The sequence below is a fragment of the Canis lupus genome, chromosome 1 (assembly GCF_011100685.1).
Source record: "Canis lupus familiaris isolate Mischka breed German Shepherd chromosome 1, alternate assembly UU_Cfam_GSD_1.0, whole genome shotgun sequence".
NCBI classification, from domain to species: domain Eukaryota; kingdom Metazoa; phylum Chordata; class Mammalia; order Carnivora; family Canidae; genus Canis; species Canis lupus.
Window position 1 is genome coordinate 4909832 of NC_049222.1, and position 71005 is coordinate 4980836.

Below are 71005 nucleotides of genomic sequence, written 5' to 3' on the forward strand. Positions count from 1 at the left end.
GTCGTGGCATGCCAACAGGAAGCTGTAACTAAACACATTGCACTTCAGTCTCAAGTACTGACAAGTCCAGTACCTGGCACACAGTAGGTGCTTATTAGGGACTTGAAGAGTGATTGGACAAATGGAGGGATAAAACTATTCTTTCCTCACGCCTGCCTTGGATTGCTCTCCAACAGTTGTACTTTATAGCTGCACTGATTTGGAAGAAAAGTTAGAACGCTCTCCCTTGCCCCCTCGCTGTCCTGCATTGTCAAGCAAAATTATATGTTTACTGGAAAGGCTTGAGACGCAAGCTCACAGTTGCTTACTCATCATCGGAGGCCAGACCTAGGAATAAATGCATAAAATCCTACGTTTGCAAGTTTTAAATATCTGTAGGCAATCTAACGCTATGGCAATTCCAGACAAGGCAAAAAGGAAGTCCAAGGTCCTCCCAACTGCCCCCCCCGCCAAGATTTCAATGCAAACCAAAATTTTGGCATATACATGGTCCTTGGACAGAAGGAGGAAAAGGCCCCTGTCTCAATTCCTTAACCGGGTTGAGTTGAGGTTTTGTTTTTTTAGTTTTTTTTTTTTTTTAGGATTTCATTTATTTATTCATGAGAGAGAGAGGCAGAGACACAGGCAGAGGGAGAAGCAGGCTCCATGCAGGGAGCCCGATGTGGGACTCAATCCCAGGACCCCAGGATCACGCCCTGAGCCAAAGGCAGATGCTCAACCACCGAGCCACCCAGGAGTCCTCTCCTTAACAGGTTTTGAGATGCAGTTATCAGCTGGGTGTGTGACAGTATTTACATAGCTTCCAAATGGTTTTCTGTTTCCAGGTATCACTGAATTAGATCTTTAGACTTAAGTCTGAAACTAAATTGTCGTAACTTCCCTTTGGGTTTCTTGCATTAATTGAATATAGGGAAAATGCAGAAACCCTACTAGAAAGCACTGTTTCCAAACTTGCCATATTTAATAGTTCACAGAGCACATTTCCATTCCTTAGGTCATCTGATCCTCAGAGCACACTGTGAGACAGTATTTTCTCCCTCTGTGTCCCGCCACCCTTCTATTCCTTTTTCTCAATGTGATGTATCATGTGCGATGCAGGTGGAGTGGGGGTGGCAAAGAAGGCCAATGCCTTCGTCTGCAGTTGTGATGGCATCACCCTGTTTCTTAGCAAAAAACTCTAAAAGACCATGGAATCCATGAATTTTTGCCTTTAGAAAACAGCTACGTCTTATACAAAAAAGTTCACTTTGACAGAATTCCCAGTTTCTTTTTTGTTGTGGTAAGAACACTTAAGAGAAGATCTACTCTCTGAACCAATTCTTAAGTGTGCTCTACAGCTTTGCTAACTATGGGCCACGGAGCTCTAAGGCTTATTCACCTGGCATCACTGGCACTTTTAACTGCTGGGCAGTGATTTCCAGTCCCTTCCTGCAGGCCCTGGTATCTACCAACCTACCTTCCTATTTCGGTGAGTCTGACTACTTTCAGTCCCTCACGTAAGAGGGACTGGGCTGTACTTGTGCTTCTGTGTCTGGCTTATTTCCCTCAGTACAATGTCCTCCTGGTTCATCCATGTTGCCACAAACAGCAGGATTTCTTTTTTTTAAAGATTAATTAATTAATTAATTAATTAGAGAGAGAGAGGGAGAGCTAGTGAGCGCATGAGCAGGAGGAGCAAAGGAGGAGGGAGAGAATCCCCAGCAGACTCCATGCTGAGCCTGGAGCCTGATGTGGGACTCGATCTCACAACCCCAAGATCATGACCTGAGCCAAAATCAAGTCGGAGGCTTAACCCACTGAGCCACCCAGGTGCCCCCAGATTCCCCCTTTTTTAATGCTGATTAATATCTCACTGCACGTATGTATCATATTCCTTTATTTATTCATCCATCAGTGGATATTTAGGTTGTTTCAAAAAACTGAAACTAGAGCTACCATAGGATCCAGTCATCCCAGTTCTGGGTATTTACCCAAAAGAATTGAAATCAGGATCTTGAAAAGATATCTGTGCTCCCCTGTTCAATGGAGCATTCTTTACAACAGCAGAGATGTGGAAACAGTCCAAAATGTATTTTAGTTACCTCAGGCATTTTTTAACTGCAGACTTCACAAAGTCCTTCTCTCTCTGTACTTGGGAGAAAAGCGTTACCTTGTCCGAGAAACATAAACTGTGGCATTGCATTTGTGAGTGTGCCTGAAAAAGTAGAGAGAGAGTCGAAGTTACACGATGACCCATCAAATGAAGGGAAAACTGAAGAGTGTTTGGAGACCTGCAAGACTCACCCCCCATGCAGGCACAGGGGTGAGGTCGGAGAACATGTGGCTCTGTCACATTCTGCCACAGTAGAAAGGTCTGGAATAAGGGACGAGGAAGACAGGTGATCAAGCTCACTTGCTGGGATTCTGCTTACACGACGTATACCTTTATTATGACACTGATGTGGATAAAAACTATTTTTCATTTTAGTCTTTTGCATTGATTCCACTCTACTCACCTGTATGAATCTCTAAATGCTGTAAGAATTTCAAACTGATTTTGGAGCTTTGCAACTAATAATGCTAATTGGGATTTCTCATCCTTTGTAAGGTGGCCCATTTTCAGGACTCACCTCTGAGCTGGTGATGAGCCTCCTGGGTTTATAATCCTCTCTCAGCTGCAAGAATACCACTATCTACTTCTCATTGATACTTAAGAATACCCAAATATATAAGGATTATATTTACTGATTAATCAAGAAAGAACTTTTCAATGTTTCAGCCTGTCCCCTGACTCCTCATCTTGCACTGATTATTTAAAAAGGATCCAAATGCTGAATTTAATTAAAAGCATGCAACACTTACTGCAGCTGACTTTAGATTTAAAATAAAGGGTATAAAACATAACAGAAACATGTGTGCTCAACAAAAATTATACCCACTTACTGATAACTCACAGTACGTTTCTGCCAAAACAGCTCTCACGAGTTGTATTTAGTGGTCTGTGATCTTTACATTTCTGCCTGTTTTTAAGCCAGTACAGTTTATTCTTATGATGTAAGGACGGTGAGGAGATAAAGAGTTCAGTTTTCCATTTTGTGATCAATTGACTCGTCTGTTACCTTTCCTTATCTTATTTGAGAAGGAACCCATGTATTGGGGAGACTTTAAAAATTCATCATTTGTTGACATTTCACTGGCAGTTTGAAGCTATTTTCCCGGCCTGTTTTTTATGTAAGAGGGAGGGGGAGAGAAAAAAAAACAAAACAAAACCAGATCCTGTTTCGGAATATAAACAGCATTAAAACCCCTTGGCGAAGCAAAAGAAAGTTGAAACTGCTGAACATTCCAGCACATATCAAGAGTTCTGTGTGTTTTAGGTGATAGCAATCTGTCCACGGGCTGGAGGCAAAGAGCTGGGAGGGAGGCAAATGCACAATCCTGTGCGTTGTGTATTTACCGCACAAAAGTTACAAAGGCTCTGGCGACCCTGTCTTTTCTTTGGACGTAGGAAAATATCCAAACCCCAGAGAATGGCATTTGCTGTTTGCCGTCAGGTATCTGTCACCTCTGGGGCCAGGTGAGGTTTCCACGCGGGGCTCGGAGCATCCTTTTGAGCCAGTCTAGGGTAAAGCAGTGTGTTACCGCGTTACTGCTCCCTTGCCCTTTGCCTTTGGGTCTTATCTTGGGACTGTTATTTTCAAATCATTTAATAACCTGCTCGTGAGTTTCCTGGGGCCGCTAAATACCGCGTAGCAGGAGTGAACCGCCTCCTGATGGGTCTGGAGCCCAAACGTCTGAGGTGCAGGCCTTGGCAGGGATGTGAGCCCTCTGAAGGCTCCAGGGCAGGAGGCTCCCTGCCTCCTGCAGCATCTGCTGGCTCTGCGCGGTCCTGGCCTTTCCCTGGCTGTAGCCACACCACTGCGACAGGTGCCTCTGTCTCCATGTCCACCTGTGTGTCCTCTCCTCTCTCGTAAGGACGCCCCCACCCCTTCAGTCAGAACTCCTCCCAGTCTGCAAAGATCCCGTTTCCAATGAAGTCCACACCCTGCGATTCCAAGTGGACATGAATTTGGGGGACACTACGCAACCTGGTGAATGTGTGTTTTGCGGTCATTTTCTTCTTCTTCTCCTTCTTCTTCTTCTTCTTCTTCTTCTTCTTCTTCTTCTTCTTCTTCTTCTTCTTCTTCTTCTTCTTCTTCTTCGTTTTTATTTTTTTCTTATTCTTTTTTTTTCTTTGTTTTTAAAAAAGATTTCATTTATTCATGAGAGACAGAGAGAGAGGCAGAGACATAGGCAGACGGAAACACAGGCTCCCCGTGGGATCCCAGGACCCCGGGATCACGCCAAGCTGAAGGCAGAGGCTCAACCGCTGAGCCACCCGGGTGCCCCTCGCAGTCACCTTCGTGTGCACAGTACAGACCATTCCCCAGGTCTCCCCCTCTGCCCAATGGCTCCCATCCCTCTGGCAGGTCAATTCACAGAGTCAGCCAAACAGACTCCCCGATGATCAGCGTCCAGAGCAGTTCCTGACATCTACTAGTGCTTCCAGAAGGAAGAAGAGAAAGAGAAAGAGGAAATAGGAGGACAGATAGAAGGAAAAAGTGGTGGGAGGGGAATACTAACGGAGACAAGACACTGAGGAGGGAGAGGACAAAGCAAACCCCTGGCTGTCAGGCTGCCTCATGGCGCCAAATCAGCTGCTGGCCCGAGAGTGAGAAATGGCACAACTTGTCAGCCCACAGGCTGTCTCTGGGGTCATCTCTGAGGCACAAAAGTATAGGTGGAATAGTGCCAGATGGGGCTTTCCAGGGGCCTCACTCGGGTGGAATCATGTGGGGCTTGTGCAGTGGGGCACATAGCCCACGGTTCCCATCCCCTACTGTGCGGGCAGCAGGCCAGGCACTCCTGGGAAGAGCTGTGAGTGCAGGGGAAGCTTCCTAGAACCCAGGGAGTTTTTATTCGTGATTTTGTATCTGTCTTCTTACAGGGAACTTGTAAATTCCAAATCCTTCAGGCCCCCTAAACTGGGGTCCAGCCTGGGCTCATGAAGGATGGTAGAGCTGCCCAGAACCACCAGGCAAAATGTCCAAGGCCCACCCAGCTCTGGGTCCCAGCTGCTGCCTCAGGTCATTCCAGAAGACATGTGGGCTTCATTTCAGGGGCGTCTGCTGTCTCCTTGTGATGTGTAGTGTGCTGCCTCATTTTGAAAGCCCACTTAGCTTTTCACTGTACTTCATTTTACAGAAAATAAAATTGGAGAAACCATCGGTATCCGCTATCGCAGGATTACTTGTAGCTCGGGCTCTTGGTTATCTTTGAGAACTACCTCCCCTCTTGGAAGAATCCCCTGGGCCCTGGGCAGCTTTAAAAACCAGATCATGTCCCTGAGGGTTTCTAGTGGTTCTGGTGTGACAGGTCTGGGATGCAGCCTGAGCGTCAAGATTCCTGAGGCTCCCAAGGCTCCTGGGTCGAGGGCCACTGATGTGATCCAAGTTTGCCTACCCAGTGTGCTTGTGTGCTTGGGAGGGGCTGTCCAGGGAAGATGTGAGGGGACTTCTGTGCACTTTCCAGAGGGTAATGGGCTATGAAGGAGCCAGGGGCACCTCAGGGAAGATGGGCAGCAGGAGGATCTCATCCCTGCTGCACTTCCTTCAGACCCTGAGCATGAGATGTCTGTAGAGGGATGTGGTGAGATGGGGTGTGAGCGCCTGTGTGGAGTGGAACAAGGGCTAGACTGGGGGTACTGCTTTTCTGTAGATGCTGCTGCAGATCAGGGTGGAAGCCACTCTCCTGCCTGCTCCCCAAGGCCAGTGGCACCCTGGCACCTGAGCCCCCAACATCAGCTCCTGGAGGAGACCTCGGTGTCTTCGTGATGGGCAGGGGTTTGCTGAGGGATTCTATGGGCAGCAGGTGCTGGAGCTGAGGGGTCTGGGGTGCTGCCTGCAGCCAGTGGACAGTGGGGGCCCTAGGTCACTCCATCAGAGATGTTGAAAAGCAACTGGGGGCACCATGGGGTAGGCAGATTTATAGTACTGAGCAGAGTGGGGGATTGTGCCACAATACTAAATACAAAGGGGAGCTGTGTCCGTGTTTTGTAATCCTAGTGTGCTAAGACCCAAGGCATAGGGCGACATTTCCATCTGGTGGATTTGAGAACTCCCTCAATACAAGTAAAGACAATGAGTTTCCAATTAAAGCTTTTATTGAACAGATGGGGTTCAGTTGTTACATGCTACCAGGAACACTGAACAAAGTTTTATTCCCCTTTAAAACATTTGTTTCCCGTTGGGTGAATGCAGGCAAGATAAATGAAGCATTGAGTTCAGAGACGCAATCTGTTCGTGGGTTATTTTGCAGGTTTTCAAACTGTAAACAGTTGTTGTCGCTCACAATTCAAGTGTCATTATTCATTGTGTTCTAAAAAGAAACAAAAGAAATTGGAGCCTGGTTTTATGAACGTGAGGAACTCATCCTTAAGTGAGCCTGCTGTGCTCAGGGCTCAATGCTCAGGTTTCTGAGTATGCTGGAAATCTGTAGGACACAGCTGAACACCCACTTGCATTCAGCACCCACATGCAAGGGGTGTCCTATCGGTACGGCCCATTCTCTAACTGCCTGAGATGTCTTGAGAATATTCCTACCTTCAGGTCAGTAAAAATCGTGTGTATTAGCTTCCTGTGGCTACTGTAACTAGTTAACAAAAACTTAGTGACTTAAAACAGGAGCAATTCATTCTCCTACAGGTTTCAGGTCAGAAGTCTACAATGAAGGTGTCAGCAGGATGGTTTCTTCTGAGAGCTTCTGGGGAAAATCCACATCTTTGCCTTTTCCAGCTTTTGGAGGCACCTTGTGCTCCCTTGGCTCATAGTCCCTTCTCCCTTCTCCAAGTTTCTTCCCTTAATCATACCTGCAAAGTCCCCTTTACTATATAAGGTGACATATCATAGGTTTCAGAGATTAGGATGTGGATGCCTTTTTTGTTGGGGGCTGTCATTATTCAGCTTCCCCCATGTGTCAGGTACTACTAGTGGAGGAGTCTCTTGGGAAATGAACAAACCCCAATCAAACACCCGTCTGGAAAGTCTAACTCTGCAGTGCCCCAGATGAACACTTTGGGGTCTGTGTTTCTGCATGGTGAGTTTTGACTTAGTCACAGGCTTCCTTTTCAGGTTGCTCACATCAGTAGAAATGCTCAGCCTTTCTTTCCCACCTTCCTTTTGTTGATAACTGTCTTATTTTATGTGTGTAATCAGATGTCAAATGTGACTCTTCTATAGTCTTTGCAGTTGTGACATAAACCTATAAGATGAGAACAATGCAATAGGTCCAGATATTCTAACACCCTGGTGTGGGGGCCACTGCAGCCAAGGACTTGCACAGGAGGTGTCCAAAGTAGTCCCTACCGAGATTAACCTCCTCCTTTCTCACCTCCACAGGCAAAGCCAAAGATGTTCAGAGAGATTGAAGAGGGAGTTGATGAGAAGTTCTTTAGAGTAAGTTGTTTGAGTGCTGCATATTTGTTCTCCCTTCCCCACTGAGGAGAAGAGGTGGTGCCTGACAGACCTGGAGCCACTTGGAAAGCTTGTCATGAGTCTACTGATGTAAGTGTCTGATTCATGCTGGAAAAGCTTATGGCTCAATCCCTACAGCACTGGCTGCCCTAAGCAGACTAGAGGAAGTGGCTGGAATGGAAATGATCTGCTTCCAGAGTTTCCTGTGGGCCAGATGTGGATCCTGCAGGAGGGAACCAGACTGGATCATCTTGAATGAGAATCTACCCAAAAGTAGGGTAATCCCAGAGCAAGGGCAGAGCACAAAGTGCAGACAGTCAGAGGAAGCATCAGATAATCAAGTAAGTTGTAGGTAAGAGCCCTGGGAATGTTATCTCTGAAGAGCTCATAAACGCTTCTCTTAATAAACGAAATCAGCATTTGAAATATGCCATACATAGAGAACTTCAGTGTCAAATCATAAGCATCCTCAAGAGGCTGCCATATGCATGTGAAAGTCACCCTACGGAGTTTTGCAATGCACAGTCTGTAGCACTGTTTCTCACTTCTTTTCCATCTCCTGTTCCACAACTGTAAGTTCCTGAAACACCAGCTAACAAGTGGAAGAGGAGTTTCCAGTTTCTGCTAATGTGGAGGCTGAGCATGGACTTTGGGTACTCTTTCCTTTAATGAACCTTGGATTATAGAGAGAAACATGGAATCAAAACAACAACAAATAAGCAAATGCAAATTCCCTGGGAGACCCGTGGCTGGTGTGGGAGTGGAATAGGTTGAGTGTGGTTATAGCCACAGAGGGTGGCTGGTGTTGGCCAGGGGAGAATAGGTGAAGGGAAAACCCATGTAAGCTCACTGCTCTTGCCCCAGTCATTGCCTTTGGATCATCATTGCCCAAGACTGATGATCTAGATGTCCATAGGAGTAAAATCAGGGCAAGACCAAATCCAGGCTGAGTGAGGAGTCCATGCATCTACTCATTTACTCCACAATATTTATCAGGTGTCTTCCATGTTCTAAGCACTAATCTAGACACTGGATATGGCAATGACAAAATGGAAAAAAACCCCATGTACTCATGAGTGGGAGCAGCAAGTGCAAAGATCCTTAGATGGAGATGTGTCTGGTATATCCAAAGAACAGAAAGAGGCCAGAGGAGCCACCATAAAGAGAATAAGGGAAGGAGAATTAAGAAATGGGATCAGAGAAGTGATTAAGAGCACATCATGTAGAATAAGGTAAGGCTTTAGTTTTTAATGTAAGCAAGATGGAAATCCATTGAGGGTCTTGAGCAGAGAAATATTTATCTGTTCTTGAGAATGAACTGGCAAGATGGGGGCGGGGTGAAGAGTTAGGTTGCTACAGGTAGAGGTATGGATGGAGCTTGGGGTGACAGTAGGGCAATGGTAAGTGACTGAATCTTGGATATATGTGGAGGTACAGCCAACAGGATTTGATGATGGATTAAATTTGGGGGTAAGAGACATAATTCAAAGATGACACCAAGAAATTTAGCCTAAGCAATGCAAAGAATGAAGTTGCTATTAACTGAGCTTGAGAAGTGTGCAGAAGGAATAGTTAGGGAATATTAGGAGCTCAGTTTTTGACACGTTAGGTTTGCGATGCCTATTAGTTATCTTTCTGGACACAGATAAATAGGTCAGGAGTTCATGTCACAGGCCAGGGCTGTGATAAGAAGGTAAATGATCATGAAGATGTTACCACTGTAAATGCATGTGTACCTAACAACTGAGCCCTAAAATACATGAAGTAAAAACTGACAAAATTGAAGGGAGAAACAGACAATTCAATAGTAATAGCTGAAGACTTATATCCTCCACTTTCAATAATGGATGAACAACTACATGATCAATAAAGAAATATAAGACTTGAACATCACCAAAAACCAACTACACTGAGCAGACATGTAGAAGAACACTGTCTCTAACAACAAAGAAAACATATTCTTCTCAATTACATGTGGAACCCTCTCCAAGATATAACATCTTAGACACAAAACAAGCCACAGTACATTTAAAAGGACTGAAAGCATATGAAGTATGTTATCTGATCATAGTGGAATGAAGTAAAAAAATCAATAAGTAAAAATAGTTTGGGAAACTCACAAATATTTGGAAATTAAACAACAAACTCCTTAGGGGCACTTGGTGGTTCACTCAGTTAAGGGTCTGGCTTGGGCTCAGGTCATGATCCTGGGGTCCTGTGATGGAGCCCTGCATCAGGCTCCCTGCCTAGCAGGGACTCTGCTTCTCCTTCTCCTTCTTCCACTCCCCCTGCTTGTGCTCTTTTGCTCTCTCTCTGTCTGTCAAATAAATAAATAAAATCTTTTAAAAAATTAATAAAATCAACAAACTCCTTAGTAATCAATTGGCCAAAGAAGAAATACATTGGCCAATTGGCTAAAGTTAGAATATACATTGAGATGAATTAAAACAAAACACAATATGCCAAAATTTATGAGATGCAATTAAAGTAGTGACTGGAGAGAAATTAATAGTGATAAATGCCCATATTAAAAAGGAAGAAGGATCTCAATCCATAACCTGAGATTCCACCTTCAGAGATAAGAAAAAGAAAAATCTGAAGCAAGCAGGAGAATGGAAATAATTGAGAGTAAAACATTAAAAAGAATAATTAAATAACCATAGAGAAAAATAACAAAGCCAGAAGTTGCTTCTGTGGGAAGATCAGTAAAATAAATCTTTGGCTGTACTGACCAAGATATAAAGAGCGATGATAAAAATTATTCAAATCAAGAATAAAAGAGGAGACACCACTCTTTTATGATGATGATAAGGAAATCCTATAAATAATTGTATGCCAACAAATTAGATAAACTGGATTGAATGGATAAATTCTTAGGTAGACAGAAACCAGTGAGAATGATCTGAATCTACCAATAACAAGTAAAGAGAGATTGAATTAGTAATTTATATTTTTAAAAGATTTTATTTATTTAGTCATGATAGACAGAAAGGCAGAGAGAGGCAGAGACACAGGCAGAGGGAGAAGCAGGCTCCATGCCGGGAGCCCGATGCGGAACTCGATCCCGGGACTCCAGGATCGTGCCCTGGGCCAAAGGCAGGTGCTAAACTGCTGAGCCACCCAGGAATCCCCCCTGAATTAGTAATTTAAAAACTTTCCACAAAGAAAAGCCTAGGCTCAGTTACCTTGACTGGTGAACTCAACCATACATTAAAAGAAGAGTTAATACCAATCCTTCATGGCTCTTCCAAAAAATAGAAGAGCAGGAGATACTTCCAATATCATTCTATGAAAGCAGTATTATTCTGATACCAAAACTAGACAGAGAGCACAAGAAAACTATTGACCAATATGCCTGATAGTATATTAACACAAAAATCCTCAAAAGAACAGCCAGTGGAAACTAGCAATATATAAAAACAATTATATAGCATAACTGAGTGGGATTTATCCCGGTAAGGTTGCAGGTAGTGTGAACAAGATCCTTTCAGAGACTTTATATTTATATCATATATTTGTATAAATATTTATATATTTATAGCTTTAAATAGTCTTGCATCCTTTATTTTTTTTAAAGATTTTATTTATTTATTCATAAGAGACACAGAGAGAAAGAGAGGCAGAGACACAGGCAGAGGGAGAAGCAGGCTCCATGCAGGAAGCCTGATGTGGGACTTGATCCCAGCTCTCCAGGATCACACCCTGGGCTGAAGGCAGGCACTAAACCGCTGAGCCACCCGGGCTGCCCAGTCTTGTATCTTTTAAAAAGAAGACATATCAATATCACATTAGTGAACTAAGTTTCCAATTTAAGAAGTTAGAAAAAGAACAAAGAGCTTCATAAAGTCTAAAAAAGGAGATAATGAAAAAGAGACTATATATTACCAAATTGAAAACAAAGCAATAAGAAGACTGATCAAGCTAAATGTTGGTCTTTTAAACTTCTGGGAGATTACTTAAAGAAAAGAGGAAGCAGTTAAAAATAGATAATATTACAAATGAAAAAGAGGACATGAAGTAGATAGAGGAGCTATTAGAAACTTTTACTACATGTGACTCAAGAAGAAATAGAAGTCTATAAGAAATAGAAAACCCAAACAGTCCTGTAACTACTACAGAAAGTTAGGTATAATTAAAAATCTTCACACAAGAGAACATCAGGTCCAGAAGATTTTACACAAGTCTTCTAAATTTTCAAGAAACAGATCATTCCAATCCTATACAAACTCCTCCATAGGAAGTGCTCTTCAAATCATTCTATGCGGCCACTATAATTTTGATGCCCACACCAGAAAAAAGCAGTTTATTAAAGGAAAATGAGAGACTTATTTTACCCATGATTACAGATGAAAAGTTCTAATAAAATATTAACAAACTAAATTTGACTGTGCATAAAAAAGATAATAAGCTATGATCAAATTGGATTCAGAGGAATTCAAAGATTTTTTGATATTTGCATATCTATACTTCTGATTTACTGCATTAAGAGATCAAATGAGATAAACCATATGACCATATCAATACATGTAAGAGAAAAGCCTTTGATAAAATCAGAATCCATTGATGATTTTAAAAATGCATCTTAACTTGATAAATGATATCTGTGAAAAACAACATTTGAAGATTCAAAATAGCAAATATGTTAATTCTTCCCAAAATGATTTCCAGATTTAATACAATTCCAAATAAGATCCAAGCAGGATTACTTTGCAGATCTAATTTTAAAATTTATATGGAAAGACAAAAGAATTAAAATAGTGAAGACAAATTTAAAATTTCATGACTTATTGTAGAACAATAGTAATCATAACAATATATATTGGCAAAGGAATAAACGCACAGATCAATGGAAGGGAATAGAGTTTAGAAATGGATCCACATAAATATGACCAAGCAAATTTTTGACAATGGTAGAAAAGCAGTTCAATGGAAATTTCAAATCAAGAAGCCTTTTTCAACAAATGGAATTAGAACAATTGGATGTCCATATGCAGCAAAGGGATCTTCCTCCTCAGGCTTTATTCAAAAATTAACTTAAAAAGTGAGACCAGCTGTCTGGTAAAAACAAGCTCTTTATTGAGAGATAATATTTACATGCCACATTTCCAGTAAAGAACTTTCATCCAGAATCTGTAAAGAATTCTCCACTTCAACAGTAAGGAAGTCAAATAAAACACAGGCAAAGACTTGAACATTTTACAAAAGAGAATATGTGATGACAAATAATCACATAAAAAGATGTTCAACATCATTAGATATTAGGGAAATGCAAATTAAAACCACAGTTGCTGTCTATAAGTCTCATGTGCCCCTTCATACCAATGTTGTCTTAGATAGCAAATTCCAAGAGGGCAGGGAATTTAACCTGCCAGGAAGGCTAGAATTAAAGAATACTTACAACATCAATGCCTCATGAGGATACAGAGCAACTAGAACTCTAAGCATTGCTTGTGGGATTGTAAAATGGTACAGCCACTTTGGATGACATTTTGGCAGCTTCTAAGAAAGTTAAGTGATCCCATTGCTGGGTATGAAATTCCTAAAGAAATAAAAATGTGTGTTTACACAGAAACCTGGACACGAATATTCACAGCAGCTCAGTTCGTAATCACCCCAAACTGGAAACAACACAAACATTCTTCAACAAACGGTGGTACATTTATACAGTGGAATACAACTCCATAATAATAAAAAGGAATACATTGTTAATACATGCAAAGACTTACATGAATCTCAAAACATTATGTTGGAGTGAAGGAGACCAGTTTTAAAAATGTATGGTTCCATTTCTACAACCTTCTCAAAAAGTCCGATCTCTCACAATGAATCTATATTGTGAGATTCAGTGATTCTCAAAAGGACAAAACTTTGTGATTACCAGGGGGTGGGGTGGAGGTAGAGACGAATGTAGAAGGGCAGTTGGTGGGGCATGGATGATGGGATTATTCTGTGCATAAGGCTGCGTGAATCTATACATGTACTTAAATTCATAGCATGGAACACACTCACACGAGGCGATTCCACTGTCTTGTCTTCTCCTTTAAAAATAACACAATAGAAGCTAATTATCAGTTAGGATGTGTATGGATGATTCTTATCATGCACTTTCTTAATTTATTTTTTTAATTGAAGAATAATTGACATAAATATTGTATTAGCTTCAGGTGTGTCACCTAGTGACTTGGTATTTATATACATTGCAAAATGGTCACTGCAATAAGTCTGGTTACCATCTGTCACCATCCGAAGTTGTTGCAATATTATTGACTGCATTCCCTGTGCTGTTTAAACCCTAAGTCCCTGCAAGTCCCTCATGTGAGCAGAATTTCTTACAGCTCCCAGTAACATTTGTACGATTTCTTCAGTTACACAAAGAAAACGTTTGACGAAGTCACAGGAAATAAAATAATGTGGGAACAAGACATGGATGCCTACTACTACCACTTCTGGAAAAGCCTGAAAGGAGTTTTGGGGGGTGGCGCATAAGGATTGCAAGGAAACCAAAGCACCCTGATTTGCAAGTTGGGGAGGAGGGGGACTAAGAAATAGGAAGAGGAGAGATCACAGGCCCCTCCTCCGTGCAGATGTTCTGGCCTGAGGCCGCCCTGAGCCAGGAAAGGAGAGACTTAGTGAATGAACTCTGGAGCTCTAATGTTAAACAGGACTCTTGACCACCTAGAAAGGAGGCTATTGTTTGGCACTGAAAGTGATGAAGCTGTGAGAATAGCCAAGAATGTCTGGAGCCAGGGGTATTGCTGTGAAAAAAGCAAAAAGACAACACCTGGAAATCTGTGATGTGACCCCCTGGTGAGAGGACCTTTGGGGCTCTTTATGCTGATGAGGTGCTGACCTCTGATGGGACAGGTGCAGCAAAGGGTGGGGGGCCGGGACCTGCTCTGGGATGTCCCTGTCCATTCCCTGCTTGTAGAGGAGCAGGACCCACGGGCAACTCCCCAGCTCAGAGCAGATCAAACCAGCGCCCTCCCTGCCCCCTTGGAATTTACGATCCACAACCACAGCATTTGTGAAAGGGCACGGAAGGCGCATAGACAACTCCACAACCCTTTCCCGTTACAACTGCAGTCTGCGAAGGAAGAAGGATTAAGTGCGTTTGGCAGGAGGAGTGAGTGAATAAGGGAAAAACTTAGATGATGGAATGAGGAGAGCCTGGCAGGGAGCTTGGAAAGGGAGCCTGGGGAGTGTGGGAGGAAGGCTGGCCGCCAGGGAGTTGGGTGAAGACCCTGTTGAGCTAATTGGCCTGCAGGGATGAAAGGCAACTTTTATTCCGGCTGGAATTACTTGATTACTTGCATTGACTGGCATTTGTCATACGCGATTTTCATCCTGAGTAATCCTGTGCATTGGCAGGCGTGTAAAATACAGTTTTTATAGCTTTTTAAGAAAGCACCACTGGTCTACGTTAGTAGCAATCAGAACAGCCATACCCTATGCTTTAGAGAGTCCATTTTCTGACTTCACAGAGGCAACCAGGCATTACCAGAAGGCTCTCTTTCATTATTGCTTATATTTTTCTTTACTAAACAATCCTGTGTTCTAGCAGAGACCCAAGCAGATCTCTGTACACCCATGTTCACAGCGGCATCATTCATAAGAACCGAAAGATGAAATCCCACCTGAGTGTCGATAGATGAATGGATAAGCAAAGTGTGGTCTATCCATACAACAGAATGTTCTTCAGCCTTAACAAGGAAGGGAATTCTGACATTTGCTACAAGATGGATGAATCTTAAGGACATAAGTGAAATAAGACAGACACGAAAGGGCAAAAATTGTATGATTCTATTTATGGGGTACCTCAATTAGTCAAGCTTCTAGAGACAGAATGTCAGATAGAGATTGCCAGGGGCTGGGGGAGGGGAAAGTTAGTGTTTAGCAGGGACACAGTTTCAGTTTGGGAAGACAGAAAGTTCTGGAGATGGATGGTGGGGATGGCCACACAGCAGTGTGGATGCACTTAATGCCGCTGAACTGCATGCTTAAAAATGGTTAAAATGACAAATTTTATGTTATATATTTACCATAATTTTTTTAAAAATCATGTTTTCTAATGGGAAAACACATATCTTTCAGGCACTGGTTTTATTGTTAAAAATTAGTATCACCAAAGAAAAATACATAATACCATCAATCTATTTATGAACCATTTTCATAGTTTATCCTTAACTATTTCTCTCTGTTGCTTATTTATTCAGTGCCAGAATTAGCTTAAAAACTTATTAAGGTGCCTGCTGATTTAGCGAATCATCTCGTGGCTCCCTTTTCTGCCTTTTTTAAGGTTCTGTTTAGTTCTGTAAAAAATTGTAGCTAGTGGTGGGATATGAAGAAGAAACCTTAAACAATGAGAAAGTTTCTTGTTTCTGTGTCTTGTTTGTGCAAATGTATCTGCGGGGACAGTACAGAAATAATGCTGTAATTCTTTAGCCAGCTTCTGAAACTGCTTCATTTCCCTTAAGCGTCTTTTGGGGTGCCGTCTCCCACAAGTTCACTGTCTATAAAGTATTCTTCCGAAGGACCTTCTGCTGATTCCCAGTCTCGAGGTGGGGTCAAGGAGAGGAGCTGTGGGACCCTTTCCCCACTGACATCTGAGGACCTGCTCAGAGCCATGGGCTGGAAGCTGAGGAATTCAAGATACACAGCACTGCTTTTCCCTCAAGAAGTCCCTCGGGGAGTGGAAGAACCAGATTTGTAGAATAGGCACACAACCAGATAGGTATCTCAGAAAGGTGTTTAGACAGTGGCAGGGTGTGGACAGGAGAGGAGGATCAGTAGGTTGAATGGATAAATAAACTGTGGTCCATCCACACAATGGAAGGGTAATCAGTGCTAAAAAAAAATCCCTGAGCTATCACGCCATGAACAGACATGATGGAACTTTAAATGCACAGTAGTACATGAAAGGAGTCAATAAGAAAAGGCTATGTACAGTATGATTCCAACTTGGGCATTCTGGAAAAAGCAAAACAATGAGGACAGTAAAAAGATCAGTGGCTGCCAGAAATTGGGGAGAGGGAGGGATGAATAGATGCAGCACAGAGGATTTTTGGGGCAGTGCAAATGCAAATGCAAATACCCTGTTCCGTATCATAATTGTAGATACAGATCATTGTTTGTCCATTTGTCCAAACCCATAGAATGTACAACACAAAGTGTGAGCCCTAATGTAAACCTTGGGTTGTGGGTGATTTTGATGTGTCCATGGAGGTCCATCCATTATTACAAACGTACCACCACTTGGGGTATGGGAGCAGGTTCTTGATAATGTGTGAGATTGTGCATCCAAGAGAAACCTCTAAACCTGTCATTTTTTTCTGTGAACCTAAATCTGTTCTAAAAAATAGTCTAGTTAAAAAAAAAAATCCAGTGTTAGGTGTGAGAGAAGGGTAGGACCAAGGATCACCCTGGGTTTCTGGACTAAGAGGTAACTGGGTGGACTGTGACATCATTGGTGGATTTAAGCTCCCAGAGGAGTGTCCTGACCAGAGAAGGTGGAAGTTATCTGAGTGGATCAAAGGCCGTGAGATGCTTTCTGGGGAGCGGGGCTCAGAGGGCACAACCTCTTTTATGTAATAGTGTGAAAGCCACTACTATCTTTCAGCGGAACTTGGAGACCCGGGACTAATGGGGGTGAGGGGAAGTTGGGGTGATCTGACACCCGGGCTTCTCCCTGCTGACACTTAGTGACCCTTGGTAATAAAATCTAATTCCAGGATGACCAGTATTTTCAGGATGGTTATTTGGCAAAGCAGCCGCAGCTAAGACATTTCGACTTCTCTGATTTTAACAACTCAGACTCGTCAGGGAGCTGAGAGCCTTCTCCTTTCATCTGCAGTGAAAAAGACCTACTTAGTTAGGTGAGCAGTTAGAGCTGCAGACTATTTCGGGTTTGCTTTACAGAAGCACACTGCTCTCTGCAGAGTTGCATGTCATTTGCCAAAAGGGAAATAACAAATTCTGGAATGTCCCCCTTTGCTAAGGACCCCTGTGTGAGAGTCTCACTGCCAAGTAGCATGATACATTTTTTCCCTGGGACGTGCTTCCATGTGAATAGAATGGGCTCGATAGGGATCTTTCACATGTGCTCACATGAAGACAGTCTGTGTGTTAAGTGCCAGCTGGACAAAGGGTGCGGGGCAGGAGGGAGAAGGATCAGCATCTGCACGGTTACTCCCATCCCTCTTGCACTGGAGGGAAATCCCACCAAGCAGCTGTGTCTTGAGTTGAAATGAAAATATGAGAAGAGATGCCAAAAAAGGTTAGACATTTCCTAAAGTTTGTCCCAAACAATGTGGCGCAACTGTAGGTGGTTAGGGAACCCCAGAGGCTTATAAACCAAGGTGAGCCCTGTGAGGAACACCGTGATTCATTTTGTGCAAAGGTTTCTGGCCAACCTTGATGAACAACAAAGACCGTCAACAAAACAGCCCCACAAAGACTGCAGCAAGTGGTTCCGGATGTATGACGTTAAAAACAGTACAGGAAATAAGGAAATAAGGCTCAGCATCTGTCCGTTTTCAGTTCACTAACCAATATCGCTGGTGTCCTAAGACCAAAGAACAACACTGCTCGTGTGTGTTCGCCAGAGCTGAATTTCTGCAGCACCTACAAAGGACACGGTGGTCCATGTTCTTGGGCTTCAGGTCCACTGACAAATCCATGACGAGCCATGGTTTCCCTCTCATGCAGGCTCTTTCCACCACCTCAAACCAGGCAGTGCTGTGAAGAAGAGAGGACCTGGACTCCAGGTTCCAGAATGTGATTCTGTTATCACAGGACCTACTTGCAGGACAATGAAGGCACGGTTGCATACATCGTAGGCCACCTCTGGTCCTTGAAAATAAAAATGAAGAGTCTTGATTAGGGGAAAACATTTTTAAATCACAAGAAAAGGCCTCTTTACATGTACTACGATGGCCATCACCAACGTCACGGCTGTTGGCCAGGATGGGGAGAAACTGGAACCCTTGTGTATCGCTGATGGGAATGTAAAGTGATGCAACCACTTTAAACAACAGCTTGGCAGTTTCTTAAGCTACACATAAATTTGCCATAAGACCCACAAATGCCATGCTTAGGCATTTAAGGAAAATGAAAACATATGTTCCATGTGAGGACACAGACATACATGTTCAAAACAGCATTATTCACAATAGCCAAAAAGTGGAAACAACTCTGATGTCCATCAAATGGTGAATCTCTGTGGAATGGAATACTATCCATGAATACAAAGGAATGAGGTACTGATACCTTCATAACATAGATGAACCTCAGAAAAACTGAATTAAGTGCAAAGAACTAGGTGGGAAAGACACCTATTGAACAATTCTATTTATATGAAACGTTTAGAAAAAACAAATGTGTGGAAGTAGACTCATGGTTACCTGGGGCTGGGGCTGGGAAAAGGCAGTGAAGGTAGACAGGCAAGAGAGATCTTTCTGGGGTGATAGACATGTTCCAAACTGGATGTGGTGATGGTTGCACAATTGTAAATTTACCAGAAGTCATTGAATTATATGCCTAAAACTGAGGAGAGTTTATGCATGCAAATTATGCTTCAATAAATCTGTTAAAGACTAACGATTGCTGACTGGAACCCAGTAATCTGAGACCACATGGGCTGGAGGATGTCTGGTCTAGCAGGCTGCCTGCCCTTAGAACAGAGGGAACTGTTTGCCCTCTTTATATGGGCAAGAGCCATTGTCCCCAGTTTCTGGGGGGATGACAAGAGATTTCCTCTGGTCCCTGGAAGATGACAAACATGAAACAGAAAAAAACGATATAATTCTGTGGCTTGGCCCGCAACCCCTCCATCACCATGGCTCACAGCCCATCCTTTTCAGGGTCACTGTGCATGCTTGGAGTGAAACACCTAGCAGGTGGTCCTGGGATCAGCAGGGGTTTGGTAACAACAGCTGCAGACCATCTTTTGGCAGGGACCCTTGGGGGTCCTGGGTGGCCAGCGGGCATGGGGAAGGGCAGAGAAGCAGCATATCCTCCTGCAGAGAATCCCATGTTGAAGAGTAACTGTTTTCACCAAAGGAGGGCTGAGACCCTGCTCTTTCACCTCTACATCTTTGACACCAAAGTAGTGGCACTTATAGAATGAATGAATGAGCGAATAAATGAATGCATGAACTCCTACCATATTAAGCATTATTACAGAACAATGAGCAAGACTGTGAGATCACAGAAGATGAAGAACTTGCACTTCTAAAGTGGTTCAGGGTAGCCCAGGCCTGTAGTTCTCGGATGTCTAGCATCACAGCAGCTGATGAGACCAGAAGCTTCGGAGGATACCAGAATTCTGAGATTGGCTTCTCTTGCAGTGATTCATCTTAAATAACAATGCCTTTTTTTTTTTTTTTTTTTTTTACTATCTCTTTGTAATGGGCAGTTGTCTTAAATCAAATTAGGAATTTGACATAAAAAATAAAAGCACCTGTCCTTCCTCCATCTGGATATAATATTGTAAACAATTTGGTGTCTCTTTCCATCAGTTTTTGTGTACATGCAAAAATATATGGTTTGGATTTTTAAATGGTGCCCCAGATGGGACATAATGTTTTGAAACCTGCTTCTTCATTCAGTGACATCTTATAAGCGTCTGTACCGGTCAAGACTCTTTCCATCATAAATGACAGAAAACCAGCGCATGCTTGCTAAGCCACAAAGGGGCAACTGAAAAGTCAGGTGCTCAAATCAAGTCCTCAGGAATCCTTCCTGGAGCTGATCATTCTCCTGCAGGTTCTTCCTGGGTGGTCCCTGGTGCCTGCATCCACAGACCCTGACCACCTGGGGGTGGGGGGAGAAGCTCTCTCTTTCCCACCAGTTCCAACAAGAACAGAGTCCCCTTGGCTCTTGGTGGCCCTTTGGGGCTCCACCCTTCTGGTTGGGGAAGGTGCCTGCTGTCCTCAGCAGGCTCACCTGCCACTGTCTGTAGACATCAACCCTGGGGACTGAGAGGGAGAGGGCTGATTCCCTGAAGAAATGTGGAGTGTGTGCTGACAAGGGAGGGGAAAGTGGGAAGTTCTTCTCTGATCCCTCCCCTGTCAACATAGACTTCACGTCCCAGGTTCTGGTGATGGCATATGTTTTCCACTTAGGGGTGAAGGAAGTTTATCTAACCGATCCCTACTATCCACATTGGGGTTTCTTCCCACTTGTTATTGTTATAAAGTGTATTGTAAGGGAAATCCTGATGCATCAGCCTTGCCCAGTGCACTCAAGAATGCCGTACTCTAAGTTGTGGTAAAATGGTTATTGAGCTTTATAAACCATATGATCTGAGGACTCTAGGCAAGATCGTAATTTTTTTTTTTTTTTAACCATCCTAACTTCTATCCCTTCACATTCTGGAACCCTGGCCTCTGGTTGTAAAGGATTCCTAGAGATACCTAAACCCTGATCCCCCACCCAGGCTAGCTCAGATACAGGATCGCCTCTCCTTCCTCTCCAAACACAACTTGCATTTTAAAACTAGGGCTGATCTCACTTCAGATAAGAACAAAGTAAGTACATGGATTCAGGAAAATCCAAATGATGACGCCGTTTGCCTTTCTGAAGTGTGGAACGTATTTGAGGAGAGATTTTTTTTTTTATTTTATTGGAGTCGGAAGTAGGACTATCCATTCTTTTCTTCACACTTACCCTCCCTCACCCCACAACCTGATAACAAGTGAACAGAAACACGCCGTCTTCTGAAGGGTGGCCTCCCCTTTTCTGTGGTTCACCATCGGGCAAACATGGCAGCCACTGTTGGGATGGGAAACAGAGACAGATAGTAGGAAGGCATGAGTTAAAATCTTGTTCCAATGATAAATTTTGCAAATGACTGGTAAGACAACAAAATGTGTGAAACTTTCTTGGCCTGTGGCAGGATATGTCAACAAACAATTGTGATACATATAGAACATTTTACATTCTCACTTCTAGAGAGGACTGTTCCAACATCAAAACAGGAATTGATCTCAAGCCTAGAAGCAGGTGAGTGGCCACTAACAGGTCCTATAAAAGAGGTCATGCCCTTTTCTATGAAATACTCCATAGTGGCATTCACACGATCCACCTGCCAGGTTGCTCAGAGAATCCTATAAGCTAATGTATGTGAATATATCAATTACTATATTAAAAACAGGCATATTTGTTGTTATCCAAGTCCTTTTAGGAAGAAAAATATTTTTACAAGCTCAATGTATATGGAAATGTAGCAGAATCATGCACTAAGAAACCTGTCTGTCTAGTATAATCAAAGTCGGAAAACTATAGAATTTTATCTTTTTCCCCCCTAATAATGGCCTATAAGTGAAAATGCTCATATTTTTTCTTGGTGACAAGTTCAACTGTCAATAGATGAGTTCAGAACCCAAAGGATATGTTCAAACATATTCCTAACCCTGTGATGTGCTGGATTGCTCAATTTAGCCTCAGGAAATCAGAAAGAAACATTTATGTGTTCAAAGAACTTTTTCAAGAAGAATTCCATGGAGATTCTCAAAGTTTTCTGACCGTTTCACTCCTTTCTTCAGCAGATAGATACTCCTTTGTTTCGGGTACCAGATAAGGTGCTGGGATTACAACATAAAATGAGACAGTGCTTAGCCTCAAGTAGCCTCCAATCTAGTGGAAGAAATAAATGAACTAATACAGTCTAGTCTAACTTCTTATTTAAAATGAGCAAACCCTGATCACATGCTGCATTTCCTCCTCTCCGTGGGTGCCTGAGGCCTGGGCACAGGGCATGGGTCCTGGACTCTAGGACAGGGTGGCCTGTCATCTGCTTGCAGACCTTTCTCTCGGGTGGCATGTGGAGCAAAATTTCCGTCTCCTTCAAGTCAGAGGAATACCACTCCATGTGAATGCAGCATGGCCAGAGGGATCGCTGTGCCCAGCCATTTCTAATATTATGGCTCATTTTCATAGTTCAGGTAAGGGAGTAGGTGGAAGTAGTTCTTGGATTTCACAAAATTTTTTTAAGGAGTCAGAGCCTATTCAAATCAATCTGATGTGAAGCAGGCGCCGGGCCAAGCCACTCCCCAGCTCTGCCCATACCCCTATTCCTGACCTGCGGTCCCCCTGCCAACCCCACGAAGGCTGCCAGTCATTCTGAATCATGCAGCACAATTGCAGAGACGTGCTGATGGCACCAACGTGCAGCAGGCAGGGCTTCTGGGAGATGAGACCTAACTTGTTTTTCTTGGTTCATGAAGCCAAAGCTTCACATTCTGTTGTTAACGCAATTATGGATGTATTTGTTTGTTTTTTGCAGCTCTAGGGGAATATCTTTAGCATCAAGTGTACAGCTGGCCTATGAGTCACCTATATGTGAATACCCCAAAAAGCCCCCTTTGGACAGGTAATTCAAAAGCCTCATGCCCCTGCATGAGGCCCCCGGGGGACAAAAGGTTTGGGGGGCTGAGCTCTGGTGGACTTCAGCGCCATCCACCTCTCCATGGCTTTGTGCAGTGTGCAAACTGTACAGCAGGATGGCAGCCTGCATCGTCCTGTGTTCTGAGTATTTTATTTTGGTCTAGCAAGTACTGTAACTTCTGTGTTAAAACAATGCTGAATATTTAAAGGATCTCTTTATTGTGGGGTTATAATTTTGTTCTTCTGTTTTTTTCTTTATAAAACGCCACAAGAAGTGTGATTGACATTCTTAGAACCTTAACAACGGTAAAAGCTACCTTTGCAAATCACAATGTTGTTAACTCTGATTTCAAGTTCTGTTTCCCTCCTGTGATTTTGATCCCAAGGTTGTAAAGCATAAGTGATCACACGTCCTTACCTCATTTTTCCTTCTTTTCCTGCCCCAGAACTCCAGATTCTTGGGAAAAGGAATCGACTTTGCACCATCAGGTCAAGATTTTAGAGCAATAGCCTCTGATGTCTTCCGGGCTCCACAATTATTTTGTTTTGTTTTTTTTTTTCCACAATTATTTTGAAATGATATGGCCAGCTTACCAAAATCCTCCCCGCAGGACTTCTGTTGGGGTGTACCCTGGGAAGCAGGGTGGCAGTGGCAGGAGGGACTCTGGCTCACATCACTGCTATCTAAGTGACCCCCAGATCTGAGTGTCTGTTGCATCAGGGAACACTGGCCCTATACCTTAAGTGCTCACTTGGTGGCCTCTGTTATTTTGATGTTTCACAATTTCTAGAGACTTCTACCAGCAAGCCATGAAGGTTAAACGGTAAGTTGCAGAATGTGCAAGGTTAAGAAGCCAGTTCCCCAGGGACATCACTGAGTGCTTTATCAGGCTGGAGTAGTTCCTATAATTCCTACACCCAGGAATGGAACTTCGTTACAGACCAGGCAGGAGGGTGATCTGCTCTGGGCTGGAAGGGAACCAGCTAAGAATAAGCTTTCACAGCGAATGCATGAGCCACCGGGGGGGGGGGGGGGCAGCTTCCAGAGGCCTTCAGCTGTGACAGGTCACCTCCCAGGACACCACCCACCTCGGACCCTCCTTAGAGGAGAAAGCCTTCCAGGGAACAGAGGAGCAGCCCAGGGTGGGGTGGAGAGGGCTGGCAAGAACCAGAGACAGCTCTGATGGCTGAGGCGCCCGCCTATTTTATATAACGACTGGGATTTTGGAAGCTGCTCCCCCAGATGATGTTACAAATATACATAAATACAGATTTAGCGGCATTTAGTGAACGCTTGCTCCCCCCCGCCCCGCCCCAGCCAGGGTAAGCGGAAACGTTTCAAGAGTGTGGCACCCGCCGTCCCTGGCGTCGTTCGGCATCCTGGGCCGCGGCGGTGGTTAGGAGGCTGCCCGGGAAATGTGTGTGTGTGCGGGGTGTCGCCAAGACGTCCGCATGTCCCAAACCCTGGCTCTAGGCACGCTGCGGGGGGGGGGGGGGTCTCACCCCCTGGAGGGCCCGGAGGAGACCCAAGTTGGTTTCAGAGGAGGGAGGAATCTCAGGGAGGGGGTCAATGGGGGGGGGCGGGACAGACTGCCGCCGGGAGCACCCAGGGATGCGGGGTCTGTGGAGAGCTCGGCTCGGCCGCCCAGAGAGGAAGGGGGGCGGAGGTCTTGTCTGAATTAAAGATGTGTTACTAAGGGAGCCAGGAGTCTGAACGGCCGGGCCGGGGCCGGGGGGCTTTTAAATCTACGCGGGTTCCGCGGATTCTGTTTAAGAGGGGACTGGTCTTCTTGCGGGAGAAAAAGGTGCAAAGCAAAAAGTGGGAAAGGTGGTGGGTGCGGCGGGTGGAGCAGGGCGCGCGGCGCGCGGACACCCCTGCACCCTGCCCCCCCCCGCCGCCGGGCCGCCGGGCTCCCCCTCCCCTGGCGTGGCCTCTCCCCCGCGCCCCCTCCCCCGCCGGGCCGGCCGGGCCGCGGAGCCGCCGGGAGAGCGCGGGGCGCGGGCGGCGGGGCATGGCGCGGAGGCGGCGCGGGCGCTGCGGGCGCTGCGGGCGCTGCGGGCGGCGCGGGCGGTGCGGGCGGGGGGCGCTGCTGGCCTGCGCGGCGTGGACGGCGGGCTGGGTGCTGGCGGCCGCGCTGCTGCTCCGCGCGCACCCGGGCGTCCGCTCCGAGCGCTGCACGGATGAGAAGAGCCGGCGCATCCTGGCCGCGCTGGTAGGTCCCGCCGCACTGCCCGGCGCCGCGCTCCGGGGGCCTGGGGCCGGGACACCCTCCGCGGGCCCCGGGAGCGGGGCAGTCGGGCGCGGTCGTGGCACCGGCGGTGGCGGGGGGGGGGGGGTCCCGACACGGTGCGTGGGATGCCCGGTGCGTGCGACCCGGTCTCTTGCCCGCGAGTCCGTGGGCGCGCGGAGGGGTCTCTCCCCTTTCGCCAAAATTGGTCCTTTGTCCCAAGATAGTGTTCCTGCCCGACCGCTCTCCCGCCGCCCCCGCGCCCGCGCCCGCGCCCGCGCCCGCGCCCGGGAAGTTTGCAGGTCTGCTCGGGGCGTCCCGGCCGCTGCGGCGGGGCTCGGGGCGGGGAGCGCGCCTCGGCCTCTCCGCCCGTCCCCTCGCTCGGCGGCGGTTCGGGATTCCAGCCTGGGCGCGTCTCGCCAAGCCCCGCGCAGACCGGTGGAGGCGCCCCTGCCTCCGCGCGGCCGCTGGGGCCCCAGGCAGAGCGCGCTCGGGGGAGCGGGGCCCGCAGACCCGCGTCCGGCGGTCAGCGGCGACCCCCTGCAGGCGTGGGCCTGAGCGGTCCCGGCGGGCTGGCACTTAGAGACGCAGCCTCCGCGGGCAGCTGCCCCGTGCGCTGGGCCCAGGTGCTCCTCCGTTCACTCCCAACGTTGGCCGCTCCTCGGTCTCTCCCCGTTTGGTCCGGAAGATCATGCACATTAGGAGACTGGGATAAGGTAGGAATCCCCGAAAGGAAAGCCGAAGAGGTGAAGACAGGGGCAACTACTGTCCCGTTGGTTTCTTATTCGAGGATTCGCTTCCTAAAACAGTGACCATCTATCTAAGCATTTGCTGTGAAAAATTATCTATTTTCTAAGAAATCCTCAAAAAACGATGGGACGTTCACAGTCCAATTGCTTACGTATGAGTGGGGTTTTTGAGATTGTAGGTTTTCAAATTTTCATAGCCTAAAAATTAAAAAAAATTAGGTGAGATTGGAAAAATTGAAGAAGTGAGTGAAACATACAAACTAAAAGAAATATTCCCGAATTGAGTCTGACATGTGTCATTATGAACTGATCACAATGCCAGTGGGACCCTCATCAATGATCCCCTCCATCCTATCTCTCAGTCATCTATTATCAATCATCTATGGACGGTGACACTGAAGTTCTATCAAGTTTTCTTTACCTTGCAACAATTCATCAACTTTCTCAGCTACCCATACAAAAATTCTCTTTACGAGGCTTTCTTTCCCCACCTCTGTTTTTGGGGGACTGATTGACTCATTTTAATGAAGAAAAATAGCTTTTTTTTCCCCCAGGATGGAATACCTGTTTACAAAAATAATATAATCTTTTACATTGAAATAAAAATGCTATTTTCATTTATTTATCTTTGGTGAAGTGGGAAAAGGACTAATGGAAATTATATGGCCTAATATAATTTAGGTAATTGCTAATCATAACTTTCCCAGCATTCTAGCTCATAAATTAAATCTGATTCTGGTTAGAGGCTCTACCAATATATCTCTAATGGCAGCCAGCTGGGGTTGTTTTGAATCTGACATGAAGCTGAAGATATGGGCTCTGCTTCCGAAGGCTCCCAATCTTGCCTATTGCCAAAAGAACAATTTGAAATACTGCCTCTGTCTATCTTCCTGGAGATCATCTGGTGTTGTCTCTGTGAACAGATTTTTTGAGGAGCGTCATCTGGACACCCTGTTCAAGGCCGTTATTCCTCACAAGTGCTCAGGGCTTGGCTTTCTCTCCCTCTCTTCCTGCCTCGTCCCCTTTCACCTTCCCCATTCTGGATTTGTGGGTGTTCGCTCTGCCCAGCACCCTGGCTCACTGTGTTCCAGCACTCTGTGAACTAGTGCGGGTTTGACAGCACCTCGGGCTGCACAACCCAGATGCTGCTGGGCCCTGGCTGCCACGCAGAGGCTGGCATTGTAGCCGCCCAGGACTCAAGCTGAATCGACCCTCTGTCTCTAGGCTCCCAAGCACTTTCAATTCATTCTGCCTGGCTTTTGTCCTTAATAAGAAAACTGGCTGTGATTTTCCTGACTGCTCTCCAGACCCTCATTAGCTTTCCCTCTGAATACCAAGCACAGAGGGCGTCACTGCAGCCGAGCCAGAGAAAGCCCTCTCCCTCCCTGGCAGAGCCAGGGGAGCCCTGAACTCCTGCTGGAGTCTTGGGCCTCGAGGTGACTGGTACCACCGGTGGCCCAGGGAGAGCCTGTAGACACAGGTGCAGAGCTTCAGGAGCTGGGAGCCGGGCCTGCTAGCACCACCTCACGCGGCACCCCGGCTGCCCAGGGAGCTCAGCACACTTCGTGGCCCTGGAAGAGGAGAGATTTGGAAGGGCCAACAGGACTTTTTCCAAGGAGTTGAGCCCTGGACCTTCTAGCTTTGGATTTTTTGAGTCAGACTGCTGTGCTCCTTTGTGCTGTGGCTTCTCAGCACATCTCATAATCGAGACATCTGTAAGCCATCTTTGACTTCTCTGTATGGTTTCTAGAGCCCTTCTTTTCTAGTGAGCTGTGTCAGGGCCCATCCCAGGCTGGTGAGGGTTATACTCACCAAGCCTGGCTCCCGGTTCTGCAGGCAGAGCTTGTCACACAGAGGCAGAGAGATAGATGCTGCTGCTGTGCTGTGCTGACTCTGGGCCGGCCCTGGGCTATGTAACTTTTCCTGTGTTTGTTCACTTCATCCCCTCAGTAACCTCTGCGAGGGATGCGCTTACATGATCCTCATGCCACAGATGGCAAAACTGAGCCTCAGAGAGGTAGTGTCATTTATCCTGATTCACACAGTTGGTATGTCGTGCAGCCAGTATGAGACTCCTGACCAGTGTGACAGTAGAGACTCCGTGACAATAGGTGGCTTCCCCAATGATGAAAACCCTGAGTAACAATGAGGTATTTTTAATCCTTCCACCACACATCATTTTCAAGGCATCTCAAAAATATTCTCACAGGCTCTGTTAGTCAGAAGGCTTAACTCCCTTTTGGCTCTTTAGGTCTTGATGTGATTTAATTTAGTTGCCTCCAGTGGAGATTGCTTTCTCATAGGATAGGCTTATCTTTCTTTGCTGTGGTAGAAACCCGTGGCCCCAGGGGGACTACAGCATCCAGAAAGATTTTGTAGCAGGGAATGACTCTATTTTCCTGAGTGCTCTGGTCATGTTTGTAATGCGTATCTTCTAAGCCATCCAGGGGCCAAGAGGGGTTGCACAGTAGACTGGCTAAATGCTCGGAGATTCTGCAGTGCACAGCTAACTGCTCAGGAAAGGAGTTCTATCCTGTGCTATGTTGCTCACTACGTAGAGACTTCATGCTCCTTAAAAACAGAAACAAATACACAAAAGGAAACCCAGCCCTTAGGCATGACCTTTGAGACCCTGTCAACAGTTTCCCAGACTCAGTGGACAGGTTTTGTTTTTGCCTGAGAACCGTGATACAAGCTGGAAAGATTCTAGGAACAGCCGCTAAGACATTCCTCAGAATTGAGAATTCTAGGAGTGTGCGTTTGTGTGCATGCAGACAGTCTGGAAACACAAATCCACCCTGAGTTTAAGTAATTAAAAAAATGCCAGTCCACTTCAAGGAGACTTTATTAACTTTTTTTTCAGTTTATTTTAAAACATGATACCTGTGGATTTTGTATGCCTACACATTCGGGCACAGAAGTGCACGTGTCTTCATGCTAGCAGCTCCTCCTTGTATTCAGAGAAAAGTGATTTTAAACACGGAGTTAAAGTGCATAAACCACTTTTATTGAGTTAAAACATAGCTACTTCAGGAGGATGTGCTGCTCATAAAATAAGTTCACTATTGTCTCTACCATGATGGCAATTTTTAATTAGCTCGTAAACTTGTAATTTGAATTTTAAATTCACTGTTTTGTTAAAAAATTCTAGGTGAATTCTTCTCCCTGTTTAGGAGGCACAGACATGCAAAAAAATCCTGCAGACTCACTCCAACACTGGTAACCAGCATAGCTGCAGTGGGTGAATTTTACGTTCTGTAAGAGAGTAGGAACTGAAATGCCAAAAGCACATCATCCTAAAGGATGGTGACGAGAGCAGCTCTGTAGTCACCACACCGTGTATACCCTGCTCTAGTGTAAACTACCCCCTATGATGAACAAGGTGACGGGGTACCAGAAGTTTGGTCATAAACCTGAGACCTCCCCTATGGTAGCTGGCAGGCCCTCTGGGGTTCTGGGCACCTTCCTCCACTTGGGGCCTTTCTGATGCACGACATTGCACCCCATAAGCCATGCAGGAGGCGCACTTATACCTTAATGTGTTAAGCTTCAGAAAGACACCCCAAATAACATTCCCCTCCAAAAGTGATAGGCTCTATGATCAATTCGATGATGATACCATTGTTCAAAATATCTTGTAACTCCTGTTGGGAATTGCCATCCAAATTTGCAGGGGCAAAACCGTATAGATTTTAATTTGATTTAAACTCAATATCATCAGTGCAGGATAGTTTTGTAGAAAACACTGTGCTGTGGGGAGCCGGTGGGAGAGAGGACAGTGCAAGTGAGTCTGTCGGACTGGGAGCTGGGGGCGGAGGACAGAGACGAAGATCCCCTGGAGAAGGCGGGTTGTCCCCTGGGGAAGGTTGATCTGGCTCTTGCAGGGTAGAAGCATTTTTATCTGGCAGTGACATGGCAGTTTTTCATAGGACAGCTCAGTCTGTCACACACAGTTACTGGTACTAACTTTGCTTTCCAAGCCCCTGAACACACCAGGCTACTTTGCAACTCTGGCTCTTTGCACAGCTTGTTTCCTGCAGTGGAACTGCCCCCCCCCCCGCCCCCCATCTGCTAGGCACACTGCAATTAGGCTTTCAAAATTGGGCTCAGGTGCATCTGTCCAGGAACAGGATTCCCTGCCCACCGCACCCCCTTCTGCCCTCCCCCTTCCCCCACCTCCTCTGCCTTCTAATGGCCAGGGCTGCAGAGGGTAGGAGAGAAGTAGCATCCACTGAGACAACCCGGTCCTCTGTATCTGTGACCTTGGTTGACCTTCACAGGTCTCCTGTGACCCTGTATCAGCATGGTACAGACCTGGACAGAAGCCACCAGCTCCTAGGTCTGCAGAGATGGGAAGCAAACCCGGGGTGCCCAGAGCCAAGTGTGGCTGTGAACCTACCCCTGTACAGGTCATACTCAGCTCTCATTCATGAGTTTGGAAGGCAACCACCTCTGTTCTGTGAGCTCCTGAGCTTGGTACCTATAGTTGGAAAGTGGCTCAGCTCACATAGGCCAGGTTAAGTTGGGAGAGAAACTTTGTTGATTTGAAGGTGGCCAGGTGTGGCCCAAGTAGCAAGGCCTTGTCCATTCCCGGTCCCAGAGGAGTGGAGCTGTCTTATGAGCCCACAGTTGTCTCTCCTGTGGCAATTTCAGCCACAGTTAGGGATGAAAGTAAAGGCCCTGGTCTGTTGTGATCGATGCCTCCATAGTTCCCGCTTACAGTGCGGTCTGCCTCTTCCCTTCTTACCCTGGCTTCTCCCAGGATTCTGAAGTTCTCGGCTCAGGACTCACCTCCTCCCACCAGACCGGTTCTGTCACCTGCTTTTCTTTTCCTGTTCTGTACTTCATACAAAAGCACTTTTTATTAGACTTTAAATGTGACAACACTCCAAAAATGTCTATGGAATTGAATCAAATGATTTGGAATCATGCAAAAAGGAATTTGGGGGCTTTATAAGGACTTTTTTTTTTTTAAAGATTTTATCCATTTATTCATGAGAGACCCAGAGAAAGAGAGAGAGATTGGCACAGAGACACAGGCAGAGGGAGAAGCAGGCTCCATGCAGGGGGCCCGAAGTAGGACCCGATCCCAGGTCTCCAGGATCACGCCCTGGGCTGAAGGCAGGCATTAAACCACTGAGCCACTCAGGGATCCCCGAAATTTTTTTAAAAATGTTTTTTGATCCGTTTTACTGAAGAAATGTGAGACTCTGCGAATACAAGATAGAGTAGGGAAAAAACCACCAACAAGGGAAATGAATGCCTCCCACATTATTTCCATCATTCATATCTTTTTTGCTCCTGCTTATCTAGAACACTTCACCTTTTCATCCCCACCTTCCTCTGAGAATATTCTGAGAGGTCTCCGGGAGCCTGAGTCAGCTGCTATTTCTTACAAGGGGCAAAATGGAAGCAATTCTGAGCAGAGAGTGAGTGACTCAAAGGGTCCTGATCTTTTCAACACTCATTTCTTGACCCCAAAGCTTGGAATTAAAAGGATGACATTTTACCAGCATTGTGTTACGTTAAATTGCAAGATGAACACAGCATCACGTGTGTTTAACGCAGTTTTGTGGGTGTTCATTAACACAGCTTAATCACGGGTGTCTGCCAAAGACAACAAGGCAGCCCAGCAACAAGGTGGTCAGGTCAGATTCATGACCACGCACATCCTTGTGTTTGGTCAGTGTGACACCCCCACCACCCAAGAAAGCCCCCAGAGGAGAGATGGCTCCTGGGAGCCTCCTTCAGCAGAAAGCCCCAGGATCAGGTGAGATGGTGTGGCCTGGGTCTCTCCGGCTCTTGTCCAGCTAAGGCCTGAAATGGTCCCGAAATTCCATATACTTGTTTTAAGAACTAGGAGTATTTCTTTTTAATAAGCATTTTGGGGGCAGCCTGGGTGGCTCAGCGGTTTAGTGCCGCCTTCAGACCAGGACGTGATCCTGGAGACCTCGGGTGGAGTCCCACGTCGGGCTCCCGGCATGGAGCCTGCTTCTCCCTCTGCCTGTGTCTCTGCCTCTCTCTCTCTCTGTCTCTCATGAATAAATAAATATAAAAAATAAGCATTTTAGTAATGCATGCTTGGAACAATTAAACTAGAGTATTTATAAAGGTCCACGGTCCTTTATCTAACGCTTGGGGACCAGGCATGTTTTTTGAAGTCAGGCTTTTTTGGGCATTAGAAAAATAATATTAATCATTTACTTTATATGTTGCATATGAAGCAGAACCAGTAATCAAATGAATCATTCTGCAGTGTAAGGTATGGAAATTCACACCGAGTCGAGTACATTTAGACTACAGATTTGCAACTTTTCAGTTGGGCTTTGGTACCACATGAGTCTCAATGAGTCATGAAAAAGTTGTAGTTTTCAGAGCTTTTAGGAGTTTGGAATTGTTCATATACCCAGGCATTGGAAGTATGTTGTCTGACTTTGAGCTGCTTATGATACAAAGGGGGCCAGCATGAAGGGACCAGAGTGTCTGGAAAGCGTGCAATCATATAGTTGGCCATTGTTGGAGGGCCATGTTGTGATGCCTTGTGCTTGAATAAATGAATGGTTTTCACATACTTTTCTCAGTCCGCCTGTCCAAAAACCGAGCAAGGGAGGCAGACTGGTGATGCAGGGAGGGAGTCAGAGGCTCAGAGCGGTGGGGTAGTTTGCTCAGGATGTCACGGCAGAGCCAGGCCAGGGTTGGAGCTTTGTGACTCTTGGCCACATCCCATGGTCTCTACTGCTCTTCAGCTGCAGCTGGTCACTCAAGGCACTTGTAGCGCACAAGATAGAGTGAAGGAAACAGCGTGGTGGCTTCCCTTTGTCTTATCATCTGGTGAGAACGAAGGGGAGCCCCTGTCTCCTGTGCTGCAGAACTTCTAGGAAGAAAAGACACATCTGTGGGGGAACAGATGGAGGGAAGCTCCTAATAACAATGGGGTTAGGGGTTTAGGTTTCCTGAAATATATTTTTTTAAGATTTTATTTATTTATTCATGAGAGAGGCAGAGAGAGAGGCAGAGACACAGGCAGAGGGAAAAGCAGGCTCCATGCAGGGAGCCTGATGAGGGACTCGATCCCAGGGCCCTGGGATCACGCCCTGAGCCAAAGGCAGATACTCAACCACTGAGCCACCCAGGTGCCCTTAGGTTTCCTGAAAAATTAAAAAAAGAACAGAGCAACAATGCTCCATTTTACTTTATTCTGCTCTAGCTCTGCCCTCCCTCCTGTCCTCGTCCTGGCAGGACCAACAGCCAGGGCCTGGCTCGACTGTCTTCTCAGGGATGTTTATAGGTGGTGGTTGTGTGTGGGGGAGTCACTGGGTCCCCTCGTGTGGCACCCATCCTGAGAGCTGCTGAAGTTTAGGAGAAAGCCCATCTGAGGGCTCCCGGACCCTCCTCCCCGCCACCAGGCACCCAACACGCCCTTCACTTCCAGAAGGGCTCCTGTGTTCCAAAAGCTTTTGTTGGTGACACAACCAGCCACGAGGCCTCTTCTAACTCCTGTGTCCTGTAGAGGATGCTCCTCCGAACCCCTGTAGTCCTTCCAGATCCCCTGGCCTTATAGGCCACACCCCTTGGTGTCACAAACAGCAGGCCGAGGGGCTGCCTGCCCAGAGGGTCGTTGCTGTGGCTGGCCCTGGCACCAGGTGAGGCTCGCTGGGGACCCACCTTCCAAGGTGTGACTTGGCCGTTCAAGTCTCCCCAGGGCGGCCGGGTGGTGGGGCCGGCGTCGAGAACCTGGCCCGGCCAGCCCTGCCTCTGCAGCTGAGGGAAGTGACACCAGCTGGTGAAAGGCCTTTCCGGCATCACGTGGCCAGAATGGGGACGGGGTGGCGGGCCCCACGTCTCACCAGGCCTCCTGATCCTGAAGACCTGGGCCTGCTTGAATAATGTGATAAATATAAAACACTCCTTGAATGATTCCACTTAATTACTCAGCCCATGATGTTCACACGCGTGGGGTTTGTCTCCACAGCTGCCGAGGAGCATCCGCGTGCAGGGACCCACCTCTCGCTGCCCAGTGACCACTCGGCCCCTCCCGCCTTGTGACCCACTGTTCCCTTCCTTCCAGTGCCAGGAGTACCAGGGCGGGGTGCTGGTGGGCGACCTCTGCGAGGACCTGTGCGTGGCGGGGCAGCTGCGGTACCAGCGCTGTCTGTACTACGAGCGGGGCAAGAAGGTGCTGCAGGCCACCTGGCGCGGCCGGCCCATCATCCTCAAGTCCAAGGAGGAGGCTTTCTCCAGCTTCCAGCCGCTCAGCTTGCCCGAGGACGCGGCCGAGGAGGGCGGCCCGGACGCCCTGGAGGCAGAGCTGCACCTGCTGGTGGCCGGCGAGGTCAGGAACGCCCTGGGCCTGGAGCTGTCGGGCGGCAGCCTGGGGCCGCTGTGGCCGGGGCGGCGCGGCGGGGGGCGGCGGGGCCAGCTGGCCAGCCTGTGGGCCCTGCTCCAGCAGGAGGAGTTCGTGCTCTTCAGCCTCCTGCAGGACCTGAGCCGGCACGCCCTGCCCGTGCTGGGCTCCTGCGGCCACTTCTACGCCGTGGAGTACCTGGCCGCGGGCAGCCCCCGCCACCGGGCCCTCTTCCCGCTCGAGGGGGCCGCGGGGGTCCCCCGGGGTGGCCGGGGCCAGGCCAGGGCCGTCAGCGACATGGCGCTCAGCTTCCTGGACATGGTGAGCCACTTCGAGGATGACTTTGCTCACCGCCTGCACCTGTGCGATGTCAAGCCCGAAAACTTTGCCATCAGGAGTGACTTTACGGTGAGTGGCCCTGGGAGGGTGGGGGTGGGCAGAGAATCTAGGAGGGGGTGTCTGCCAATCCTGGGAGACCGCTGCAACCATGTGCCACCTCCTGGCCTGGACACCCCAGACCCGCCAGAGCACCTCCCTGCGGGGGGCGTTGAGAGGATTTGAAGAACCCGCGTACCTTGCAGCACCCAGGGCGGGGAATGATAGTGAAGGCGCCTACGGCACGGGCAGGGGCAGGGACAGGGGCAGGGGCAGGGGCAGGGGACCCTGCAGGGCCAGGTTTGTCCTCCCTAATGGCTGTTCTGGTTTCTCCAAAGCAGCGTAGCAGCTTCTTAGACCTAACTTGAAAGCAAGCTCTTGCCGAGTGGAGCAAACAATCTTCAGGAGACAAGGAGCCACAGAGGATGACAAAGAAAGGTGGCCTTTGGGGGCTTTTGTACAGCAGCCGGTTGGAGGATGCTGTTTTCATAGTGCCCAGGGTCTATGATGGTGTGAGGCTTTTTCTGGTGCTTTCTTCCTGCAGAGGTTCTAGATGGTTTCCCTTCTGTGGGTAAGACTTCTAGAGGGACAGCTAGAGTTCGGGAGCCTTCTCCCAGGGGAGAAACCTGCCTGGGGGAGGTGTCTGCCTCTGTGCTGCTCTGTGGGGTAGGTGAAGTCTGCCTCCCCTCTGGGCCATGCAGGTGCACAAGGAATTGAGTGTGGTGGAGGAGCAGCAGGAGGGACTCCAGTGTTTTATTAGGAGCTAATCCCCTTCCATTTCCCTCGTCATCCCCCCCCTCCCCCGGTCCCCTCCAGCTAGGCTAAACCCAAGTGTCAGGTTAATGCCGTGGCGATCTGGGTGCCCTAACACAGGTGTCCTTACCCTGCGCTGGGGAGCATGTCGGGACCCCTTAAGAAGTAGCTGTGGGTGTGGGGTAGGCCTGGGAAGGTGGCTGTGGGGGAGGGTTCTGTTACTGCCGGCCAGGTACTACCTACTGGTACTACCTACGGCAGCAGGTAGCAGAGGAATGCCTTCTTACAACAGCCTGAAAGCTAGGAAACAAAATTTGCCCCCTGTGTAAACCCCTCTCCAGTCTAGCCTCTGTCACCATGAAGAGCGGGGCAGCAAGTTGCCCAAACTGCTTGGTCCTGACGCCTTGTCCCTGGCTGCTCCAGAGAGATTGATAAGCTGGGGTGGCCCCAAGTGTGGAAGGGAAAGAGCTGAGAGGTTCCAGAAGGTTCTGGGAAGTTCCTAGAGGGTCTGCACGCTGGGTGGTGAGCTCTGGAAGAGTTAAGCTCCATCTGCAACATCCTGAGCTCCACAAGACCCCTAGCCATGCTCCAAGCTGTGAAGGGGAGGGACCCCGCCAGCATATTTTTCCGAGGTGAAGTCCCAGCCAAGCTTCCCTAATTCATGAGCAGAAAGTTTATGTGATGGACACGAAGGACCACTGTTCTCTTTCTCAGAGAAGTCCTGGGAACCCGGGCACCCCAGGGCCCTGGGAAAGGAAGTGTGGTGTGTCCGCTCTGGCAGTTCTAGGACCAGGGCTCATCTGACAGCAAGTGTCATGGAGTGTCAGTGAGTGGAACTCAACAGGCACAGCAACAGTTGAGGGGATTGTGAAGCTGTCTGGGCTGAGTTCCCTTGGAAAGGCTGTAGGAAGGCGGCGGGGCTGACAGGTCTTCCTTGGTGAAAGGGAAACATGGCACGTTGCTGGCTTGTGCACTGCCCTAGAGTTATGCCTTCCAGTGTCTTGTGCGTAATGGATGCGAAATATTTGTCCAGTGAAATAATAGCTGCACTTCTTGCCCTGGCCCCAGACTGCACCCTGTGGACCGTGCTGGGGCACACAGGCCCTTCCTCTGCCTGAGCTCTTCTGGCAGGGGGGTGGCTGTGGGGGAGGAAGGACAGAGATCCCCCTTGGCCAACCCCACCATTGTTGACCTCCTCACAGACGTGGACATTCAAGAAGTTAACTTTACCTATGATTTCACGACTTTAAGTGAAACCCAGAAGTATGAGCATCACCAGAGGACTTGTTAGAAATGCAAATTATCTGCCTCTGTCTGCCCTCCCCTGCCCTCAAGACCTACTGGGTCCGACACTCTGGGGCTGCGACTCAGAGACTTGCAGTCCTTCACTTTCTCTGTAAGTCCCCGTCCCCACTTATAGGTCCTGAGAATTTACCCAGTGGTTGTAAAGGAATACCTGGGAAACATCCTTGCTTCATGCCCCCAAACCATCTCCAGCAGGTGCTCCTTTTAGCCAGACGTGTTTCCTACTTAGGAGGAAACAGTTCTCATCAGCCCCTTCTAGCCGGATGCCAGCATAAAGTCTGATGAAGATGTGAGTTAGGTGATTCCTGCAGGAATCCTGCAGGAAGAATGTGCTGATTCTCCTAACATGATTGAAGAAACCCTGTGCAGGTTTTTTGGTGGGCTTGGTTCCTGTTCTTATTTTAGATGCGTAGAGCTAATGCTTACAATAGCTGTAATCCCTTCTACACTGCACGCTAAAAATTAAAAAATAAATCTGGCTCTCCCTGGGAGATGAGAAGGGAAAGATCAGAAATGGGAGAGAAAAGTCACAGGAGCTGAAAGGACATGTGGGGGCCATGGGAGGTTGCCAGAAAGGATGGAAAGAAGGGAACCTTGGAGCCCTGACAATAAATTATATAGACGATAGATCTGGGACGCCTGGGTGGCTCGGCGGTTGAGCATCTGCCTTTGGCTCAGGTCATGATCCTGGGGTCTTGAGATCAAGTCCCACATCGGGCTCCCCCCAGGGAGCCTGCTTCTCCCCTCTGCCTGTGTCTCTGCCTCTGTCTCTATGTATTTCTCATGAATAAATAAATAAATAAAATCTTTAAAAAAAGACAATAGATTCATGAGCACAGACTTAGTATATTTTTCCTGTATTAGCTAAGGTAAATAGCCAACGTAGCTATTTCTTTTGGCTAAATAGGAGAAATGGATTAAAATTGTAATTTCTGTTTGCTGTGTCTGAATTAGTAACTAAGCAAAGCTCTTAAGTAGAGAAAACTTCCCTGTTCTTCATTTTCATTATTCTCCATATATTTTGAAAGAGATTATTTTCTCTCTTCTGTTCTACTGAATCATTCCCAAGGAAGTTCACTACCGACTGGCATCCCTCCTGAGTGAAAAACAAAAATCCCAAACTGGGGAATGTAGCTTCTAACTCTGCCGAGTTGCAGAGGAAATGGACCCCAGCCAGGGAGCCCTCTTTGAGATGCTACCCAAGGCAGAAGGAAGGGCTCACGTTTAGAGGGTGGCCTGTGAAGGCTTGTGAGACGCCACCGGCTCCAGAAAATTCATCAAGTCTTCAGAAAGCTTTTTTAATACCTTGAAGCTATGAACTGCTTGATTTGGGCAAACTCCAGGTTTTATCAGGTTTGAGATAATCCTTTTTATTATTATTATTTTTTAAAAATTCAGGTGGTGGAGGAAAATCTGCATAATGTAGATGGTATTCTTTTTACTGGTTTTGAAGCCTAGTTGGTTTGAAGCCAAGAAGATAAATCTGAAATTCCAGGGAGTCGATCACGTGCTCACACTGACAGTGGTATTTAGTATTCGATGCTGTTGGATCAGGGTCCACAGGCATCAACTCTCATGCAAGAGGTTTGATGCTGCCTTTTGCAGCCATGTGTCTATCCAACCAGTCAGTAGGAAACCAGCTGACTCGGGTCACAGATACGCTGTTAGTGGACAGCATAGGTCCCGCCACCCACTTTTACCATCACACTTACAGACTCTGGGACATCAGTTCCTTCATTGCTTATATTTATGGGGATAAATTATCTGTGTCTCACAGCTTTTATAATGATGATCCTTGAGGGTCAGAGACCCAAGTGATACAGCAATGGAGGGGGAATTTATTTTTAAGCCATTTCAGAGATTCTATTTTTTTTAAAAGATTCATTTATACGTGTGTGTGTGTGTGTGTGTGTGTGTGTGTGTGTGTGTCTATGTGTCTGTGTGAAAGAGAGAGAAAGAGACAGAGCCAGGGGATGGGCAAGAGAGATAGAATCCTCAAGCAGACTCCACACTGAGTGGGTTGGATCCGGGGTTGGATCCCAGGACCCCGAGATCATGACCCGACCAAGAGTTGGACACTCAACCGACTGAGCCACCCAGGTGCCCCTCAGAGATTCTACTTTTAAAGCTGAAAAAGTATTTAAAGTTGAAAAATGATACTTCCAGCTATAGTTCCAGATCTAGGCTTTCACCAGCAAAAGTCCTTTTTGCAACAAAAGCCTTGCAATATGGTCAATGCCACGTGCTTGTGTAAATAAGGCAAGAGCCCTGCAGCATGGCCTGGGCTCCTCTTTCTGGCAGGTAGGGTTCTGTGATCCCACAACCTGCTGGCACCTGCACTGCAAGTGGGGAACAGAGATGCGCCAGCTCCCACTGCCCTGAGCCTTGGAGTCCTTTTGATGGCCATGTGCTGTTTTGGTTACAGGTGGTGGCCATTGATGTGGACATGGCCTTTTTTGAACCCAAAATGAGGGAAATTCTCGAGCAGAATTGCACAGGAGATGAAGACTGTAATTTCTTTGACTGTTTTTCAAAGTGTGATTTGCGAGTCAACAAGTGTGGAGCAGAAAGAGTGAACAGCAACTTACAGGTAAGCAGCAGCCACCACGTGGGCTGGGGGACACTGTTTTCTGGAGCTGCCACTGCCTTCTGTGCTGTGGCACCCCGTTCATGTGGCCTAGTCACCCCTTCCATGCCACTCAGGCTGGATGTGCTCAGTGGGGGCAGGGACTGGTGGAGGGGGCGGTGGTCATTTTTGCCTGTTGCCTGCCCCTATGGGTTGTTAGCAAATGACCAACAATGGGGGTCTAATGGATGGAGCGGTCTGCTGAGCCAATGTTGGGTTCCCCATCTCTTCCTAATGTATTACTTTTCTAAGTTAAAATTCTACTAAAAAAAAAAAAAAATATATATATATATATATATATATATATATATATATATATATATCCCTGCCCCGATTGAAGAGCAAAGGAATAGAATTTTTTTAAATTTCAGAGATTGACATAAAAACAGGTAGCTATCGGGCCGGCAGGAGGTGGCCAGGCTGTGGGAGAATAGTGCTGGTCACCGGGTAACCAGGCACAACAAATGATTGCATTTGCTCCTGCTTCACTGCTGACTAAATTCTAGAGGGCTCAAGTCTTTATTCATAAATACAATCCTAAATGTACCAGAAGAAAACTGGGAGAATTTTAGATATTATTCAAGAGTAAGGAAGGCCTTTCTGAGTTTGGACCAAAGCTCAGAGGCCGTAGGAAGAACAAGTGACAGATTTAACTATCTTGAAAGAAATCCACATAGAAAAAAACAAAAGAAAATCCCCCCAAAATATGAGCAATATTTAAAAGTTAAATGAGAAACTCTTATGAATAAATAAATAAAATCTTTAGAAAAAAAAGTTAAATGAGAAAATGGGCAACATATTTGCAGTTGTTCATACGGGTCAGGAGAGTAGAGGGCAAGGGGGGCCTTGTGCTCCAGCCGCTGTCAAGGCTCAGACAGTGCCCCCAGGATTGTCCTTCCCCACCGAAGGTCCTTTGCCATGGCTTCTCCAGGTGCCAGGCACAGCGTCTGTGGATCGGTCAGTGGGAGCAGGGGCATCCGCAAAACCCAGTCCCTGGCCTCTGTAAGGAAGGCAGGACGATTTCCATCTCCCTCAGGCCCATGGAGGTGTAATTCCCAGGCACACACCTCAATAAATCCCTGCTTGCAAACCTCCATCTCAGAGTCCACTCTCCAGGAAGTCAGTCAAAGCAAGGGGATGATGTCCTTACAAAACAAAGAGTGTCTATGAATCAATATGAAAAAGGCCAACAGGGCAGCCCAGGTGGCTCAGCAGTTTAGTGCTGCCTTCAGCCCAGGGCGTGATCCTGGAGATCCAGGATAGAGTGTCACATTGGGCTCTCTGCATGGAGCCTGCTTCTCCCTTTGCCTGCCTCTCTTTCTCTCTCTCTCTCTCATGAATAAATAAATAAAATCTTTAAAAAAAGGCTAACAATCTGATGGGAATGTGAGCAAAGGACATTAACGTGACCATTCACTGAAAAGGAAGCACAAAATGCTTTCACCCTGATTGCTAAGAAGTAGGCAAATTAAACCATTTTCACCCATTGGTTGGCAAAAATGAAGGACAATGCACGTATTGGTGGCCAGTAGGGGAGACAGGTGTTGTCAACATACTTTACTGTGAGAATATATCTCAGTACAACTTTCATGGGGTCAATTTGGCAATATGTACCAAAACAAAAAATGCACACATACCCCTTGGCCCAGAAATTCCATTTTAGAAATTTAGTTGCATGTGCAAAGTGAAAATGACATTTATGCAAAATATTTATTGCAGCATTGCTCATAATAACAAAAGTTAGTAAACGACCTCAATTTTCATCAATAGGGAGCTAGTTAAATAATTTATGATCTATCCACACTCATGAGGTGCAGCCATTCGAGCAATTGGGAAATCTGTACAAGAATCAACGTGGAAGCCGATATTTGGTTAAATGGGAAGAAGCCGTAGAACGGTGTGTAATATCCTGCCTTTGATGCAAAGTGGGAGAGAAGGAGGAGCATGTACAGGCCTGTGTGTCACATACTCTCTCTAGAAAGACAGTCAAGGAAGGGGTCGCCTCCCAGAGGCCGGCGCAGAGTGTCTGACGGTCAGGAGCAACGTGGAGGCCCAGGACTGTGTGGTGTGTCCTTGGGAACATTTAACATTTTAGCGGATGTATCATCACTGCACAACTAAGATCATTTGTTTTTTAAAAAGAATCCTCGCCCTTGCAGGGATTGGGAAACGAAGTTAGTTACCTGTCTTCCGTGAGAAGGAGCTTTACCACCCTGAGGCCTCTGTTCAGTGGGTCCGGGCCAGGGTGACACAGAACCATAAAGCCCCCTAACTCCGCAGCTCTGGGTGCGGCGGGCCCGGCGAGAGGGACCCAGGAAAGGTGGGGGGAGCGGCCGCGGCTTCCGTGGGGTGTGAGGAGATCTGTGGCATTGGGCCTCCAGACCCTGTTGGTCCCGGGTTGCCAGGTGGCGGCTTAGTTCTTCACTCCTGCTCCTGACACAGAGGGCTTCGAAGTCCCTTCCAGCACAGCCTTTTTCTCCACGCGCGTCTCAACGGGCGGTCGCGTGTGCCGGCCGCTCGTCACCCGCACGTCACCAGGCCCCGGGCCAACCCTGTCAGGTGGTCATCGCGTGTGGTGACCCTCTTAGGGGTGAGCGAGCCCATCTCAGAGACGCAGTGGCGCAGCCCAGGGGTCGCTGCCGGGGACTCCCTGCTCCCCTGTCTCTACGGACACCCAGACCCTCCCCTCTGCTCCGGGGCTGGACGGAGCCTCGACTCCCTGTGCTGAGTGGTTCGGGGTCTGGAGGGGAGGCCGCTTTGGGGTCAGGCCCACGCTGTGGGAGGAGGCCTCCCTGCAGCAGGGGAGGGTGGGGCCGGGGTGCAGCGCGCTCTAACCGCCCTGTCTGCCCTCCCACAGGTCATCTGCGACAAGATATTCCGCCACTGGTTCTCCTCGAGTCTGGGGAGCTGGGCCATACCCTTCCCACTGCAGCGGCAGTTGCGGGACGCGGTGCAGGAGTGCGCCGACCCTTGGAGCATGGCCCGCAGCCCCCCGAGAGCAGCCTCTGACGTGTTCTGGAAGCTTCGGAGTCTCCTCCGAGCCACGCAGAGGGAACTGCAGGAGGCAGAGAAGTAGCTGCTGCCGTGGCCTTGGATGGACCCCCTCCACATTGTCGTAAGGAGGAGACGGTCCTCCCTGCAAATGCCCCCCCCAACCCCTCCACGAGCCGTCCCTGTGCTCTCCTGACGTGTGAGCTGCTGGTGCTCAGCCTTGGGAGCAAGGGATTCCAGCTGGCCTCCCTGCAAACGTGGCTGCATTTCAAAAAGTGCACACAAGCAAGTACAGGTGTTTGCATAGGTGCACTTGCATGCGTGTGTGAGCGTGAGCATGAGCAGGTGAGTGCGTGAGGCTCTGGGGTAGAGAGAGGTGCTTTCCCCAGCCTGCCCATGGGGACAGCTTGCCTGGCTGGAATTTGGAATTAAATACAATAAAAAAAAAGTTGCATCTTTAGGAAACATAATGTGTAAGGAGAGGATGTGTAAGGACAGCATTTAGCAGTTTGCATTTGAAGAAGTTTTCGGACAGTGTTTTAGGGAGCACCTGACTGCTCACCCCAGTGCATCTGCCTTTGGAGCAGGACTTGCAGGCTTGTTTGCACTATGTTGACTTGCCCTGAGGATTGGAGATAGTGCAAGTGCCGAGGTTAGGCATGGACTTCGGGCAGGGTCAGAGGCTGACCGGCCTGTCCATGAATGAATACAGAGCCCTAGGTGACACGCCATGCTGGCAGGTGTCCTCGAGCCCTAGTGAAGCTCCTGCAGGAGCTGAGACACGAGGTCCCTCCTGGGACAGGTGGATGAAACCGCCGGGAACCAGCCAGGGATCCCCTGGGGAGGGACTCCTTTCTACGGCACACCCAGGAGGAAGCTGGTGTGCCACACATAACCGGCTGGTCAATCGAGAAAGACGCTAGGAGAGGAAAAGGAAATGGTTGATGGCTTACAAATTGAAGACGACAAAGTGATCTGAAGGTTAAAAATCCCAGATTGACGAATTCCAAGCTATTTCTCTTTTCCTTGCCCTGCGCCTTCCGGGTGCAGACAAAAAGGGGCTGCAGTCTTGTGTTCATTTGGATGCATTTCTCCAGGTGCCAGCTGGTCTGCGTTCTGTGGGTCCTGAGCACTGTTGTGTGAATGCCTGTGGTCACCTGCAGTGCCCCCCCAACCTGTCACTACTGGCAGGGTTCGTAAGGGCCCTCCGATCCTGCATATGGATGCCTCACCCTGCATTTGTAGTCTTTGGCAGGAGGGAAAACCTACGAAGTCCCCTCTGTGGCAGACCTACATTAAAACTGAGGTTTGATGCACAGCCCTCGGACTGGTAGATTCTACAGTAAAGGAGAACCGGCTCTTGTCTACTGAGCAAAGACTCTGGCTCCTCCAGGGCTGTGCTCTGCACAGCGGTTTTCTGCAGTGGAAATGGTCTCTTTGAACCCGCGAACCACTAATCAGCTTCTCTGCAGCAAGATTTCCATGAAGTCAGGCATGAAATGAAGGGTGAGCAAGCAAGGGAGGGGCAGGGGTTTTGCGGTCTGTGTTCCTAAAACAATTGGCTTTTGCAACATGACAGCAAAGAGGTCTCCTGCGGGTTGACCCTGGGATGGCAGCCCCTCATTAGCGTGGGCTCTGAGCCATCTGGCTGGGCAGCAAAGCTGGCTTGTGAAAGGGAAAATGTTCCTTTTCATTTAGACCAAAATGGAAGCAAATGTTATTGTTTATCATGGAGACTATGCAACGTGTAATTATCCGACACAATGGTGTTCTTATTGCTGAAAACAGCAGTTTGAGCCTTATGCCCTGTGTCTGACCACCTCATCTATCTCTCTTTCTCTCTCTCTCTCACACACACACACACGCACATGCACACGCACACAGACACGAGCCCTCCCTTCCCATCCCACCCGGCAAATTCCATGAAATGCCAGTGGACTCCTAAACTATCTGTGGGTTTTGTTTTGTTTTTAATTTCAAACCCTTGCAAAATAATGCTTGTATATAATACAATGAACAAATTCTGTTGTGTCAGTATTTAACATTTTTAATGTGACAAGTGAGATTGTTTCAGGCTTATCTGGTTGAGCAAATGCCCTACTTGCAGGAAAAGGTCTCCATAAATGATTTCTGTGTTTTGTTTTAATAACACGCAGAGTAGAAAAAAACTCTCCTAAGCTGTGTCCTCAAAGAGGAGTAGGTTCAGCAGATGCAGGCTCTTCCTTTTTAGGTTTTACCCAAATCAATACAGCTGGTGCATCAGAAGTTGGTTTTCACCATGTATCTTGATAACATTATAATTGAAATTATCTTTTGATGAAACGACTCCAGATTGTAGGCCCTGTACAGTTCCAGTGGGCATGCCGTAACTGCACAGAAATTGTGGGTGGCTACGGACTGTGTGATAAAAGCCAGTCAGAAAGAGGTCAGATGGCCCCCTGATGTTACAGGGAGGGAGTAGCAAGCAGTTCACAGAGGTGCCACCTCCCAGAAGTCCTCCAAGCCTGCCTCAACAGCATGCTCAACACCAGCCTGCCCAGCTTCCCGGGAACACTCAGGATGAATGCCTGGGATGTTAAATTATTGGAAAAACAGCTTTTGTTCTTTTTTTTTTTTTTTAATTGATTCAGAAGCTGTTCTTTGAGCAGTTGGGGGTGGTGGGGGAGTTTAGCTGGAAGTTTTTCTTTTTTAAGATTATTTATTTATTAATTTGAAAGAGAAAGCACAAGCAGGGGAGAGGGGTGGAAGGAGAGGGAGAAGCAGGCTCCCTGCTGAGCAGGGACATGATGCAGGACTTGATGCCAGGACCTTGGGATCATGATCTGAGCGGAAGCAGATGCCTCACCAATGGAGCCCCCCAGGTGCCCCTGGCTTGAATTTTCTGAATCCAAGGACCACATACAGGAGCCGTTACTTTTCCTGCCTGGGACCCCACCTGTGGGTGAACACATGCCACCCTGGATGGGAACACGTGTAAGTTGTCTCAGCTTTTGGGCTCTGGAATCCGAGCACAAGTCTTCAACATTGGCCCAAGGCCTGACATTGGCCTTAGCCCTGCTCCTTGCATTTTCCGGGTGGAGGGTACTTTACCCTGCTACAAAGCGTTGGAGCTGAGCTTCCCAAGAGATCCCACAGGAAGATGGGGACCGGGGAGTGCACATGTTTGCTGAGGTTCCCATTTGAGTTTCCTGAGGGGGCAGCTGATCAGGAGTGCCAGGGGGTCTCTGAACTTCGGAACATCGGAACATGCCTGCCCCTCCCTCCGCTTCTCCACGAGCTCTGGGTCCGCCAGCGTCCCCGTACTCCCGCGGTCTAGGGGTCAAGCTCAGGGATCAGACGAGCTAAAGCTCTGAGTTAACACCATTTATCAGCGCTGTGACAATGGCAGACCTTTCTTGCCTCAGTTTCTCCATCTGTGAACATATTGACGTTTGTAGTGTCGTATATTAGGGGTGCCGAGGATGGAATGAGAGCGTGCGTGGGTGAGTGGCATACTTGGAGAGCCCTGTGACTGGTCATTTTCAGCCATCTGAAGCCGCAAGGCTGTTTTGGGGGGGGGATATGAGGCCTGCTTCTTGCCAGTGTCTCCTGGTCTCCTTTCTCTGCAAAGGCTCCTGCCCCTCTTTGTCTAATAACCTCACTGTGAGCTATGAGGACAGTCCCTAGGCCCTGGTCACACAGGGTTGATGCTAACCCAGGGCTTCCGGGTGGAGGGGGCTTGGGCCCTGCCTCACGTCTAGCAGAACTTCACGTGGGCCCAGGTGTAGGTCCTTCGACAATGTCCACAGCAGAGGGTGATGCATGTCACCAGTCTGGCGGCTGGTAGAGAGCTTCTGTCGGGGACTGTTTGTGGCTCCCCCAGCCTCCCCTCCCCACACCCCGATGAATTCTTGTCCTGAAACCAAATGCCCTGGGTGCTGGTGCAAGGAGGCAAGGCCTTTGGGAGATGATTAGGTCGTGAGGGTGGCACTGGAGTCATGGGATTAGTGGGCTCATCAGAAGAGATACCAGAGGGCCAACACTGGGCCCTGCCTCCCCTCCCCCCATCACCTCCTCTCGCCTCCCCATCGCAGCCTCCTCCCTGCCTGTCCTGTGTCTCCCTGGCTCTGCCCTGAGGACACGGTGAGAAGGCAGCAAACCACCAACAAAGCTCCCACCAGAAACCGAAGTGGCTGGCCCCTTGAGTTCGGACATTTAGCCCCGAGATCTGTGCATGAGGAGCGGATGTGCGCTGTCCACGAGACCCTGGAGTCTGTGCTTGTGTTGCAGCAGCCCAAGCTGACCCCGAGGCCTTCCTGGCTCTACACCTGCCCAGAGGGCTTCTCACAGTGTGGCTGTGCCTGCCACAGGGCCTCTGGCCGCAGGGTCGCTGCCAACCACTCAGCCCTGGGCATGCAGGTGCCTCCCGAGCCAGGGCAGAGGCGGCTCACCTGCAGTCGACGTCACGGCCACGAAGCCGAGCGCCAGTGGCTCCCAGTAAATCCAGCACGGTGGGAGGGGGACAGCCCGTGACCCGCAGCTAGCACCTGGCCACAGGCATCAGGAGGCCCAGGCCCCGCAGAGGCCGCCGTGTGTCCGTGTCTCCCCAGGGCCTGCCTGCTCTCAGTGCCCGAACTCTCGATGCTTCCAAAAGGCCTTCCAAGCCAGGGCTGCAGGTGGGGAAAAACCCGTGGGGTACTGAGGCTCGGGGTCCCCACCCTCATCTCTCCGTCCTGTCTTCCTGTAGCAGAAACAGGAGAGGGGCAAACTGCTGCCTTGGGATCAAGCAAGACTCAGGACAGATGGGCAGTTCTGATTTTTAAAATTGATTAACATGAGGGCACCTGGGTGGTTCAGTGGTTGAGCATCTGCCTTTGGCTCAGAGCATGATCCTGGGGTGCTGAGATCGAGTTCCACAACAGGGTCCCCATGGGGAGCCTGCTTCTCCCTCTGCCTGTGTCATGAATAAATCATCAACTTTTTTTCTAAAGATTTTTTATTTAATATGAAAAGTACACAATGATAGCATTTACAGAGTCATTTTGTGGAAAGAAATGCACTTACTGGAAATTACAACAGCCTTGGCAAGTGCAAGGTGTTTGGTCAGCACAGTTCTGGGTAACAGTGAAACAAAACACGTTTAGAGAACTTTCTAGAGAGAAGCACTGGGAGAAACACCCCAGTCTTCACCTTCATGTGGTTCCAAAGCCGCTTGTCATCTGGGTAGGTTTTCACAAGAGGAGTGACTTTTCTCATGGCCACCTTAAATTATTTCCTCTTTCTAGCCCAGCTTCCTTTTATTGCTGTGTGTCAGGACAAGCAAATTAACGGGCTTTGGAATCTAAGTCAGCTGAGCTTGTGGGGTCCCGAGCCTGGAGCCGGAGCCTTGGGTTAAGGTTCGGCTTCTCACGCTAGCTGGCTGTATAACTTCAGGAGGCAATTACTGTCTGCCTCCATCTTCTCTCTTGCAAAATGGAATATAAATGTTCCCCAGGGGATTGAATGAGCTAAATCGGCTGAACGGGTCTGGAACTTGCCAGGGGTTAATGCACAGATCAAGAGTTTCCCTCTGAAATGCGTGATTTTAATCCACATCAGCCATTTAAATCAGCGTCGTGGTCGTCGTGGCTCATGCTGCCGAAGGGATCTCCCTAAGACAAAGGCCAGAGCAGAAGGGGGCTGGTGGGGTCGGCCGGGCGAGGCCCTGTATGGGGCGGAGAGGGGAGGCATCCCGTGACAGGTGTGGAAGACACCTCGACCTATTTGTAAGTCCCCAAAGTCAGCTGTCCTCTCATGTTTTCAGTCTACCCCTGAAGGAACCTCTTGTGTCAAGAATGATGCCTGGCCCGTAGGAAACGCCCCGAAAGTTTAGCTGTTTACGATTAAGATTAGGATGATGATTGCAATGTCTACACAAGCAGCATGGGCCGTAACTGCTATTGGGAGTCGGTCCTGGACCCAATCCTAAGAACACGCTGGTCCATGCAAAGCAGGGTCTCGGCAGCAAACGCTGGAGCTGGCAGGTGTGACGTTGCAACCTTGGCATCGCGGTAGCTCTGTGTGAACAAGATTGCTGGACTCCAAAAACCCAGCAACAGTGCGTTTCCCCTCTGCTGTCCATACCACCAGCTTCAGAAGCCTCTTCAAAATGCACATTCCAAGGTCTGCAATCAGGGTTTCTAGGGGCAGAGGCTGCTCCCCGTCCCCAAGGTTTCTGGTGCACCCCAGAAGTTTGGGTATAGCCGCTCCCCACCTCTGGCGACACCCTTCATTCTGGAGGCGGTTATCGGGTGGCCCAGGGCACCCCCGGCTGGGGTTTGACCCTGACAGTCCTCAAGCACTCTCCCCGGACCTGCAGGGCATTTGGTTCGTTTTTATATAAAAGATCATCTTTAAATAAAATGATGGCTTGCTGCCCAGTCGCGCTCGCGATAGAGGTGGAGGTGGCACTTGGCGTTTCTGCGACTTCCAGGCTAGGTGCGGGGTTTGGGGAACAGCAAGCTACCCCCAGAGAAGCCCGAGGCAGGGGCGGGCCCAAACCTGGGACGGGGGATGGGGGGCCCCCCCGCAGGAGGACCCGCCAGCTCCCAGCTTCCCCTGCCGGCCTCGCCCCAGCCCCGCACCCCCGACTCACCCCTATTTCTGAGGACGCGGACGCTGGGTGCTCCGAGCTGGTTTTCCGGGCGATGAGGGAGCCTCGGGGAGGGCGGGCTGCTAACCCCCACCCCAGCCTCAGGGCCCGGCAGGTCCGCCCCCGAGGTCACGGCCCCTTGTGCCCCAGCTCCCCGCGTCCTGCGTCCCTGAGGCCCTGCTCACCTGCTCCCCGCGGGCCGCCTTTTTACGTTGGTATTTTCTCTGAAAATCCTGGGTCGAAGCGCTGGGAGCCCTGCGATCTCCAAGCCGCAGGGGGCGGGGGGTGCTCACTCTGGCCGCAGCCTCCCCGACCAGGCACCGGGCTTGTGGGCACCCCCTCTGCACTGGGGGCTCCCCCGTCTGTGCTGGGGGCCCCCCTCTCTGCACTGGGGGCTCCCCTCTGTGCTGGGGGCCCCCTGCACTGGGGGCTCCCTCTCTGCTCTGGGCCCCCCTCTGGGCTGGGGGCTCCCCTCTCTGCGCTGGGCCCCCCCTGGGCTGGGGGCTCTCTGTGCTGGGGGCCCTCTCTGTGCTGGGGGCCCCCCTCTTCTGGGGCCCCCCTCTCTGCTGGCCCCCCTGTCCTGGGGGCCCCCTCTCTATTCGGGGGGCCCCTCTCTGTCCTGGGGACCCTCTCTGGCTGAGGCTCCCCTTTCTGTGCTGGGGCCCCCCTCTCTGTGCTGCCCCCCCACCCCCTGCTGGGGGCCCTCTGAGTGCCAGTGAGGGGTGTGGCCAGCTCGGCTGGAGGTGGCTGGGGGGAATCCCTCAAGCCCAGAGGGCTCTCAGGGAAGGCCTCCGCCTGCACCAGTTGAGGGCCGGGGTGGGCCTCCAGAGTCTCCCCTTCCTGGGAGCATGTTAATGCGTAGGCTTCCCTCCGAGGAAGGCCAACTCTGAGGCTGTAAAAGCAATTCTGATGGACTGTGTTTCTGTAGCACTCGTTTTGCAGAAACTCTGTGCACCTGGGACCATGCCTCCCACCCACATGGTTTTCTACATCGGGGCCAATTTCTACAGCGAGGTCTGAGGAGAAAAGAGGCAAAGGGCAGAAGAAACAGAGCTTGTACTTGAAGAGTAAGTCAATGTGACCCATGTTTTTTTCCTTTGTGGTCAATATACGTAAGATTTGCCATTTTAAGTGTACAATTCAGTGGCGTTAAGTACACTCACCATCTTGTATGGCCTTCGCCACCATCCACCTCCAGACCTGTGGTATCACCCCACACTGACTCTCTGGACCCATGAACCGTGAGCCCCCCTCCCTCAGGCTCTGGCCACCTCTGCTCCCTGTCCCTGTGGACCCGCCAGGGACCTCCTGCAAGTGGACACCCACATTCTTGTCTTTTTGTGTCTGGTTTGCTTCACTCAGCATAACGTCCTCGAGGTTCATCCATGTAGTAGCGCGTCGGGAGTCTCTCTCTTTTTTTTTTTAAAGATTTTATTTATTTATTCATGAGAGACACAGAGAGAGAAACAGAAACACAGGCAGAGGGAGAAGCAGGCTCCATGCAGGGAGCCTGATGCGGGACTCGATCCCGGGTCCCCAGGATCACGCCCCCGGCTGAAGTCCGGGCTCAACCGCTGAGCCACCTCGGCTGCCCAAGGGAGTCTCTTACTTTTTACGGCAGAATAGTTTTCCCTTGTGTGGATGCTCCACGACCTTGTAGAGTTTTGCTCCCAGTCTGGTTGTGATTCACTTCACTGGGCCTGGGATCAAAGGTCCAAGGTGAAGTCTGATTCCAGTGTGGGCCAGCATGTGTGAGCTGGGCTGAGTCCCCGAGCCTGCCCTGTCACCCAGGATAATAATCCTAGGCAGGGGGCGGGCCGCAGAGCCTTCTGGCAAGGTAGAGGAACAACATATGATAAAGGGTGTTCCCAGGTCCCCTTCCAGAACACCAGGCTCAATGTGGGCACATCTTGTCCTATTGCACTTCCTCAGATCATGCATTTTTTTTTTTTTTTTTTTTTTTTACAAATTTAAGGTTTCTGGTGACACCCCTCCCTGTGTCGAGCAAATCTATTGGTACCATTTTTCCCAACAGCATTTGTTCACTTCCTGTCTCTGTGTCATTTTGATAATTCTCCTAATATTTCAAAATTTTAAATTATATTTGTTTTTTCTTTTTTAAATATTTATTTATTTACTTATGATAGACATAGAGAGAAAGAGAGAGGCAGAGACACAGGAGGAGGGAGAAGCAGGCTCCATTCCAGGAGCCCAACGTGGGATCGATCCCGGGACTCCAGGATCACGCCCTGGGCCAAAGGCAGGCGCCAAACCGCTGAGCCACCAGGGATCCCCTAAGTTATATTTGTTATGGTGACTGATGACCAGTGATTACCACCCACTGAAAGCTCAGGTGATGGTTAGCATTTTTTAGCAATAAAATATTTTTAAATTAAGGTATGCACATTGTATTTTTAGACAAAATGCTATTGCACACTCACTAGACTGTGGAATAGTGCATACGTCTTCCACGCACTGGGAAACCCAAAAATTCATTTGACCTGCTTCCTGGCAACCTTGATTGCCACGGTCTGGAACCTAACCTACAGGATCTCCAAGGCCTGTGGTTTGTCCTGGGCTTTCCCACTGTCCTTGGCCCTGAGGTAAGGCAAGGCAACATATGGGAAAGCTGTAATTCCCACTTCGCACAGGTACACCGTGCTTCATCTTTGAAGATGAGTATGGAGGGCGAGCCGCCCCTGGGCCTGGGGGCCGACAGTGTGGCTGGGGACCTAAGGGCTGACACCTCTGGGGATCACTGCCAGGTCTGATTGTGTGAAAGCCCCTTGAGCCCAGTCAGGAAGGGGACCCCTGAGGGCCTAGACCTGGGTAGCGGCCTCGCAGGTAGAGAAAGGAGCATGCACTTCAGCCACACGGAGTGGAAAACGGATGGACTTTGGTGCTGGTTTGGTCAGGGCTGGGGGCAGTGTTTGGGGACCCCACATATGGCTGGGTGAGGGTCCTGGGGTTTACAACAAGGCGGGCACAGGGTCCTGGGGTTCACAACGAGGCAGCAGGTTCACGACGAGGGTCCTGGGGTTCATGATGAGAGCAGCTGGTGGTGGCGCTGCAGGGGCTACAAGATTCAGGTGTGATCACCTGAGCTGAGTGCCTCCAGGCAGAGTGGATCCACATGGTGCGCAAAAGGCAAAGGAAATAACAGCGTGAGCTTTCTATCATCTCGGAAGGGAAAGCTGGAGGAGGAGAGGGGGACAGAAGGTGTCCCCAAGGTTGGCAAGGCAGTTCTCTTCTGTGAGAGAAGCTTCTCCTGTGTGAGAACCCAGCACCATCGTGAGCAACTGGACATCTGTCAGTCATCTCAGAAAGTTCCAGAAGGACTTTTAATATCCTAGCCATGAGTCCCTGCCAGAAGCAGAGGGCAGAAGGCAGCTCAAGGACATGCACCATGTAGGGTGGCAAGAGGTCTCCCTGAGAACAGCAAGAGGAAGAGGAAGGACCTTTCCGTTTTTGTCTGTGGTGAGTTGGACTGGATGTTGATGCCACGTAAGCGTCCTGAGAAGTGAGGAGTCAGGGAAGGAAGCATTGGATCCTGTCCACTTCACAGGAGGGAGGGCGGAGCGGCCCCAAGAGTCAGGGGTCTCAGGTCAGGACACACGGGGCGAGGACAGGACTGGGTGGGCGCGTGGGTGGAATTCCGACAGCACCACTGAGTCTGTACCTATGCATTTATTTCAAACACATATAATTAGTAAGTCGGTAAAATAGGAAACAAAGACCAGAAGATCTGAGTCCTTCCAGGGTCAAGTTGCTCTTATTTGGGGGCCAAATTAGGATAACAGTGAGCAGGTGGCAGGGACCTGGATGCAATGGTAGTTTGGCAGAAGGAAGGGCCATCCCCACGTGTCCCCTCTGTCGCCTCTGGCCCCTGTGAGACACGCGAATTAAACCGAGGAGGAGCCCACATCTGCCTGTCTGCACACTGAGGGTGCTGCTCTCGGGCTGTGGGGTCGAGTGGGTGCAGGCATGGGGTGTCCACACCTGCTGGTGACCGCGGCCACGGTATCCCGATTGTCGCTCTACTGCAGGAGCATGTGCTGCAGGTTTGCTTGGCTTATGTATTCACGGCAAACCCTGTGGCTGGAACTAGCCGGTATGAGAGAGGTCAGGTCCAATGAGCCGCCTGAGGCTGGTTGCCAGCCGGCTTTGACCTTGGCCTCCACGGGCAGAGGTGAGATGCTTCGTCCAAATCCACCTACACGTCATGGGGTTCAAGGGAGCCCCAGGGGCCTCTGAGCTGGCTGCTCCCCCTCCTCCGGCAGGCAGCCTGCGTGGGCCGTGGCGGCGCCAACAGCGGGGCAGGGGCATGGGGGGTGGGGGGGCAGGCTGCGGGCCGGGCCGGGCGTCTGCAGGAGGCCAGCGCTCCCTGGCGGAGCGTGCGGGACCCGTGAAGTCATGCCTTTCATCCTGATCGCCAGCCCCGCACCCCAACACCAGTCTCTGAGGCGGGCAGAGAGAGTGGGAGCAGCCACGGGACGGACACCATTGGAGGCCGAGCCCAGGTGCAGTGCTCCGTGGACACCTGCGTGTAGCACACCAGTTGCGGGCACGATTGCCCCGAGGACGGAGCTCTCGGGGCCTGTGCCCAGCGCTGCAGGTGCGGCAGGGAGAGACCGCTGCCCCTGAACTCAGCCCCAGCAGGTGCTGCTCCTCAGGGACACGGCCGCAAAGGCTCACAGGACAACAAAAGAACGATGGGCTCCAAGTGTGACCCTGGCACGACAACAGGGTGTCGGGGTGGAGTGTCCCTCAGAGCCAAGGACACTATGACTTGTGCTCTCCGCAGTCTCCACGGGCAGGAAGAAACCAGGCAGCGGGGCTAACCGTAGGGACCATGTCAAGTGCCTTTGGCCCCGAGTCCCCTCCCACGGCAGCTGGTCCTGGGGTCCCCTCTCTGAAGCTCCTCAATGGCCCCTCTCACCACCCACATCCTCAGCTGTCCTCTCTCCACCCCTCCAGCCAGGCTGTGAGCTCTGGGGATGGGCCCCGGCTTCGCACCCGGACCTGGGCATCAGGCCAGGATGATGAGGCGGTGGCCCCAGAGCTTGTGGGGTGGGACAGAGCACACAGCCAGAAGCCGTGTTTCTGGTTCCTGGTGAAGCTCGACCTGCCCCCTGGGGGCGTGACAGCATAGAAAAATGGGGGTGGCATCAGTTGGGGTGCCAGTTTGTCCCACTGGGACCCTCCAAGCTGGTTTTGGAAGATGCTCCTAGACCCGTGATGGGAATAGGTGGTCGTGTGCGGGGAACGCAGGGGTACACGCTGGAGGCTCCCTCCCTGGATGCAGGCCCTCGCTCCTCAGGCTCTGTTTGGAGGAGTCTGACAGAAATGGAGGGGACACCCAGACAGGTGAAGTTCTAATTCTGGAGGAGACGGCTTCTTTGCAAGAAAAAGTCGATACCCTCTAACTCATCAGCCAGGGGCACCACAGTCATTTAGAAGGTGAGGCTGCAGCCAGCACAGGCAGCAGGGGAAGGGCAAAGAGGCGAAGCTATTTATAGAGACCTGAGGCACGTCTACCTGAGTGGGAAGAGCTCCCAGCACCCCAGAAGCAGGAGCAGATTCCGGACGCAACCTCCTCACTAAGAAACAAACTATTACGATGTTCTGCTTCCCATAATAAAGTAATGTATGCAGCCTCTTGGGCAGAAAATGGTCCAATTATCTAAATAGTTTGACAACACAGAACTTTAAAAGTAGAGCAATCTGGTTGTTTTGGAGTATTTACAATCCAGTTTGCTGAGGGCCAGAGTGTGCACCTTGCTTGGTTGGCTCAGCTGGGACCCAGGAGCAGCCTGGTCGCCTGGGCTCCAACCTGAGGGAGCTTTTCTTCTCCAAGGCACGACCACTTCCAGAAGCGCCCTGTTAAGGGCCTCCTCAGATCCGTGTCTGCAGGGATGACTCTGGTCTCCCCACCCCCACTGCTCTCTTCCCCCTGGAGTCAGAGCCCCAGGTGCTCACCCTCCCCTCAAGGCATCTGTGTCTGGTACCCCACCACCCCTGAGAGATGTCCTCGATAAATCCTTCATTGAAAACAGCGAGCTGCAGAACAAAGGGCCTACTACCATTCAATTTGTTTTCATTTCTGAAACCTGAAGTATAATGGGCATGTAACAGATAAATTGTGCAGCTTAAGATAAAACACATGTCCATACACTACATGCATCTATTGCAATATGGTTTTCATCACAACTTAGATGACACCCCTGTTGAATTAATAATTATCATTCCTTTTTCGTGGTGGGAGCAATTAAGATCTAGTCTCCTAGCATATAATTCAACTTTTGTTAAAAGGGGAAAAAAAACCCCACATCTGTGTGTGTGCGTGTGTGTACACATTACATAAACAAAGATATGTATTTAAAAACTGAAAGCATACACACAAAACTGATGGTGACCATCTCTGCGAGAGGGTGCAAAGGGTGGATATCTATTTCATAATTATATCCTGCTACATTCTGTAGTTCTGATTTTTCGTAATGATCACTTGGGCCATTGAAAATGAATGACAGTATATTTTAAAAGTAGAGGTTTTCAAAGTTTTCCAAGAGTCCGTTTTCAGTTTCCCAGGGAAACTTATTTTGAACTGTTAAATTTAATAAGATTACAGGCCAAGGCCTTGGGAAAAAAATACAAGTCTATAAAAATCAAGGTTATTTTTGCTCAGATCCTTGGTACAGTTCCGTGAGTTGGGAAGCAAAGCAATTCTGCTCTCACATTCGAAGTGCATGCTACTTATCTTCAAATGACATCAGCGGTGCATTGCTGGTTTTTGTTTTTTCATGTAAGGGGCTTGATTTCATGTTTTCTGAAACTTACAATCATACTTGTAATTATGACCCCACACGGACACAGCTTCTGTGATAGACTATGTCATCTGGAGAGAAAACTGCAGTACAGCGGACCCTTGAGCAACATGGGTTTGAACTGCATGGAGACACTTACACGTGGATGTTTTCCTCTAAGTACAGACAGTACTGTAAATGCATTTTCTCTTCCTTATGACATTTTAAATAACTTTCTTTTCTCTAATTTATTGTAAAAATACAGTATATGAAGTATATAACACACAAAATATGTGTCATCAACCGTATGTCCTTGGGAAGGCTTCTAGTCAGTAGTAGGCTATTAGAAGTTTGGGGAGTCAAGAGTTAAACACAGATTTCTGACTTTCAGGATGCTGGCATCCATAACCCCTTCTTCGTTCAGGAGTCAACTGTGTTTGAACCTATTGCTTATTCTTAAAATGCTTTAAAATTCAAGGCACTCTTTTCTCAAATATGTTGACTAGGTAAAAATTGACTTTACTCTAGATCCTGCTTTTCTTATGTTTTGTAGCTTTCTGAAATATTTAATCTCCTATTTTACTTTTAGTAAGCTGCAAGCCTAAATATAAATAGAGACAAATTATGTGTCTTTAAAAATCTTTCTCTCTCCATGAGGACAGGGCAAGATTCTGGCTGTCATTAGAGTGTCATTGATCAAGGGTATTGGAATTGTGAAGCTTCTTCTTAGGACTTTCAAGATACAGTTAGGAAAAAGAAACTAGAAAAAGGCAGGAAAGAAAGCAGGCGATTCACCGAAAGTATCTTTGGGGTCTTTGATACTTTATTTTGCTTTGGTTCGGTTTTTGGTTTTTCTGCTTGAGGATACTTGAGATCTATATTAACTGTCAAACCACAAGCAAAGGCTGTGGTGATGTATCTGCAATCCTTTTTGGACAGAGAAGCTATGACTAAGCACATGTATTCTGGTCCAACATTAGCTGGTGTGCAGGAGTCTGCTGGAAGCGTACGTATGCACATCTGTGTCTTGGCCATACCTTTGTACTTGGATCCGTCTTCATGACTCTGTTCTCCAGAGCTTCCTAGGACCGTAACCTCCCCATAGGGGGGACCAGAATGGGAGGGGATCACAGGAGGACGGGAAGCACCATATGGTCACTTGGAAAGTTCAGGGAAGGGTGGGTGAAGAACTTTCTACTTGAGGTCAATGGTGCAAGTAATTTTCAGGTCCGTTGGCAAGGGCGTCAGAAGACAGATGTTCCTGCTGTTTCCCAGGGTCCATGCGGGCTCATAATGAATTCTAGTGTGGGTTTTCCTTGGAACATCTAGGCCTGAGGTCCCTGACCAAGTTGTCAATGCATCTTGAGTGAACAGCTGAGTCTGAAGATGAAAACAGGAGGCTTATTTTTAACTAATAAGCTAATAAACCAGAAGGTCTAAGAAATAGCTGGAATGTGTTTGGTTTGGAGAAGGAAGCTATTATCTTAGCTATTCATTAATCGGTCCATCAATCTATCCATCATCTGTCCCTGTCTATCTATGAACGATAGCCCTTCCTTACAAAAGAAATAGCTTGCATAGAGTTGGAGAAGACAATATTAAATAAGATGGTACTATTTTTGGGAAATGACATCCATGGAGGTGCTGCGAGTATAAATGACACAGGCTAGCACAGGAATGGGGGTGGGGACCATTCACGGGGGCGGGGATTGGGGACAGAACTGCAGAGCCACACCGGTGGAACCCATCAGCCAAAGCTTGCAGAACATTCAGTGCTGGGAGACAGTCAAGCCAGGGGAACAGGCGTGGAGTCCTCCCTGACCTCTCTTCCCATGATGGGAGTTTCCTTTAAAATGTAGACTTTTTGTATGGAATTGAAAGAACAAATCACATTGTCCCAGTTCCCCACATCCCTCCCTGCAAACCCATGAGCTAAAGAGGATGGCCCAGCCTCTAGGCCTTTATAAGCTAAGTTTTGAAGCTTTATCGCAGTCTTTGTGAGGTCAAGACAGCCATCCTTAAGAGGGGGATGCCTCAGAAATGGGTCTAGTTCTTGTTCTCGGGGAGGGAGGGGAGATGAGATGCTGAGGGGAACCCACACCCTCCCTAGCCTGTTCTCTAATCCCCTCAGGGTGTATTCAGAAGGCAAACCCCAGGGGGTCGACAGGAACCCACCACTGGGGTGAGAAGCCATCCTGCGGCCCTGCAGCTTTGTGATGGGAGGAGTGAGGATCTTGTGGGGGTTTTGGTGCTCTCTTCCCCTTGGACTTACAGCCGCTGTGCTATTTTCACCGTTGACCCATCTTGCCCTTAGTCGTTGATCTAGAACCATGGGAGACTCTGCTTCACTTTCATGAAGTGTGGTGTGGAACAGAGGGCTGGGGCAGAAAGGCAGGGGAGGGGGAGAGGAGAGCCTGGTGAACCCACACCTAGGTCTGGAGTTCTAGGGGGGATCCTGATGGGGGCTGAGGGGGCGGGGCCAGCAGTGGAGCAGTTGTGGTGGGAGTGGGCAGCCCCTGGTGGATTAACTGAATTTCACAGAAAGAGTAGAACCACCGTGGGGGGTCTGGGGGGCTCAGTTGGTTGAGCATCTGACTCTTGATTTTGGCTCATGGTCTCAGGGCTGTGAGACTGAGCCCCGTGTCAGGCTCTAAGTTCTGTGCTCAGTGTGGGGTCTGCTTGGGATTCAGGCTCCCTCTCCCCTCCCCCACTCCTGCTCACTCTCTCCCAAATAAATAATCTTTAAAAAAATGGGGAACCACCTGAAAGCCTTTTGGTCGACTAGGAGGGGATGCCAACAGTCAATTAATGATCACAAATAACTTATAATGCTGAGTAAATTGCTGAAGGCCAGAAAAATCCCCCACGTGAAGTCACAGAGAGGTAAGGGAGTATCACGCATTGTGGGCAGAATGAGCCATTGAAGGGATTCTCGCAGAATGGACCTAATTTGGGGTGATGTGATAATCTCGGTAGATAATGGGAATTCAGTGAGCTAGAGTATCTCTCTGCTTCTTTTGAGCATTTGTGGCTTCTCCATAAAAACTGTCTCAGAGAAAACCAGCTCATTTTATAGCCATGTATTACAGTTCTATTGGCTTCTATTTTTTTTTCCCAGTGAAATCATACACGAAGTAATTATTAATAGCTCAATGTCAAGACAGGAGGAAGTATTGATCTGAAGAAAGCACTTTTCTCAATTGCTACCAGCTTTGGAAATTGAAATTGACAACAAGCCTTCTGATTCTTGCAAGAAATAACACGGGAATCGATAAAAGAAGGCTCATCGGGCCCTAAACAAAGAAATGGGTTGGGAAAGAAAAGCTGAGACAGTAAATGAAAAGTGGCGCAGTCGGGTGTTTGAGTGGACAAGAGTGTCAAGGAGAGAGGCTCCCGGCACCACGAGGCACCACGAGGCCCGGCTTGGATGCCTGAGGGAACACGGCTGGGGCCCACCGGTCATCCATAGGGGTGGCACAGTAGCCTTCCCCAGGGGTGCTGGTGCTGTCCTACCCAGGGCTCTACCCTGAAATCTTCTCGGTAAATTCCCTGCCTTGTGGGGGGAGCTGGGGAGCTGCTCCCTCCACTCCCAGAAGGAGGGTGCCTGGAATCTGTTACAGCAAAACTTAGTGATAAGAGAAGGTGGCCTAGCGCTTTCCCAGGTCAGAGAAGGAAATCTGCAGGTCTCACGTGCTCCTAAGGTAGATGATTCGGGAGCGGTAAGGCAGGAGGGGCTGCTTCCAGGCTGTCCTAACGGGTCCTGAAATTCCAAGCTGGCTCAGTTAATCCCCATGCAGCTGGCTTCCAAAACCTACCACCGATCTCGAGATCTTTTGGCTTTAAAACTCCCATTGTCTATAGAAGTTGGTGTGAGCTTTTAGAGCCATGTCATTAGGGGGGAAAAAAAAGACTATTCTTTAGAGCACTTTTAGATTCACGGCAAAACTGAGCCAAGTCCAGAGTTTCCAGACTCCATGCCCACCCACTGCTGCCAGTGCTGGGTTTTGTTACAATGGAGGGACTGACACTGATGTGTCACCATTGTCAAAGTCTGTAGCTTGCATTAGGGTCTGCCCTGGGTTTGGACAGGTGTGTAAGGACTCTGCACCCACAGAGTAGTTTCCTTGCCCCCGAAATCATCTGTTTGTGTAGGAAGAGGGCAGCTTGTGGGGAATGCACAGAAGAGCATCAGGGTCAGAGATGCATTGGAAACGACCAGAGAAGAGGGTGGATTCGGTTCCCCCATCCTTGGGGGGGCCTTTCAGGCCAGTGCCACAGCCAACTGTGGGTTCAAAGGACAGGGCTTTCTATCTGTTCACTTCTTATAGTCCCAGTGCCTGGCACATAATAAATGTTCAATAAACGTATGTCAGATGAACAAGCCAGGCTTAACGTAAAGAATAGGGAATTTAAGTTGAGAGTGAAGGCTTTCCCAGCCCTGATTGTTATCAGTTCCTGGAACTGATTACGAAATCCTATCTCTGCAGGAAACCAAGCCTCTGGAGCCGGCCCGATTCAACACAGATTTTGTGAGTGTTAGAAATAAGGGGCGTTTGGAAAAAGAAAAAAAGAAATAAGGGGAATTTGGGACTAAACAACTGGTTTCTTATGTTATCTAGTCTAGGGAAGCAGCAGAGGGAGGCAGGGGCGTCTGGGTGGCTCAGTGGTTGAGTGTCTGCCTCCGGCTCAGGTCGTGATCCTGGGGTCCTGGGATCGAATCCTGAATCGGGCTTCCTGCAGGGAGCCTGCTTCTCTGCCTGTGTCTCTGTCTCTCTTTGCGTCTCTCATGAATAAATAAAATCTTAAAAAAATTAAAAAACGGGGGGAGGCAATCCAATCAGAAAGGTGGAAGTATGCTCAGCGGAGCTGCCCCCAGGCTGGCTGAGCATGAGACTTCCCAGGAGAGCCAGCGTGCAGGCCCCACCCCAAGCCTTCCCAATCAGGTCTCTGGGGCTCGCTCTGGAATCTGCCTTTTAAAAAAATAAACCTTCCCCATGTGATTCTAATGATCATCTGGTGGGTTCGCCAGATGCTGGTATAGAAAAATCATCAAGTAGGATGTTTTAAAAACAGACTAATGCCCATCCGTTTAAAGTGATGTTGATGTAGTTCTCTGGAGGCTGGAGCCAACTTTATGCTGGTAAACCGAGGCAGGTTTGCTGGGGTGGGTGAGGGTGCTCCTGCCCCCTGGCAATCTGCAGATTAATTCCCACCCTGAGCACTACCCTCCAGAGAAGCAAACACACATTTCAGGGAGATTATCCTGAAATCCACCTGCTTTGTCTCCTGTAGTCTCTATAACGAAGTACCACCACCTGAGTGGCTTGAAACCACACACATTTATTTGCTTACGTTTCTGGAGGCCAGAAGTCCTGGTGCTGGCAGGGGTGGGGACTGGTTCCTCCTGAGGTTCCCGGGGAGAGCGCCCTTCCTCTCCTCCTCCTGCCGTGGGCAGCTGCTGCATTCCTCGGCTTGTGGCCACTGCACACCCACCTCCTCGTCTTCACAAGCGGATCGTCCTCCTGCCTCCCTTTGAAAGAAAGACACCTGCGTCGCTCCGTAGGTCGGCCAGGCCTCCAGGGCCCTCTCCATCTCAAGGCCCTTAGTTTGTTCACAACTGCAAAGTCCCTTCCATCACATCAGGAAGCAACCACTGGTTCCAGGACTTAGGATGGGGACATTGTGGGGGTCGCCGGCCAGCCCCGCATCGAGCCAGTCCGGAGGACCCAACAGACGCCGGCAGTTCACAAGCTCACCTCCTGAGCGTGACTCCAATGAGCCGCGCCGGGCGGTGAGCATTTTATTGGACGGGGGAAGTGAGCTGCGGAGCCCGGGACAGGGCTGGGAATGCAGGCATCGGCCACCGGGTCTGGGAACGCAAAGCCCGGGGCGGGCAGCAGGGGGGCCAGTGTCACCGGCTCGTGCAGGGATGTGTTCGAGCTAGAGGCGAGGCCGCTGGACTCCTCTTGCGAGCCTGAGGCCGCCTGGCGCGGTGCCGGGTGCTGGGTGCCCGGGGCCAGAGACACGGAGCCACATGTTCCCGCTGTCAGCAGTCGTCATCGCTCGGGCCTGTGCATGGGGTTGGCTCGCTGCTCAGCGCCCAGGTTCCCCAACGGAAATCCTCGATTGTTGCTTTGTGTGTTTTGTCCTTTTAACCCAAAGCCACGCTGCTTGGAGAAACCGTGCTCTTCGCGAGGCAGGATTTCCCGAAGGTGCGCAGGCGGCGCGGGCCGGAGCGCGGGTTACAAGGCACCGTGGGGGGAGGCGAGGCCGTGGTCTTTACAAGCACCTCAAGATGGTGAACAGAAAGTCTTAAATCGCTACCAAAAAGGAGACGTTTTTTCCTCCTTAAAGCAATAAGGGAATAATATTTTTGTCTGGGACACCAAGTAAAGTCACAGACGATGAAAACCTCCTCTGGGCAGCTGATGCTTGGGGCCGATTGAGAATGAGCGGCCGCAGCCCCTACCCTGCGCCTGTGGGAATGTGTTCTCTCTCCGTGAGCTTTCCAGAGGGAAAATGAGCTGTGGGGCTGGTGTGAGGCCAAGAGGAACCCGGGGACGTTATCGCCACCAGGGCCCCTGGGGCGGGGGCCAGGACCTCAGCAGCCCCGTCTGTGCGGGGCAGGGGACAGGGGAATGCAGGGGTGCTGACCTGTGCGCCCCCGCCTCGCCGGCTCCATCCCGCCCCTCTGGCCGCTCTCAGAGGAGATGCGCCCCACGTCACACCGAGGCCTGACCAGCCGCGCACTGGGGTCCGGGCGAGAGGCCCGCAGAGGCGACGAGGACACTCGCACGGCCGCCGGCCCGGTGGGTGGCCGTGAACCACCGCCAGACCGGATCTGGTGCCCGGACTTCATGGCCCTGTACTGCCCTGCGCAGGTGGATTCACGTCGTGTCACCCGCATGCTCGTGAGCCTCAGACTCCCGTCCGGGATCAGGCGCTGTCCCCATGAGGGTCACGGGGCGCAGAGCCTGTCACACAGCCCAGGGCCTGGCACAGACGTGTGCTTGGGTGAGTGCCAACTGGTGGCTTCCTGGAGCCTGAGACGGTGTTGGCGTGAGCCCTGCGGTCCGGGTCGCTGCTGCCTACGTGCCCGGGACCCGACTTGTTTCCTGGCTGGAGATGGTCATTGTCTTCACACAACATGGCGACATGAGGACCTCATGTCAACCCGGTCTCGGTGTCAGATACTCCCCCAGCATCACCAGCTCTGAACCTGGGATGCTGGGCCCGGAGCCCCTTCCTCCAGTTGCCCGCTGCTGCCTGTTGCTGGGGCGGGGGGAGCTCTGGTCTGCAGAGCTGCTGCTCGGGGCCGGGGGGCGAGGCGGGGGGAGGAAGAGCTGCTGCGGCCCCAGGGCTCACATAGCCCAGATTCTTGTGTCCGTGTGAAATGATGGGGTCTGGAGGCTTTATCTAGCAAGTGGCCGTGTGGGTGGACACCAATGACAACAGTGGAGAGATGCTCTGGGGTCTGGTCCTTGTCCAAGTCAAAGGGCAGGAAGCCGGGGAAAGTAGAGCCCAGGCCGCGGGGCCAAAGAGACGCAAGGCTGCGGGGCCCTGAGGATCCGCCTGAGAAAACACAGGAGGAAGGATGACCCCGTCTGCAGCATTACTGAGTCCCAGCCGTTGGCGGCCCACAGAGCTTTGGGGGAGGCTCCCGTCCCCCCAAAATGCAAGGCTTTGTCCAGAGCGCACAGTGAGCCGTTCACTATACTGCATCTGTGTGCAGGGAGCCAAGCGAACAACCTACAACGTCCTGACGATCCACCCAGCCAGGCCCTCGCGTGAGGAGCCTCTGGAGCCTGGTCCACGGCACCCATCCGCTCATGGGGCTTCACCCTTACACCCTCATTGCCTCCCCAAGCCCTGGCTCCTAATGCTTTTGCCTGGGGGTTCGGCTTCTAGGTATGAATTTTGAGGGACTCTAACATCCATACAGAGTGATATCCTCTTGAAAATGCTAATCCTCAAAGCTTCGGTCCTGAGACAGGCACCACGGCACCATTTCCCCACTGCCTTCCCCACGCGGCAGGTGCACCTTGGTGGTTGAAGACTGGTCTGCACTGGGAGGCTGGGGGCTGCTCGGCTCCTCCGGGATCCCCACCAGCCTCTGGGGTGCAGGCTTCTCCAACAGCTTGGGGCATGAACCCAGGTTCTTTCTCGCTGTGCTCAGAGGGAGGGGATGATAGTGAGTATAAGGCAGCAGATCCTTGTTGGTCATTCTGTATTTTTCCCTCCCTATATTGATAACCAGCAAAAGAGGTCTTTTGGGTGCTGTTACTTGTTAGTGGTTGTTACTGCTTTTTGCTTGTTCTGCACCCTCGGGGTTTGGGACAGGGTGCCCACATCTTGGGCCACCAAGCTGGGGGGTTCTAGAGAGGGCAGGAAAAGTGCATTCCCAGCGTTGAGCCCCCTCAGTGGGTGGGGTAGCGGTGGAGACCGGGGCTCCCAGGAAGGCAGGACTGTCAGGGTGACAGCACCCCATGGAGAGCCGTGATGACAGCCAGCATGGGATGAGGGGTGCAGAGGGGGGCCTGTCCCTTGGGGCTCAGCCATAGGACACAGAGCTCTGTGGAGGGCTGACAGGGGCTGCTGGATCCCATGTAGCAACCCCACTCATTGATGAGCCCCGTGGACATTCGCGCTTGAGGGTTTGCTCGAACTTACCCCATGGCTCATGTCCTGCCTTGTGGCTGCAGGGCTGGGAGCTAACCAGTGTCCTTGGACTGGGGAAGGAGTGGGCATCGTCCTGTCGTCCTGTCGCCTGAGCCCCTGGGTCAGCAGGCGCATAAGGAGCTGATCAAAATCAATTGCCAGAAAATGCTTCTAAAGGCTCTGTCCCTCCCTCTTTCCCGGGGCCCCCACACTCTCTACCCCACCCGTCTCTCCTTTCTTCTCCTTCTTCCTCCCCTTCTCACTTCTCTGCTCCCCGTGAGGCCATAAGACTGTCACGTGGGGACAGGCTGGGCACCCTCCCCCCACCCCCCCACCAGCTCCTTTATCCTGGCTTGCGGGGGGGGGGGGGGCTGCCCTGCAGGACCCGCGGTGGGAGAAGACACCCCCACAGTACACAGCCCTGGGAACTGGATACCCTGCACAGCGGTGGGCCACCCGCCTAGAGCCGCTTCAAGCTATTTGGGTCATCAATTAGATCAAACGAGGCATTATAGTCCAGTGAATGGCAGGCTCTGAATAGATGTGAAAGTCGCTTTAGCTGGAGTCCCAGCGTCCCAGAATCCAGGGGTCGGAAAGGACCTCAAGCCATCTGTCTAATCAGATCAGCTAACTGCTGGAATTCCCTCCAGCAGAATCCCTGCCAGCCTGCTCTTCAATACCTGAGCTTCCCGAGCACCCAGGAACTCAATACCAAGCAAGGGGGCCTGGGTAGGGTGTTTTAAATGGTAGAAAAATTTCTCAGATGAGTCAGAATCAGTTTCCTTGTAGTTTCTATCCATGAATTTTATTTTACCTCCGAGGCCATGCAGAATAATTCTCCTTCTGATTCCATACTCCTTTGCTCAGCAAACCTTCAGGAGGTTCCAGAGTGCCCTAGTGGCCAAGAACAGGGACTCTGGACCCAGACAGACCTCAGGCAGAACTCCCAGCGTTGCCATTTCCAGTAAGTGACCCTGGGCAAGTGACTAATGTCAGTGGGCACCAGGCTCTGCATTTTTAAGTGGGGGTTGAAGACATACCTACTTCCAGAAATTATGTGAGCTGCAGGGGACGTCTGGGCGGCACAAGCAAGGAGCAGCTGCCTGTTGCTTGAGCACCTACATGGGGCCTGGCACAAGGTTGGATTCTGGGATCCAAAGGAGGCATAGAGGCTGCCCCTCCACCTGCCCAGTGGAGCCCTGCAGCTGGCAGGCTTGGAGAATAGACTATGGACGCCCGACAGCATCTTTGGGTTTCTGCTTTTCAAGCTGGACTTGGTTGTTCTATTAATTGAAAAATCCCAACTCTGACCTGTGAACTTGGACTTCTGGTCAACACGACATAGTGAGTGGAGCTGATATGGGAGACCCTCAACCCCACCCCTGACCTGCCATCACAGGGTGGCCATGCTCCAAACAGAAAAATGTTTGATAAAACAACAACAGGGATGCCTGGGAGGCTCAGTGGTTGAGCATCTGCCTTCAGCTCAGGGCGTGATCCTGGGGTCCTGGGATCGAGTCCCGCATCGGGCTCCCTGCATGGAGCCTGCTTCTCCCTCTGCCTGTGTCTTGGCCTCTCTCTCTCCGTGTCTCTTGTGAATAAATAAATAAAATCTTAAAAAACAAAACAAACAACAATAACAACACACTTAGAAATGCAGATCCAGGCTGAAAATTCTCCAGAGCCAAAGAGAAGGGAACTCAAAGCCACAGCTGAGAACCAGAATGGAAACTCCGTGGTGTGACAGGCCCTCAGAACTGCCTCACCTGCAGTGATGAGACCACAGGCGCCCTCTCTCCACTGCCGGTCCCCCACACTCAGCGCACAGAAGGAATCTGACATTCATGGGGAACCAGGGAAGGCTGTCCCATCTGTGAGCAGCGTTAAGGAAATTCTGTTTATCTGCTAGGGGATATGGCTCAGAAGCGTGCCTCTCCCTCTGGGTCATAGGTGGAAACAGTCATCAGGGGTCTGGGCCACGTGCAGGTGGAGGGTGTGAATCACACCACCTGAGAGGTGCAGATGCCCTGAGCTGAGAAACTCACATGGGAACCTGGTCCAGCAACGGTGAAGCCCAGGGCATCCTGAAGGACATCCCCACACCCCGGGGCAGGTGCAGGGACTACATGTGGAAACGGCTTACACTGAAGTCGACTTCACGGCCAAGTCATACGCATCCCGCAAGGCAACAAGGTGCTGTGGGAGCACAAACAGATGCAGGGGTGAGGATGAAGAACCTCCCTGGAAGCCCCGGGAAAGAGCAGTCTGGGAGAGACATCGATGCACATATCCTGGAAATCTCAAAACACAGGAGGCATTGAACAAGCACAGGAAGACCCAGGAAGGAATGAGTAGAAATTCTAGGAATGGGGAGTATGGTTATTCCAAAGAAAACTCAATAGATGGCAGCATGGTATGCTTGATACCATTGAAGAGAGGGCTGATGAATGGAAGAGCTGGAGAAGTCCCCTTTCTGCTCTGACTGCCATTTTGTCAGACAAAATGAAGACCCGGAACTCCTGCCCATGGGATATGCCGACTGGCTGGGACGGGACGACCCCTCTGGGCTCCTGCAGAAGAAAGGAGTGCACAGAATGGGCAAGGTGAATTTGAAGAAACAAAGGCTGAGAGTTTTTAAAATTTAAGGCAGTCTTCAGGGTGAAGAAGCACACAGTGTCCCAGCAGGAAAAATGAAAACGACTCCACATTTAGATTCACCATCATCAAACTGTGGTATACGAAAGGAGACGAACTTTAGCGAGAAGTAAAGCATCATCCCTTTATAAGGGATGATGACTTGACTCAAAACAGGTTTCTCATCAGTAATAAATGCCAGTAAATAATGCTGAGAGAAAAGAATTGTCAGCCTGGAGTTCTGTCCTGAGCTACTTTATTAGTCAAGAACAACAGTGAATTCTTTCACTTTTGGTCTAAGACCTTTACCAGGCTAAGCCCTTTCTGAAATAATTACTACAGGGAATGGGACTCCTGCAAGACAATAGGACAATTTGTTAAAAAGAATGAATTTGGGGAAACTTAAAGTGGGATTAAGACAAACTAAAAATAATGTGGAAAATGGAGGGCAATGGGGAATGAGCACATTTTTAGGGGATGGTTTTGTTCCAGAAAATTATAGCATTTTAACTAAATTTGATTTTGAATGTGAAGAATGAACTACAGGAAGATTTCATGGAGAACCCTACTGTGCAAGGGGAGAGAAGGAGACAGAAAAAAAGAAAGAAAAAGAGGACTGGGGAGAGTAAAGGGAGGGAGGGAGGGAGAGAGCAAAAGAGAGAGAGAGAGAGAGGCATTTATCATAGCTACTGAAAGTTAAAGGACTTTGGAAGTTCAAGTCGCCCAGACTTTCTGGGGAGAAAAGCTAAGCTTCACCCTGTTATTAAAATTAGAATTCCAGTCTTTTGTCTGGGTAATAAATATTCAGATGGATGCTGACCACCCGGATGCAACTCAAGGGAAATGTGCGTTGTGTTCCTTTAGCTCAGCTAGAGACGATGGCCGCATCGGTGCTCACACTCACCAGGATATTTGTGGGAGACCGGGGCATGTGTCATGGACTTTTTGGTGGAGGTCATTTGAAACTGGGAGTCACAGTGGCTCACCAGAGGCCAATCCATGCTAACCACATTCTGAAAGAAGCTGTGACCACTAAGCAAACAAGAGAGAGGCAGTCACCAGATACTGCCATCAATGAATTGGATAGAATCAGCATTAGATAATCAGTCAATACACTACAACTCCACACTGTCTTATTTGCCTTCTCTAGCATTAATACCTGGTAAACTCCCCGAAGCTAGAATCCCCTGGGTTGGAAAAGGGCAAACAAAGCTCCTCCTGATGGCTCATCATTCAGAACAGTTTGATTCAGAGCAATCCAAGCCAGGGTTCTGTGGCGTGTGGAGTCTGCCCAGAGAGGGAGATGCTTCAGAAGTTAACATTCAGAGCTTGTGGGAATAGAATAGAAATAGAAACTGTAACTTCCCCACCAGGAGAGAAAAAAAGAGAGAAACTAAGGAAAAATTGACAAATCAACAGAAAATAGAAATGCAGAAGAAAAGGAACCAAATAGAAAGGAAGGTGAATAGGGAACCAAATGCCATGCAGAAAGCAGCCCACGTGGTACTGAATGGGGGATGGAGCCATGCGGTGTAACATAAGAACAACAAATAAAAATCATAAGAGCTGGAAGAAAGTAATAAAACTGTCATTTTTTTTAGTAATATGATTGCATATGTAGAAAACTGGAAAGAATTTAGGATTTAGAAAACTCAGGAGAATTTAAGAATAAAAAGAATCAAGAATTAATTTTAATTAATATAAAATGTAGCCTTTTTGTGAGAGGCAACATGATTAGAAAATGTAATTGGAGGCACATGGGTGACTCAGTCTGATCCTCTTACCATCCCTTCATGGTTACAATAAATATGTATTTGAGAAAAGTCCTCAACATGAGAAGACTTAACTTCCTACCTTTTAGAAAAACTTAAAGAAAAAGTGGCAAAATGGCACAAATTAAATGAATTCTTTTCCAGTTGACTTTTGAATGTGATGACACAGCAACTTTTAAAAACTGCTGATACAAAGGTCCAACTAGCACAGGAAATGCCGAGTCATCCCCGGACATGAGGAAATGCCTGTCAAAACCACAAGGAAGGTGCCTGGCTGGCTCCGCCGGTGGAGCATGAGACTCTGAATCTCAGGGTTGTGAGTTTGAGCACCATGTTGGGCACGAAGCCTACTTAAAATTAAGAAGCCACCGCAGTGGGACACCATTCTACACCCACTAGGATGGCTACCATACAACACAACAGAAAATAACCAGTGTCAGGGGAACATGGAAACCCTGGCCTGGCTCACATGCTGCTGGTGGGAGTGCAGCCATGCAGCCTCTGTAGTAAAAGGTTCAGCAGCTCCTCCACGTGTGAGACAGTTACCGTATGCCGCAGCAATTCCACTCCCAGGTACATGCTCACAAGAATTGGAAAAAGGTGTTAAAATGAATACTTGCACACGGAGGTTCATAGCAGTGAGATTCACAACTGCCATGAGGTAGAGACAGCCAAAATGTCCATCAGCAGGTGAACAGAGAGACACAGCATGGGCTCTCCCCACAATGGGATGTCGCTCGGCCATCGAAAGGGATGAAGCACTGTCACACGCTACCACGAGGATGAGCCCTGAAAACGTCATATATGGAGGAAGCCAGATACCAAAGGCTGCATGTCATAGAGATGCCTCTCGTGGGATATGCCCAGAGCCAGCAGATCCAGGGGGACAGAATTGTGGGGGTGGTTGGGGAGAGGGAGACGGGAGGGACGGCTGAACGGGGTAGGGGTTTTATTTTGGGGTGATGACAAAGTAACTAGTCACCCCTAGTGACTAGTAATAAAATCAAATCTTAAAAAAAAAATCAAATCTTAATTTCATTGAAGGAGGGGTGCACTAGAAAGCAGAGATGCAGTATTTTTCCATCACGCAGCTCAGGGTAGACGAAAGTTCCCTGGACAGGCTCCTCCCGGAGATGGTGCCTTCCAGCCAGGCTCTGGACACTGGGCTGCATCGGAGTCAGAGTGCAGAGATACAGCTGCTGTGCCTCCTGCCATACGAAACAAAAAATACAACCCCCCAAACTAAAAAACAACAACAAAAAAAGCCCCAGAGATTTATTTCATACACACAGAGCCTGATTTTTGGAAGCGAGAATCCTCTGGTAGCCAGGGTCCACGGGCTCCCCTGAGAAGGCTGGTTCCATCCCCATTCTGTGGGGGCAGAATTTCCAGATGTGGCTGGGAGTGAAAAATGGGCGTCATCCCCTTTTCAGAAGAGAGGCAGCGGTGGTGGAGGTGGGAAGAGGATGGGGGCCGGGCAGCGAGGGCTCCGGGCCCTGAGGAGCTGGGAGGAGATGGCTGTGCAGCTGCTGCATGGGTCTCCTCTTCTGGAAATGTGTCCAGGAGGAATCAGAGCCCCAGGGGTGCAAGTCTGAACACTGTGGCTGACCTGTTTTCTCTGCGGCAATGCCCCGCTCTTTACCTGTGGATTTTGTTCATGCCTTAAGACTCCATTCCAATGGGAACTCCGTGGGAACCCCTCAGTGCTTGCCCAGCCAGAACCCACCCCACTCGCCTCAATGGCTCATAGACCTTTCTGTAGCTCCTCACTGACCTTTGTTAGGTCAGTAATCATAGGGTTCTTGTGTTCACTCCACTCCCACCTTCAGGCCGGAATAAGCACATGCATCAGAGACTGCTTGGCTGGTCTGCAACAGCCATTCTCTCCTTCCTTAAAAATAGAATCTTAATTTTATTGAAGGAGGGGTATACTTTTTTGGTCCTTTCCCACCTTCCTCATTCCAGATGCCCGGAAAGCTTATGTGATGACTGGACTTCCAGCAGCTCTCTTGGATAATTAGGTGTTCTTGAATATGGAAGTCACTGGTTGGATAGCGAAGCAGAAATCTTCAGGGTGCCTGGATCTTATCATCATGGACCTGTCCTGGGCCATCATGGACCAGTCTTGGACTGCTTATGGACTTGCTTCACATGAGACAGGAATACATATATATGCCATGTAAACCACTATTATTTTGGATATTTCCATTATATGCAGCTCAAGTTGAATGTTTAGTGGCACACTTGCATATTCTTGCACCCAAAATCCTCCCACAAATTCCA

General features: G+C 49.3%; 1 protein-coding gene and 1 long non-coding RNA gene across 2 annotated transcripts in view; both read left to right on the top strand.

Moving 5' to 3' along the window:
• Window positions 1-5250, top strand: part of LOC106560088 — a 9218-nt gene extending 3968 nt beyond the window's left edge. Inside the window, exon 3 of the long non-coding RNA XR_005353314.1 lies at window positions 4967-5250. This is a non-coding gene — a long non-coding RNA (uncharacterized LOC106560088). The remainder of the gene's footprint in view (window positions 1-4966) is intronic.
• Window positions 5251-18418: 13168 nt separating this feature from the next.
• On the top strand, window positions 18419-47214 carry DIPK1C (divergent protein kinase domain 1C). The gene is made up of 7 exons (XM_038529557.1): window positions 18419-18498; window positions 22774-22860; window positions 23666-23698; window positions 24652-25087; window positions 33920-34603; window positions 39054-39218; window positions 42112-47214. Exons 1-7 carry the CDS (start codon window positions 18419-18421, stop codon window positions 42328-42330), a joined length of 1704 nt encoding a protein of 567 aa, XP_038385485.1. The 3' UTR covers window positions 42331-47214.
• Window positions 47215-71005: the final 23791 nt, after the last annotated feature.

Coding starts and splice junctions, on each gene's coding strand:
- DIPK1C (XM_038529557.1), top strand. CDS start 18,419: ATGGCCATCACCAACGTCACGGCTGTTGGCCAGGATGGGGAGAAACTG. Junction 23,699..24,651: donor CAAGCCATGAAGGTTAAACG/GTAAGTTGCAGA, acceptor TCTGTTTAAGAG/GGGACTGGTCTTCTTGCGGG. Junction 25,088..33,919: donor GGCGCATCCTGGCCGCGCTG/GTAGGTCCCGCC, acceptor CCTTCCTTCCAG/TGCCAGGAGTACCAGGGCGG.